Source organism: Triticum aestivum, chromosome 1B (genome assembly GCF_018294505.1).
Source record: "Triticum aestivum cultivar Chinese Spring chromosome 1B, IWGSC CS RefSeq v2.1, whole genome shotgun sequence".
Lineage (NCBI taxonomy): Eukaryota > Viridiplantae > Streptophyta > Magnoliopsida > Poales > Poaceae > Triticum > Triticum aestivum.
In genome coordinates, this window is record NC_057795.1 from 235,313,363 (window position 1) to 235,385,451 (window position 72,089).

General features: G+C 45.1%; 2 protein-coding genes across 4 annotated transcripts; one reads left to right on the top strand and one right to left on the bottom strand.

Annotated features, from left to right (window-relative positions):
- The first annotated feature begins 4,226 nt into the window (after window positions 1–4,226).
- On the top strand, window positions 4,227–42,595 carry LOC123117400 (pentatricopeptide repeat-containing protein MRL1, chloroplastic). Of its 2 annotated transcripts, XM_044538175.1 has the most exons (20): window positions 4,227–4,675; window positions 7,567–8,248; window positions 8,339–8,561; window positions 8,694–8,757; window positions 8,831–8,975; window positions 9,058–9,173; window positions 23,115–23,243; window positions 23,568–23,759; window positions 23,856–24,020; window positions 24,117–24,257; window positions 24,459–24,558; window positions 25,041–25,149; window positions 25,224–25,315; window positions 25,486–25,576; window positions 28,047–28,278; window positions 28,358–28,450; window positions 33,321–33,402; window positions 41,290–41,338; window positions 41,915–42,008; window positions 42,228–42,595. In XM_044538175.1, the coding sequence occupies exons 1-19, from the start codon at window positions 4,358–4,360 to the stop codon at window positions 41,967–41,969; spliced, it is 3,078 nt and encodes a 1,025-aa protein (XP_044394110.1). In that variant the 5' UTR covers window positions 4,227–4,357; the 3' UTR covers window positions 41,970–42,008; window positions 42,228–42,595. The 2 variants fall into 2 exon arrangements, with proteins under 2 accessions (XP_044394110.1, XP_044394105.1); XM_044538170.1 differs by lacking the exon at window positions 33,321–33,402 and having other exon boundaries at window positions 4,229–4,675.
- Window positions 42,596–67,596: 25,001 nt separating this feature from the next.
- LOC123117436 (probable lactoylglutathione lyase, chloroplastic) lies at window positions 67,597–71,729 on the bottom strand. 2 transcript variants are annotated; one of them, XM_044538193.1, is made up of 9 exons: window positions 71,603–71,729; window positions 71,274–71,490; window positions 71,058–71,182; window positions 70,896–70,960; window positions 69,692–69,904; window positions 69,551–69,598; window positions 68,503–68,610; window positions 68,261–68,401; window positions 67,597–67,942 (listed from the first exon to the last, which is right to left on the bottom strand). In XM_044538193.1, the coding sequence occupies exons 1-9, from the start codon at window positions 71,691–71,693 to the stop codon at window positions 67,898–67,900; spliced, it is 1,053 nt and encodes a 350-aa protein (XP_044394128.1). In that variant the 5' UTR covers window positions 71,694–71,729; the 3' UTR covers window positions 67,597–67,897. The 2 variants fall into 2 exon arrangements, with proteins under 2 accessions (XP_044394128.1, XP_044394133.1); XM_044538198.1 differs by lacking the exon at window positions 69,551–69,598 and having other exon boundaries at window positions 71,603–71,719.
- Between the last annotated feature and the right edge of the window lie 360 nt (window positions 71,730–72,089).

Genomic DNA, 72,089 nt, shown 5'->3' on the forward strand with positions numbered 1-72,089 from the left:
AATACCCGTTAATTTTCCTAGTTGATGTGAGACTTTCTCCTTCTTTTTGTCTTCTCCACAACCACCATATTCTATTCCACCTATAGTGCTATATCCATGGCTCACACTCATGTATTACGTGAAAGTTGAAAAAGTTTGAGAACACCAAAAGTATGAAACAATTGTTTGGCTTGTCATTTGGGTTGTGCATGATGAGATACTTTGTGTGATGAAGATGGAGCATAGCCTGACTATATGATTTTGTAGGGATAACTTTCTTTGGCCATATTATTTTGAGAAGACATGATTGCTTTATTAGTATGCTTGAAGTATTATTGTTTTTATGTCAATACTAAACTTTTGTTTTGAATCTTATGGATCTGAATATTCATGCCACAATAAAGATGATTACATGGATAAATATGTTAGGTAGAATTTCACATCAAAAATTCTATTTTTATCATTTACCTACTCGAGGGCGAGCAGGAATTAAGCTTGGGATGCTTGATACGTCTCCAACATATCTATAATTTTTTATTGTTCCATGCTATTATATTATCTGTTTTGGATGTTTTATATGCATTAATGTGCTATTTTATATATTTTTGGGACTAACTTATTAACCTAGAGCCCAGTGCCAGTTTTTGTTTTTTTTCCCTTATTTCTGAGTTTTACAGAAAAAGAATATCAAACAGAGTCCAAACGGAATAAAAATATCGTGATGATTTTTCTTGGACCAGAAGACATCTAGAAGACTTGGAGAGGGGGCCAGAGGAGTCCCGAGGAGGCCACAAGCCTGTTAGGCGCGCCCCAGGGGGGCGCCCTGAGGGCTTGTGGGCTACTCGGAGGTCCCCTAACCCTAATTCTTGCACTATAAATTCCCAAATATTCTCAAACCATCAGAGACATCCACTAAAATACTTTTCTGCCACCGCAAGCCTCTGTTCCCGTGAGATCCCATCTTAGGGCCTTTTCCGGCACCCTACCTGAGGGGGATTCGATCATGGAGGGCATCTACATCAACCTTGCTGCCCTTCCAATGAAGAATGAGTAGTTTACCACGGACCTAAGGGTCCATAGCTAGTAGTTAGATGGCTTCTTCTCTCTCTGTGATCTTCAATACCATGTTCTCCTTGTTGTTCTTGGAGTTCTATCCGATGTAATATTCTTTTGCGGTGTGTTTGTCGAGATCTGATGAATTGTGGATTTATGATCAGATTATCTATGAGTATTATTTGAGTCTTTTTTGAACTCTTTTATGCATGATCAAATATCTTTGTATTTCTCTTCGAATTATTGGTTTGGTTTGGCCAACTAGATTGCTCTTTTTTTGCAATGGGAGAGGTGCTTAGTTTTGGGTTCAATCTTGCGGTGTCCTCACCTGGTGACATAGTAGGGATAGCGAGGCATGTATTGTATTGTTGCCATCAAGGGTAAAAAGCTAGGGTTTTCATCATATTGCTTGAGTTTATCCATCTACATCATGCCATCTCACTTAAGGTGTTACTCCGTTCTTATGAACTTAATACTCTAGATGCATGCTGGATAGCGGTCGATGTGTGGAGTAATAGCAGTAGATGCAGGCAGGAGTCGATCTACTTGACACGGACATGATGCCTATATTCATGATCAGTGCCTTGGATATTGTCATAACTTTGCGCTTTTCTATCATTGCTCGACAGTAATTTGTTTACCCACCGTATGTTTTCTTTCAAGAGAGAAGCCTCTAGTGAAACCTATGGCCCTCGGGTCTATTTTCCATCATATATTTTCAGATCTATAAACCAAAAAACCCAAAAATACCTTGCTGCAATTTATTTATATTTACTTTAGTTTGCCTTTTTATTTATATTTTATACCTATCTCTATTAGATACCACTCTTGTTCGGGACCGCGAAGGGATTGACAACCCCTTTTTCGCGTTGTGTGCAAGTGTTTATTAGTTTGTGCAGGTGCATAGATTGAAGACTTGCTTGTGCCCTCTTACTAGATTGATACCTTGGTCCTTAACTAAGGGAAATACTTATCTCTACTTTGCTGCATCACCCTTTCCTCTTCAAGGGAAAAATTAACGCAAGCTCAAGAAGTAGCAAATTGCTGCGTGGAGCGAGAAGTTAGGTTGAGAAGCTGAATTTTTGGAGTTGGGAGAGTTGGGAGGACTTCAGAACGGGCCCTTCTTGTCATGTCGAATGGTTTCGTGTATTGTGACGGTTAGTGTTTGGCTTCTCCCACCTAAGGTACCTGACCAGTTGACCTGGTGGCACAATCGCAAAGGTGCTTCCATGTGACCCTTAGTCGAACTAGCGGGGACGTAAAGGGAAAATGTAGGAGCGATGCAACCCAGCTTGACCAAAGCCACAAGTGAAAATCAATACATATAGTGGCAAAAACAACCGAGGAAGGAATCACATAGATTGAAGAACGGCGCAATTTTCGAAGGAAGGGCTGTGACAGCCTGTCCTCGGGCTATTTTCAAGGAACCGGTATCACACTGTTAGGTTCGCGTGTACAAATGTTGTATCATACACAAATGCATCATTTTCATTACATCGCATGATCTAGAAAGCATATTGTCTTACAGACTCTAGCCATATACTAGTCAAATACATAATCTGACATAAGCGAACAAAGTTCTTTTAAAGCGGAAAAGAAAGAAAATCTAAGTAGACGTCTTGGTGGTGTACTCTAATAGATGGGCGTACTGCTTCACACAATCATCCGTAAGCAATACATATGTGAGCCCACTATATCACACAACAACCCTAGGCCAGCTCCGTATGTTAACCGATGGCATCACACCAGGCACCTAGTGGTTAGTCAATAGTCCCTTGTTCAACCCTTCAAATTTTAATTAAGACTAAGTGATGACATCAAGATGACAGTTCTTGATAAAGTTGCTCCAATAATAAAGCGCTGAAACCGACAAATGATTAAAGTGTTCTCATGGAGTTCGGAATTCACATTGGTATGTGTCTAACGTAGCAATATGATTGAAGCTAAATCCGCAGATCTCGGGTAGGGGATCCCGCTCGGGTAGCCTTGACGCAATGGTAACAGGAGACACGGTGTTTACCCAGGTTCTGATTCTCTCGAAGAGATAATACCCTACTCCTGCTTTGATTGTATTGATATTGATGGGGTACAAAGTATAGGTGATCTACCGCGAGATCGTGTGTGTATGAGTTCGGTCGTCTATGACCTTCACCCCCGGTTTATGTAGATACCGAGGGTGCCTAGGGTTACACATAGGTCGATTGCATTTAAGGGCAAACGTGCCGAAGACTACCTCTAAATCTTGGAGTATGCGCCAAGTCTTCGAGAGATTCCCTCTTCGCGCTCTTGGGCTTAGACGAACGAGGCCCATCAGTTGATAATCTTAGGGTGTGCTCGACCTAGCCCATACGGCCGGTAACCGACATGGTGAGTACCCCTAATTTAGGACTCCTGCACATATGCTACTTCATGGCTCTAAGTTGGATATTTGAGTCACTCTTTATATTTATGATTGAACAGATCCGGGTACATAATACATTCTACTCGAGGTAGACTTCTAATGACCTGCAAATGCACATGATTTAGTTGAGTCTTTTCAAAGTAAGAATATCAGTCCCACGGAAACACATAAATTGTGCCTGCAAGTTAATTGTAAACTCACACTAGAATAAGGGCGGAAGTAAATAATGGTTTTGAATACAATGCGGACTAAAAGTAATAAGTAAAGTAAAGAAATTTAAATGAGCGCAGCGGAGTGAGCAAAACATCGAAACTAGCAAAGATTAAGACGTTACAGGAAGACCGAAATCTTCAATGGTATGTGCCCATCAAAACATATGTTGTAAGCTTGTAGTATAGTCCTAGAGCCACTCTTGATATTTGTAAGTATAACTAAGAGGACCCAGGTAAATAATACTTTCTATTTTAAATAAGCTTCGTACCACACACGTCATTGTTGTACTTACACGCCAGTGCTCATTACGGTGGACGTGGAGTTCTTTATTATTCTCCTATTAATTACAAAGCTAGTGTTCACTACTGGCATCGCCAAGAGTTTTTTATTATTCTCCTATTAATTACAAAAGAGGCGGAATTGAGGCTTTTACCATCGCCTCTAATTACCTTGATATTTTAGCCTTTATAACAGTAATACATTTTGTGGACGGCGGAATACTGAGTGGGGCCTTCACACTCATGAAGGCTATTAAACCAACAAATTCAACAAAGAATGCCGATGGAAAATGGGTCGCCTTGGACTAATTTGAAGGACTTCCTCCGCACCACACACGCGGAGCGCCTCGCAAACTCCGGATAAAACTCATCATCTCATCGTCATCCTCGATCCTAAACCCCGCCATTCTCCTCTGCTCCTTCCCCATTCCCCATGGAGGTCTCCGCCTCCGCCTCTACGCCTCAAGCTCTCACCCTACTCACTTGCCCGCCTTGCTTCCTCTCTCTTTACCCTTCCGCCCGCCGGCACGGCCGCGCCGGCGGGGGAGGGCTCCTGCTGCGGCCTCCGCCTCGACGGAGGCTGGAGCTGGGGTACCGTGCCCGCCGCCCGGTGGCATGCTCTCTCAGCGGCTCCTCCTCCACTGCGCTGGACGTGTTAGGCGGCTCGGTGGTCGCCGTGGCCGCTCTCCTCGCCGCCTTACAGCTGGTTTGGCTCAGGTGGCGCGGCGCAATGCATAGGGAATCTCCGGAGGTGTGCTTCTTCTTGATACTGGTTTTATCCCTCTTAACTTAGTTCTGCTCTTTGAAGAATGATTTGAATTGAACTCAGGCTCCTCTTTAGTATATATGCATATGCACCGTAACTTAGATTATCGCGCATGCACATTAAATAAAACGAATTTGCTAATTCTCCAAAACATTCAGAGTACTAGAGCATCAAAGTGCATGTAAATTTTTGTACAAAGACACGATCATACAAGAAAGGGAAAAGATTGTACCCATTTTTCCTAATATAAGTGTGTTTTCTGTACAGTACACATGTGGTCGTATTTTTTAACAGAATAAATAGAATTTTCTTGACTTTAAAACCAATTACATCCAAATTAGAAAGCTGCCAGTTCCGGGCCATCTAAGTACAATTCGAGAAATTTTAGTTTTCTGATGTTTACTCCTCGAAGACAGGAAAGTTTATTGGGGACAAGTGTTGGTGATGTCAATGCTATCGGCAATGTCTTAAGTCCAAAGGCTGGATCCAAATTAGCCACTGCTGATTCCTTTTTCTATAGATATTGGTAATTCTGAGGTTAAGGCATTAGACCAGTTGCTATCCCTTGATTGAAGACTTAGGGATATTTTTGGAGATAATGGAAGCTTTATTACCCTGATCTCTCGCCAGAAATGGTAAAACCAAGACAACGAAACATCCCAAGTACAGTTGGTAGAAACATGTAAATCAAGACAACTTTAAAGACTAAGGAGCCTATCAGTCGCATGCCATCCGAACCGGGACATAAACTCCCTGGTAATCTATGTGAGCTGCTTGACGTGAAGCCACATCAGCTCCTTATGTTGCACCTTCTATAACAACGCCCATGACTGTAGCCAACTGGTACACCAGAGTAGCACCTACATACAACATTGAACCTTCTTTTTGTCAAAAAAAAATCAATTCTTCATAGCCAAATAGATCAAAACACCATTGCAACCCCGGCCACAGTTAGTGTTCCTAGAGATTTGTCACCCCCCTGTAACCAAGAGTCAAATATATTAGAAATACTACAATGTGGTGTGATGTTAAAGGCTCACTACACAGCATGCCGTGCAATTTGTGCCAAACTGCGATCAAGTAAAAAATGTTGTATACTTTTCTGCTTGTAATAAAAACTACAATGAGTGCCCCCTTGTCATTTGCGCTTAACCAATTTGTCCTTCATAAGGACTACTTGTCTGCAAAGAAACCAGATGAATACTTTGATTTCCGTTTTCATCGGAACCTGACCCACATATCCATTAGTGCCGCATACATGAAGTGTACAGAAAACACCCTTGGCTGTCTGAAGAAGATCCCACCTAAAGGGTCCTGCTCCAGAGTTAGTTGCATCCCTACAACTCTCAGTACGATCTCATTTCAGTTTATTAAATTTTGGCGAATGAGAGCCTGACGGTAATCAATCAGTGGATTAGGCACTCCGATGACAGAGGCAACTGCGCGGAATAGCCGTGGGTACATATCTGAAAACTGCATGTCCCCGATACGTTTATCCTCCCCAAATCTCAATTATTCACTATTCTCCACACTAAACGAGCCCAGTTGTATAGAAGTGTCTTTTACTCCCATTAAGCCCTTCCATAACGAGATTCTATTAGTTAAGCTTAGGGGTATTAGAGTCATTGGTAAGATTTACAATTGGCAAGACTATCCTCATCACGCTTCTCAAATCGGCATAGGCTTATAAATTACTGAAAGCCTAATCACTTGTATTATCCATCATTCAGCGTTGTCGGATAGCGAGTAATCAGCATAAGGAGTTTTGGGCCGTGGTATGGTCATCGTGTTGCTTGCAAAATGACGATGTAGCCAGTCCTGGATGTAGCCATCTTGGCGTTTCTCTTCTATGTTACTGATACGTCTACCATAGACGTATCCTTGAAAATTAAGCATTGCTTGCTATTTCTCACAAATAAAATGAAATTTTGTTCATTGATTGGATGAGGTCAGCTTTGAGCCCTTATCTTTTTTGCTTTGGTGATGGATGGCTCACAAGGGATATACAAGGAGATATCCCATGGTGTATGCTCTTTGCGGATGATGTGGTGCTAGTCGAGGATAGTCGGACGGGGTTAATAGAAAGTTAGAGCTATGGAGACAAACCTTGGAATGGAAAGGTTTTAGGCTTAGTAGAACTAAAACTGAGTACATGAGGTGCGGTTTCAGTACTACTAGGCACGAGGAGGAGGTTAACCTTGATGGGCAGGTGGTACCTCAGAAGGATACCTTTCGATATTTGGGGTCAATGCTGTAGAAGGATGGTGATATCGATAAAGATGTGAGCCATCAAATGAAACCCGGATGGATGAAGTGGTGCCAAGCTTCTGGGCGATTCAACCCGCCATGTTGTATGGCACTGAGTGTTGGCCGACTAAAAGGCGACATGTTCAACAATTAGGTGTAGCGGAGATGCGCATGTTGAGATGGATGTGTGGCCACACAAGAAAGGATTGGTTCCGGAATGATGATATACAGGATAGAGTTGGGGTAGCACCGATTGAAGAGAAGCTTCCAACATCGTCTGAGATGGTTTGGGCATATTCAGCATAGGCCTCCAGAAGCTCCAGTGCATAGCGGACGGCTAAAGCGCGATGATAATGTCAAGAGAGGTCAGGGTAGACCAAAATTGACATGGGAGGAGTCCATAAAGAGTGATCTAAAGGACTGGAATATCACCAAAGAACTAGCCATGGACAGTGGTGCGTAAAAGTTAGCTATCCATGTGCCAGAACCATAACTAGGTTTCGAGATCTTGTTGTTGTGTGTTGTTGTTGTTGTTGTTGTTGTTGTTAGTCTTAATTTGACGAATGAAATGTAATTCACTATGTCTGGTAGTTGTTTTCTAACTTGCAGTCATCTTCAATATTTGTCAGGTTTTATATACACAGGTCAAAAGCAATGTAAACAAGGCCCTCGGAAGAACAACACAATCCATACATGATAGTAATGATGCATGTTGTGCAACTCATGAAAATAGCTTTTCAGAGCTATCTATTTCTGAAGGAATGACTATTAATGAATTGGAGTGCCGGGCTAGTATTTCGTGCATATACCCTGTAAATAAGACAACGCAGGCGGTTTCTGTAACTAATCCAGGGGCAATGTTACACACATTAGTTGATGTATCTCGGCAAGAAGAAGTTGGTTGCTCAACTTCAGCAGAAAAAAGAAATTCTACAGAAAATGTTATGGATGTTCTTGCAACGCCTTATTCTGGTCCACCAGGACAACATAAAAGCAAGTATGTCTCTAACAGAATTGGCTGGCAAGGTGGGCTCTCGTACCAATTTTTATCCCTTTCAGAAGTACAGAAAGATGCTCAAAATGGCAATGGTCTTGGTGACAGCCAAACAAACAGCAACAATACTCATTTACTTCGATGCCATCAGTGTAATGATGATGAAAATATTGATTTGACATCTCTTTCATCCTTCAAAAGAACAGTGGAATGCCCTCTCAATTTTGTTCCGCAAGCCAGTATTGGAAATTTGTTCAGACCAAGAAAAGCAATTGAGTTTGCTGATTCATATGTAGGGGGCTCTCATCTGACACCAGGTTTAACTTTGGAATTTAAGCACTCTTCTTGGCACTTCTGCTGATATCCGTGATTTCTTCCCTTTCCTTATGAGCATTCTCTATATTCAGGGAAATTAGCTCTATTTGCATGCTTAAGGGAGGGTCCTGCCAGCAAACAACAGAAAGCAGTGAAAGACCATGATGATGCAAAAACTATTGGCTGGAGTATTTCTGATATACTGAATAAAGAGAATCTAGATAAATTCATTCCAGCGACAACAGCTGGATTAAACGGCACAGTGGATACATCAGATTACATGAGGCGATACAAGAGTTCTTTAACAGATGGAAGGTATAATGTTTGGTAGATGATTTTGACATATTGTCCCAGAGCAGGCCTTAAGTTACTGTATGTTATATCCATTCAAATGTAATCTTTCCACATATCAGTTTTTCAGTTGACACATCAATTTGGTATTGTCAGGTTGAAGGACTGTGTGGATTTGTTGGAAAGCATGGAGCAGAAGGGATTGCTTGATACGAAGAAGGTGATTAATTACCTGTTACAGTTTAGCTTTTGTAATGTACTCTTCAAATTTCTCATTTACATCTGTTTCTTAGATCCACCATGCCAGCTTTTTGAGTGCATGTAAAAAACAAAGGGCTGTTATGGAAGCTGTTCGCTTCTGCCGATTGATTGAAAATCCGAAAATGAGCACCTTCAATATGCTTTTATCGGTTTGTGCTAATTCAAAAGATTTTGAAGGTAACTCAATCAGCTTTTCTTGTCAGATGTGCTCGAGTAGAAGATGAGAATTGAGTATGACCAAATGGTTTTACCTTTACAGGGGCCCTCCAAGTTATGGTGCTCCTAAAGGAGGCTGGGCTAAAACCCGATTGTAAACTTTACACCACATTGATATCAACTTGTGCAAAGTGTGGAAAAGTTGATGCGATGTTTGAGGTAAGCACATAAGACAATCAAATTCCCACCCTTATTAACAGTGCCAGCTCCTGTTTGTGACCATGAGGGGAAGGCGGCCATCATTTGCTCTACTTTTTCCAACCTCATGGGGATTACTATTATTTTGATCTTAGCACCACTGTTCAGCAGATTGATGATCTTGAGGCTCTCTCTGTCTCTTTCTCGTTTGAGGAAACTTATTGTGCAGTTTGCTAGCAATCCAGTTGATGGTTGTAACGGTCTCTTCACCAAAACATGTTGGGATATTATAAAAAATGACTTTAATAAACTAGTCCAAGACTTCTTTGATGGGTCGGTCAACCTGCAAAGTATTGATGATTCCTTCATCACCCTTGTTCCAAAAAATTCCAACTCTTAGGGCCGTGGTGTTTATCTCCCTATCTCCCTCCTGAATTCTTGTATTAAGGTTATCACCAAAATTCGTTCCAATTGCCTTTAGAAAGTTATTCTCTCTCTGGTTTCATTAAATGTTGCATGATCAAAGACTGCCACGCGTGGAGCTTCGAATTTCTTCACAAGTGTCATCAGTCTAAGACATACATTTGTTAAGCTTCATGCACTAGCCAACGCAACCAAAAGTCCGAACTGATAGAAAGGGCTAGGCAATCCACATATACACGTCAGCACTCCCTCTCACGTGTGACGCGGGAAGTCAACACGTGGATAGATTCAAGAGGTATGGCTCAAGAGGCCTATACATGGACACAAAGGGGGGCAACAACAATTTTTAGATAAATTGCGAAAGCCAGGATTTGAACTCAAGACCTTAGCTCTGATACCATGTTAAGCTTCATGCACTAGCCAACACAACAGTCCGAACTGATGGAAAAGGCTAGGCAATCTACATATACACGTCAACAACATTATCATTTTTTAGCTCGACTTTGAAAAATCTTTTGACACGGTGGAACACTACACAATCATCTCCATGCTTAACAACTATGGCTTTGAGGATTGGATGGATCAACTCTCTCCTCAGCTCTTGCACTTTTTGTGTGCTTCTTAATGGTGTTGCCAGCAAGAAATTCTGCCTGCATGGCCTTAGGTAAGGGGGGACCTCTTTCTCCCCTCATCTTCGTGTGCTGCTGATCTTCTGCAAGCAATTACCAGCAAGGCTTTGTACCTCAATCTTCTGCATTTCCCGATCCCTATGGCTGATGAGGACTTCTGATGTAGGGTGGAACCCTAGGTGGACGATCTTTCACGTTTGGAGGGGATCCTACGGGGATTCACGAAGAACGCGCGGAAGAACACGAGGAAATCACGGGGAGGAACAAGGGAAAACACTCAACCAACAAGGAATCGGTCACACAAGTGCTAGATCAAAGAACACAAAGAGATACACGAGATCCAAAGTCAACAAAGGTAAGGATACAAAGGTAACCGATCTTCTCCGTGAGGAGGTCTTGAATCCACAAGGGGATCTTCCCACGAGGGGGTCTTGAATCCGATAGGATCTTCTCCGAAGAGGCCGCGGTCTCTCACGAGGAGGAGATCCGATGGATGAGCGAAGCTCTATCTCTAATTTGAGCTAAATCAACGCTAAACCTAACTAGGACGAGGTGGAGGAGTATATATAGTCATGGGCCACGAAGGGGTAAGTGAAGGGGTACATGGGCTGCGGCCCAACACACTGTGCGCAGACAGGCGTCGGACGTCCGGAGGGTTCCGGTCGTCCGGAGGCTCGGGAAGGTCCGGACGTCCGATGCTCTTCGGACTTCTGTAGATTCGGCTCGGGTGCGCTTCGGTCGGACGTCCGGAGGGGGTCGGTCGTCCGGAGGCTCGCGGGGTCCCGGACGTCCGGAGTTCTTCGGATGTCCGCAGATTCGGTTCGGTGGTCGCTGGCACGGTCGTCCGGAGCCTGGGAGTCGTCGGACGTCCGGTCCTGGTCGGACGTCCGGCCGCTGTAGCTTCGGGCAGCTTCTTCTCTTGGTCCTTGTACTTGGTGTCCTCGCCGTCTTGTCCATGGTCTTCCTCCTTGTTCCTGGTCATGCATAGCACATATATATGAGGTAGTAACCATGTCTCACATGTGGGAAGTGACGGTTCGGAAAGGAGCGAGTTCACCTTGTGTCCAATGGCGTATCGTTGAGGCCTCGTCATAAGTCCTTTTGGGGTTTGGAGAGTAGTCGGAGTGTACATGGGGATGAACGTGGGATGCTCCGCATCATCTCCCCCCCCCCTTGGGAAAGATCCGACCTCGGATCGTGATCCTCATCACCATGGAAACGATTGTCGTAGACGGACTTGTAGTTGGACGAAGTTGAAGACATGGCGTAATCCAAGTAGTCCAAGGTGTCGCCGGAGTGATAGACATGCAAAAAGAGCAAACACAAGCAACACTCGGAAATATAATGGTTAGCGCACACAAAGTGTCCATCATGTAAGAATGAGTCCGTGCGGCAAGATTGGTCGTGACAAAGCACATGAAGCTTATCAAGATGATCTAGAATGAGATGCAAAGCATTCATGGGAGGAAGTGCAATCATTGTGCACACAAATGTATTGTAAATATGATCAATGCAACCACGGTGCAAAATGATGTCATAGTGAGACGGTTTATCAATAGCATGAATATGGCAATGGATGCTCAATATGATTATGTTCATATTGAGCATCCAAAGTGGTCGGACCCTTCCCCAGACCCTGCGCAAGCGGGAGCTACATGCACTGGGGCTGCCCCTTTATGCTCAATATGATTATGTTATCATGCAATTGATGGTAGGCAATATGATTACGATGTATGAATATGCCATCAAGAAAGATCACAACAAATTTGCTAAGAAAATGCGCAAGCTCGTATATCATGGATGAATTGGGAATAGGTGCAACAAGACAATCATAATGTGTGTTAATCCATGCATAGGGTGCAAATTTGTCATGGGTGTTGTTGTACCATAGCTCAATGTCGTGGCACTCCTCAACTTGAAGGTCCATAGGGTCCATCTCCAATGCTGGTCCTCCATCCAATATATGTATCATGTAGACAAGAAGAAGGAAACAACAATGAAAGAATGACCCATCCAATATGCATATGTGAGGATGGCTCAAAGAGAAGGAGTTCACCTCAAGAAAGTTCCCAAAGATGTTGGAGTTGTACATCATGTATGCCTTCACATAACCAATATGTCGCATAACGGCACCGCCTTGTGAATCCTCCAAAATGAAAGAACATGATAAACACTCGGAAAAACAAATGAGGTTAGTGCAAATGCAACACCTATCATTCGTGTGGTAAGATACCCAACAAGTGTATGCATCTTGCTCATCATAAGAAAGGATAAGGGAGTATTGCATAGTATGGAGGCATATGATGCGAGAACAACCAAATGCAATAGGCTCAATCAAACAAGCATGCATCACAAGTAAAGTGTCCAAGTCTCCAAGATCAATAAGCATAGCAAGTTGGCACTCAATACAAGGTGACATGAGAGATGCAACTAATGGAGACAAGAGGCAATGATCATGACAAATCAAGTGAGAGGCATCAACATCTATGTCATCAACCCAAGAAAGTAAGTAATAGTGGAACATGGGTGATGCAACATAGCAAACAATCATAGCAATCAAGTCAAGCAAGCTAGTAGTGTGAAGATGCAACGTACTAGAAGGAATCATGGCAAGCATGTCATGTGTGCAAATAGTGGGCATGAGTAATGGACTTGACATAGCACAAGCATGAAAGCAAGATATGAGTAAAGTGTCATCAATGTATTGGCGAGAGACCATATGTAAATAGCAATGGGGCATCATGACTCTCCCAACACAACAAGCATCAATAACATGGGGCACATGATAAACATGGCAATAGCAACAAGGATCTCCACCAAGCATGCAAATACACATAGAAGTATCATAATGGTGAATCATGGGTAGATGCAAGCAAGGGTCACAATTGCATGGCAAATGCATAGAATCAAGTATAACATGCAAAGTGAACACGGGAAAATGAGCATAAGGTGACAAGTGGTAAATAGCCCATAGCCGTGTGAGAGACAAGTAAAAGAGATGCGTGTAGTCCTTGCGCGAAGAGAACGGTGGTAAGGATAGTCCACGGTATCCCAAAGTGTCGTTGCTCTCAAGAGCTCGTTTCGTCAACTCTTGAGATTGAGAGGTTGACGAGTATATGAGAGTACCTACACAAAACAAAGACAAAGGAAAAATTGTGTGTGCATGGTATATGTACACACCATCCATCATGATGCGCACATGCATGTGTCGGTTAGCACAAAATAGCCAACGCTCAAATAAATGAGATGCGCGATATAGAAACATGTCATCCATCATGATAGGTTTGTTGTTATGAATGGCATAATGGAGACTCAAAGGATGTAATGCATCATGAGAAATATTTAGAGCATTGTTATTCATGGAATGCATATGGTGCACGCAATTATGGAAATCATGCAAAGTATGAAATGCATCAAGGTCTCCTAATATGTATGAGAAAACTATGGGGGTCTCATGAGCATGAGTAGCAACATCACATGGAGAATATTGACAACATCCAAAACAATGCATATTTGGAACAATGTGATCATGGCATGACATAGTAGATGAATTGCGCAAATCATGTAGAGGAAGCATGGCAATATCATCACATGAAAAACAAAAGCCAATGACCATCATCTCGTCATCTATGCCATAAGTGCAAATGGGATTGATTTTAATGGGGCATGCATAGTTACTATGTTGAGATTGAAATGAGGCAATATGGGAGATCTCACTCATAGCATATGACAAGTTCAAAGGATTGTCAAACATGATGTGACCAAAAGAATTTTCACATGATATCCTATGGAGCATAGCATCACAACTAGGCAACTCAACATGCTCATCATCATATTCATCATAAATAGGTAAGTCAAGGCATGAAGAAGTCTCACTAGCATGAAGCATGGGAATAGGTGGGTCAACATCATGGGAGCAATCGATGTCAAGAGAGTCCACTAGTGGGACAAGATAAGCACCATCACCTATGTTACCTTTGGAGCGTCGCTCATGTGTTGTAGGTGAGGTGTTGAAGATCGTCTCGTTGTCATCTTCATCTTGATGGAACCATGTGGGGGGTGCATCATCGTCCACCATGGCCATCGGTTTTCCCATTGGAGGGATGGATTCGTCAAGGGTAGGCATGTCGTCATGTAGGAGACCTAGCACCAAAGAAGAAAACACACTAGGAGTAGAGGTTAAGTCGTTAGAAATCATAGTGGCCTCACATGCCGTGTCAACTACCTCACTCTCTAAGTGTTGTGGCTCACTCACTCCCTCAAGGATGCTCTCACTCATATGGTTGGTGGAGTCACTAAAATGGCCCTCAACCTCACCTAGGATGTGTGGCATGCTCTCATGTGTGGGGCTAGTGGTGGTCACACTCATCCTCTCATAGGAAATGCTCTCAATGTCACGTATGGTGGAGTCACTCATGTCACTCATGTGGTGGTGGCTCTCCTCATATGACAAATGGGGCATCTCGACATATGTGGGTGTCGGAGAGATGTAGGTGCAAATGTCTCCATGTGCGGTCTCGTAGCTTGACTCGGAGTAGGAGTTCAATATGGGCGCCGTCTTGATGTTGTTGAAGAGGTTCGCGCTCGTCGCCGTGGTCGAAGGGGATGGCCCTTGCTCGACCGTCTTGTCACCGTCTTGGTGTGGGAGGCCCATATGATGTGGCACCTCGTAGCTCGTCTCCATGACCGAAGGGAGTTTCCCATGCTCGGCCATCTTCCTTGAGGGGCTTCCGAAGATGGAAGTGTCGCCCTCGCTCGTAGGTAGTGTCGCCCTCGCTCGTAGGTAGTCGCCTTGGACTTGATGAAGTCGTTGTAGGCGTACTCGTGGGAAGTAGGCAAAGATGTCGTACGTCCAAAGGCGAAGATGCCTTGAGAACACTTGGCGAAGATGCCGAAGTGGTTGATGTAGCCGTAGCGCCGTCTTGGTGGTGGTCGTCTCGCGGTCTTCTCTTGTGCTTATGAAGCTTGGACTTGGCGTGAAGTAGGGCTTGTTGGGACTTGTGCACTTGCGCTTGTGGAGCATTTTCATGATGATGATGTCGTTGTCGTGCTTGAGCTCGTTGGCATTCGTCGTCGTCGTGCACATGATGCTTGGAGGTGACTTGCCCTTCATGACGATGTTGATCACGAACGTGATGGTGGTCGCCATGTAGATGTTGACTTGGACGACTTGCGCTTGCATCTTGTTTGCGCTCCGAAGACTTGTGTCTTGAATGTCGCCGTCTTGAAGATGATGAAGGGGAAGCAGACTTGAGCAAGGTTCGAATCTCCTCCATCCTTGCATCTTGCTCCTCTTTATGTGCGGCAAGCTTCTTGTCGATGTAGTCCCTTCTCCTTGCTTCAGAGTGACGAATGTCGATGGAGATGTTCTCGATGCGCTCTCGCAATCTTGATTGTGCGCCTTGCACTTGTCGTTGTAGATCGAAGATAGACGCTTTGGTGATGTAGTTGTTCACGCCGTCGTTGTTGTCGTAGACCGGAGATGAAATGCCTTGCCTATCCATCACATGACTCGAGCAAATATGAGTGGGAGAAAGAGAAGAACTTATACCAATGTACCTTGACCGATGTTGACAATGAATCAAGTTCACTCAAATGCGGACAATGAAATAGCACTATTGGTACCAATTCTTGTCGGTTCTCACACCTACACAAGTAAAGCTTATAGTGGAGCTCGGTGAGGATAGTGGCACAAAAATTTAATGCAAAATGTTAGCAAGAGTCAATAATGTTGAAAGAGATTCACAAATTCGCAAGTGAAACAAATGGACCAATAGCAAAGAATGGCACACGGAAACACACACACGGATAGATAAATGGGGTCGTGCAACCAAGGAATGAGCACAAAATGTGGAATCCACGGAAAACGCTCGTGTTGCACAACTCAAGAGAGACGCTAGCACGATTGCTCAATAGGCGGATACGACACTTGTGCACAACCTATAAGATGCAAGATGGATAAACTTTTTATCCCAAGTATGCTATATATGTATGGTTCCCGGTGTTACTCTCAAGATGATCCAAGATGATCGGATATGACAATCTTATATGCAATGTGTTATGATGCTATGGCACTTGCTTACAAGCTTCTTTGCTCTCTTTCTTTTGCTTAAAAGCTTTATTTCTCTTTTTTTTTCTATGGCCACTTTTGCACAATGCACAAACTAAGATAGCAATTGTGTATATGCGGGAACAAACTTGAGACACAATGGATGATATGATACCAAGATGATATGGTATGTATGCAATGGATGATGTAGATCACTAATGTGCACAAGTAACGTTGCCGGCAATACTCAAATGGCTAGTCTCGATAGGCAAGTAACGCAAAATGGGCTAGGGGTTAACAATGCAATGGCAAGGGGAATATACAATGGTGTCGTCGAGGTTACCGTCCTTTGCGATGATGAGTGGCGGTGTTCTTGATGTAGATACCAAGATGATGGAGACTCGTCCCTAAGTAGCCGAAACACCTTAGGAAACGGAAAAACCGCGAACTCAAAATCTCAAATGACCAATGTCAAATGGTGGTAGCGGAAAGCGGTGGTGGTTTTGCACTAGGCAAATGCGGAAGTGGAATGATGGATATACACGTGTCCGAATTGAAGTTGCCGTCCCTAAGTAGCCGAAACACCTTAGGAGACACAAGCCACAACTCAAACAAGCTCAAACAACTATTGGGTTAAGTTGGGGGTGGCGGAAGTGTATGGTGGGCACGCCTATGCGGAAATGGTGGTGGTGGTTGATGAAGAAGCAATCGTCCCTAAGTAGCCGAAACACCTTAGGAGACTCAAAGCACTACTCAAGCAACCACTAATGCTATATGGAACAAAATGGGTTAGGTTGCGGAAGTCGGTGGTGGCTATGCGGATGATATGGTGGAGGACCTAGGCAAACTTGCCAAATTTTCGAAAATTTGATGGAGTCAAATGGTGTTGGTGGTATTTTTGTGGGAAGGGGGATGTCAAGAGCTTCAAAACGAGCTAAAGAACGTCAAAATCGGAGTTCGGATGAATTAGTTATGGGCAAAACAAAAATCAGCCGAAGTCTGAAACTACAGGTTACGGACGTCCGGAAAGGTCGGATGTCCGGGGCGTCGGACGTCCGGAAAAGTCGGAAATCCGTAAATTTGGTTCGGGTTAGGTGTTCCGGTCGTCCGGAAAAGGTCGGACGTCCGGTCGTTCCTATGGCTCCGGACGTCCGTAAAACTCCGGTCGTCCGGTGAGTCGGGGTCAACGCGAGATGCGAGTTCCGGGCGCGATTTTGGGCGGAAAATGGAGATTTCGGGGTCAAAATTGACGAGATTTCGTGGATGAAAGATGGGGAAACTTGGGGAGATGCTAGATCCACTTGAAACCAAGCAAATCCACGGATCAAAATCAACAAAACATCATCAAACCAACAAATCACAAAAATTTTGGAGGCTATTTTTGGTGGGGATTTTCAGATTTAGGACGAAATCAACAAAATCAAGCTAGAAAACAAAGGGTAGGGGCTCCAAAAACGTGATCAACGTGGCTCATGATACCAAGATGATGTAGGGTGGAACCCTAGGTGGACGATCTTTCACGTTTGGAGGGGATCCTACGGGGATTCACGAAGAACGCGCGGAAGAACACGAGGAAATCACGGGGAGGAACGAGGGAAAACACTCAACCAACAAGGAATCGGTCACACAAGTGCTAGATCAAAGAACACAAAGAGATACACGAGATCCAAAGTCAACAAAGGTAAGGATACAAAGATAACCGATCTTCTCCGTGAGGAGGTCTTGAATCCACAAGGGGATCTTCCCACGAGGGGGTCTTGAATCCGATAGGATCTTCTCCGAAGAGGCCGCGGTCTCTCACGAGGAGGAGATCCGATGGATGAGCAAAGCTCTATCTCTAACTTGAGCTAAATCAACGCTAAACCTAACTAGGACGAGGTGGAGGAGTATATATAGTCATGGGCCACGAAGGGGTAAGTGAAGGGGTACATGGGCTGCGGCCCAACACATGTGCGCAGACAGGCGTCGGACGTCCGGAGGGTTCCGGTCGTCCGGAGGCTCGGGAAGGTTCGGACGTCCGGTGCTCTTCGGACTTTTGTAGATTCGGCTCGGGTGCGCTTCGGTCGGACGTCCGGAGGGGGTCGGTCGTCCGGAGGCTCGCGGGGTCCCGGACGTCCGGAGTTCTTCGGATGTCCGCAGATTCGGTCCGGTGGTCGCTGGCACGGTCGTCCGGAGGGGGCCGGTCATCCGGAGCCTGGGAGTCGTCGGACGTCCGGTCCTGGTCGGACGTCCGGCCGCTGTAGCTTCGGGCAGCTTCTTCTCTTGGTCCTTGTACTTGGTGTCCTCGCCGTCTTGTCCATGGTCTTCCTCCTTGTTCCTGGTCATGCATAGCACATATATATGAGGTAGTAACCATGTCTCACATGTGGGAAGTGACGGTTCGGAAAGGAGCGAGTTCACCTTGTGTCCAATGGCGTATCGTTGAGGCCTCGTCATAAGTCCTTTTGGGGTTTGGAGAGTAGTCGGAGTGTACATGGGGATGAACGTGGGATGCTCCGCATCAACTTCCCTATTGTTTTGTGATGCAAGCATGTTCTGTTCAACTTCTATGTCTCAAATGCCTTCTGGAAAGCTTTGGTCGATCTGTTGGCTTCGGGTTAATTTTCACAAGTCCTTCATCCTTCACATCAATTCCGGAGGATAAATTGGCCAATTTAGCTGGCCTGATTTTCTGTAAAGGGGGCAACTAATTGTCGGTCAACCACCCACCAGAAGAGGTGTGGTCGGTTTCAGACACAAATTTTTCCCGTTTTAGCAACTTTCTACATTTGGCACCTTATGTATATTGCAACTTTCTTGTTCTGGTAACTTCCAGAAATGCATGTTTAACCTTTCAGAAAAGTTATCTCTTAAACCATTAAGCCGGTTGATGATCCTCCCATGTCAGCATGTTTTGACAACTTTTTTTCGTTAGTACTTGCCAGATTCTTGTCACTTAGGCACTTGCCAGGTTATTGCTACTTAGTTGCGAGTACTTGCCAGGTTAGTAAAACTTCAATATACACCTGTATAGATATTGTTTCATGGTACTTGTGTGGGTTGATGCCGCCCTCTTTTGCTGGTAACACCTGAAAACTAACTCTCTTGCTATGCGCAAACGTTGCGTTGGCATCCTATTGGCATTTTTCCCTTATAGAGAGCAAAGGCATGCATGCATTAATCTCCCACCTACACTTACATCATTGCATTAATTGCTAAATTTCAATTTTCAAGCTCATTTATCTCACAAACTGTTAATCTGGTTAGCATTCTTCACCAGTGAGTTCGTCTCGACGAGGCCGTCAAAACAAGATCCCATGTTGTTGTTAAGCTTCATGCACTAGCCAACGCAACCAAAAGTCTGAACTGATGGAAAGGGCTAGTGCAATCCACATATACTGTAACAGTTGTCATGTTTCGGTGAAAAAAATTAGTCGGCACTAGTTCTCAGGGTATGTCAACATAGTTGGCATGTTAGCAGTGAACAGTTGTCACAATAATTATGTACAATTACCAGGCAATAGTTGTGTGTGTTTTTATACGCAACATGGGAAGACAAGGATGCATAAGTAAAATTGAACTTGATGCCGCCCCTAGATTTTCCGTTCAGAAAAATCTGGACTCAACTTTCGGGATTTTAAACTTTCAGAAATTTCAAATTTGAACTTCTGGAAAAATGAATTTTCAGAATTTTTGAACTTCCAAAATTCAGAAATCATTAATTTTTGAATTTGGGGGGCTTACCTACTTAATAAAACTCATCCAATTTCAAATTTGGAAAGAACTTTCAATATGCACAAGGAGAAAACGTTAAGAAAAAAGCCACAATGTGTGGGCCCCACTCTAGGAAAAGAGGGGTTGAGAGAAATAGAAATTGGTGCCCTCGTGCACGTCCTGAAAGGGGAGCGGTCCACCTCAGCGCATGCGCAAGGCAGGCTTTTTGGGATGTAAGGGTAGACAGTTTTTTTTGTAGAACAATAAGGGTAGACAGCTAGGCGGGCGCCGACCATCCATGCTAGCACTCAAAATTGCCCTAGAGTGCAACATCTTCAATATAAATTAGATGTTCAACATTACATTTGGCAGACAAATAGATAGACTAGAACCAATCAATGATCACCACGGCCGAAGCCCTGGAGGATACCTACCTTGGACACATTGAAGAGGACATCCTCGAAGGCGGCTACTGGTGCGGCTGGTGCGGAAGCGGCGACGGCTTCCTCTGCAGCATAGAAGCAGGTGTCGTGTTGGTTCTTCCTAGCGATTGCCCTCTGCTGCTCCGCTCGTTCGAGAGCATCATGGGCCTTGCACTTCTCGTACTTGGCTCTGGCAAAGTGACGGGCAGCGATCACCTCCTCCTCCTTTGCACGGGCGCCGTGATTGGCGGAGTGCACTTCTGCCTGGTGTGGAGCGGCGAGCGCCTCCTCCTGCTTGGCTTGGGCTGCAGTGGCCTTCTCTCCCTTGGTAGCGGTGGCTTGCTCTTGGCGGCGGCATGACGGACACCTAATGATATAGACATCACGACGGTTGCTCCACGCCATTGCTGATTTCGATCCAAAGTGCATTAGGTGGCTAGGGGAGGTGATCAGCATCTGATCAAAGTAGAGGGGAAGGGGCTGGTGGGGAACATCTTTGGGAAGGCGAGGCGGCTGGCGGGAAATCCCATTGGGTGGCGATGTGGTTGTGCGCGGTCAAAATGGGTGGGTCCAGGCTGTCAGAGTTCCTACTCCGCCCCTCGATTTGGAGACGGCCTCGGAGCGGACGTCCAGACGCTCCGACCCAAAGTAGAGGTCCGCATTGGAGGCCTAAAAGTGTTGGAGTAGGGATCCGTCGATTTGCCCTAAAATTGCCTACTTTCCTTTCACCTACTTGGGGCTTCATTCCGGATGGGCTATCTGAGCATCTCCAAATGGCCCATGGGCTCCAATAGGCTGGTGGTGCGGTAGCAGGCCCAAGCGCAGGTCCGGCCCAACAACAGAGGCGGAAGCTGGGGGCCCACTAAGAGTCAGCATCAGCCGAGACCAGAGAGGGTGCAAGCATTGCAGACAACGGTGAACTTGCCATGTGTGGCGCCGGTGTGAAGAGGCCGAGCCCGGCGACTAGAGCTTGTGTGCGCTCCATGAAAGCAGCCACCTGACACATCCATTCTCGCATGGTGGAGGATTCCTCCCGGAGAGGCATGATAGCCACGTCCAGGTTTGTGTGCAACTCGCTGCGCCTAGTCACAACCGCCTGCTGAAAGCCAGTGTCGGTGACAACTAGACGGTTGGCCGCATCAGCTTCATGTGCCTGAACATCGGTGTTAGAGGCGGGGTCCCGGGTAGAGGGGAGTGTGACGTGAGAGGCAGCGACGGAGAGGGGCGTTGACTGTGCCCACCTAAATTGCCATCCAGTCGGCTCGAAGACCGGGTGAGGTCCCACAGCATGTCCCCGTTGCCGGAGGCGTAGTCATGACCGTTGTGAACTCTGCCGCCAGTGTGAAACCCATTCTCACGGTGGTCCCTATCGTGGTGGTGCTGCGGTATGTAGCGAGGATGTCCGTCGCTGCCGGGACCTTAACGACCTGAACCACTCGCACAGGAGGCGGCGGCGGTCGCAGCTGTCAATCCAAGAGGCGGTGGAACACCATCAACCGACCCCAAATGCCAGACAAATGTGGCCACCGACAGGATGAACGGGGCAGTGCCAACACTGGTCGTGTAGCGAGTCAAGCGATGCCTTGGATAAATCCTCCTCCTAGATCATGAGGGATCTGCAATAGCTGAGATAGCGTTTGGGAGGAGTGTGCTGTTGAATGGTTGGCTCGGCTCGGAGGTGGTGGGGACTGGCTGGAAGGAGTAGAAGTTTCGGTGGTGTATTTCTTCCTATTGGAGGAGAAACTCGGCCACGACGGCGTGGAAATGGAAGGCTAGCTCATTTAGCTGGGCAACATAGAAGTCATGAGCTTTACCGCTGCATGAAGCTTGAAGAAGAGTCCAGTCGTATTTTGGATGCGGAGAAGGAGATACATAGGGGGTAGCCTTCATGCATTGATGATCCACTAGGGATTCTTCTCCAAAGGATGCGTTGATCTCCAAAGGAGAGGGGTAGATATGAGCAAAGCTCTCTCTAGTTCTTCATCTATGCTTTGCTAGCCCTAAAACAGACGTAGAAGACGAGTATTTATAGTCTAGGTTGGTGGAAGGGGTACATGGGTCGTGGTCCTACTCACTGCGCATAGGTAGGCCGGAAGTTCCGGGCTATCCAGAGAGTTGGCACGCCTTGGGGTCATCGAGGACGGAAGTTCCATGGCAGGCCCGAAGTTCCGGGCTATCCAGAGAGTTTGCATGTTCTGGTGTTGCTTCGGGCTGGAAGTTCCGGGGGCTTCAGAGGCCTTCTTCTTGGAGTTTGCCGGCATTCCTCGTCCGCTCCTTCTCCTTCAACTATCTGTTGTTGCGGTGTTGGAGGTTGCTGGTGGTGGCTTGTCTGAGTCATGAGGGGGGTGGGTTGTTGCACCAGTGATGGACGTCGGAGCTGATGAGCTGTGTGTGTGTGGGGGGGGGGGGGGGGGGGGGGGGGGGGGGCTTGGCCGTGGCAGGGGCTGGGCAGGAGGGTGCCGGCGATGGTGCGGTGGTGAGGGCTGGGTGGGCCCTCGGGGTTAAGCTTTTCTTCTGGCCTCTCTTGTTCAATGTAGCATGTAGCACTGGGAGGTGGGAGCCTCTCTCTGTTATTTTCTTGCCGTGTATACATCCTCGTAAATATTCTCTATTTTCATGAAATTTTACTGTCGGGGCCTCCCCTACAGTTTTCGCTCATAACAAAAAACAAATTCATATGTGGGGGTTCCATTTATATCTTGATACTGTACCTCATGTTATCCCTTCTTCTGCACTTATATTTTAGGTCTTCCATGAGATGGTTAGTGCTGGAATAGAGCCAAATGTTAACACATACGGTGCACTAATTGATGGCTGTGCTAAAGCTGGGCAAGTAGCAAAAGCATTTGGTGCTTACGGGATCATGAGTTCAAAGGTGAATTGTTCTATCTCATGAATTTTTATGTTTTCTTGAAGGGAAGTGGTAAGGGAGGCCCATACAATTTTTTTCTTTTTTTTGAAATAATAAGAGCCCGAACTCCCATCTGTGAGGACTTGAACCTGGGTGGCTGGGTTCACTCTCCTAACCAAGTGAGCTAGGCTCACTTAGGAATTTTTATGCTAGATGTGCTTCATTTCACTTGTGCTGTAGATGTTTTTTTCGAGTCGTTGTGCTGTAGATGTGAAGAAATTGTTCAATTAATAAGCCTCTGCAAGCATCTTCATGCTTGATGAACTTACTCAGTCGTACTTGCAGTAGAAGGTGAAGCCAGATCGAGTTGTCTTCAATGCTTTGATCAGTGCATGTGGTGAATCTGGAGCTGTTGCTCGAGCTTTTGATGTTTTATCAGAAATGACAGCAGAATCCTCAGAATCGAAAGGATGCAAGCCAATTCTTCCTGATCATGTCACAGTTGGAGCACTCATGAAGACATGTATTCAGGCTGGCCAGGTGTTTTTTACAGACTAATTTCTTTTCAGAAATGCAAAGCAGAAAATATGCTTCTTATATTGAAAATCAAGTTCTGGGAACCATTCTGTTGTGTAGGCTGATCGAGCTCGTGAGGTTTACAAAATGCTTCGGGGGTACAGTATAAAAGGTACTCCAGAAGTTTACACAATTGCACTGAGAAGCTGTAGCTTGACTGGCGATTTAGGGTTTGCATTGAAGATCTATGAAGATATGAACAAGATCGGAGTTCAACCTGATGAGGTGTTAATGTTTAGTGGAAACATTAAGGGATATGTAACGTGCTCCCCCCCTACAGCCTATTTGACTTTTCTCTTTGCTTAATGCTATGTACTACAGATGTTTCTTAGTGCTCTAGTTGATGTAGCCGGCCACGCTAGGAGGGCTGATGCTGCTTTTGAAATAATCAAAGATGTAAGAGCAAAGGGATTTCATGTTGGAATCATGGCATACAGTTCCTGTATGGGCGCTTGCTGCAATGTAAGTTCTTTGGCAAATTGTTTGATGGAAAATTACCTAAAGGATTGAATTTTGACTTTTGTGTCTATAGTAGTCCTAGAAGTTGTACATAACATACTTAACTCTGTATTCAGCTTGCATCCATGTACTTTTTGGTCTGAAACCATTTCTATTATCAGAGTTTTTCTTTTGCTCATCCTGATCTGATCGCCATTGTATCAGGCCAAGGACTGGAAAAAGGCGCTGCAGCTATTTGAGGAGATCAAGGCTATCAAATTAATTCCAACAGTTCCGATGATGAATGCTTTAATTACTTCCCTCTGTATGTGTACTCTTAGAAGGAAATGCAAAATATTTGTTCACTTACTACCTATTATTTTCTTAAAGAGAAAGTTGCACCAGATGACCCTACACTGTAGCAGCTTGTTACCACTAAACTTGAATGTGAACTTGGTATGGTCCCAAATATGTCAACTGTCACATACACTATCTTATTTAAGTGTTATATTTCAACTGTGACAAGATCAATTCACAAGTTTAGCTGAATCAGAATTTTTTAAATGATTCAATTTGGAAATTTAGGCATGCTAGTGGCACTCCACAATGAGTTTGCAGACCTGCCAAGTTAATTTTCGAATTAAGGGACCTAATGTATTATACTTCAAATATAGGTTCTTCATGCAATTCTTTCCTTGAACACGCATGTATTTCATTCCCTCCAACTTCTTATTTTGTTACTCCTATCTTTGAACTTGGAAAGAACAATGATTTCAGGCTTTAATTAACTACATGATAAAATTGCAGGTGACGGCGATCAAGTTTTAAAAGCTGCTGAGGTCCTTAATGAGATAAAGGAACTACGTGTCCGTCCAAATGAGATAACCTATTCGGTCTTATGTGTGGCTTGTGAAAGGTAAAGTATGGCAAGCACTGGTCGTTTCAAACTATTCTCATGATATTCTTGAGATACTAACAGTTGACCTGCAGAAATGGTGAAGCACAACTAGCTCTTGATTTATTTGAGAAACTAAAAGTAGATGGTATTGGCCTCAATCCCACCATTGTCGGTTGTCTTACTGGTAAGTTTTGTTGGTTGGCACTGTATGGAAGAACTGGAATTTTCATTTTGTGCTGAACTGACCTCTTTTTACTTTTTCTTGTGTCTACTGCTGCTAGCAGTTATTTTTCATCTGTGTACTGTTTTTCCTTTTGATGGCAATCGTTCGTAATGGAATACCTTTTTCTTCAGGTTTATGCCTACAAATGTTTTCCTATGATCTTTCACTTGGCAACATCATTGTCAGATTCAACCAAGGGAAGCCACAGATTGACAATAAATGGTACACACATTGCTGGACTCTATAAATTCTTGTTAATATGTAGTTTATGTTGTAACTTTAGTCAATTCATTGTTATTAAGTAGTATTCTATAGCTCATGTTTACAGATACACATAAAATTGCAACTTAGCAATACATTCAGATCTTGTAGATGCAAGCTTTACCATAGGAGTCCACTACTAGGAAAAACTGCATTTTTTTAAATGTGAACTGAATTGCAAGGTGCTCCCTCCGTTCCAAAATAGATGACCCAACTTTGTACTAACTTTTAGTACAAAGTTGGGTCATCTATTTTGGAACGGAGGGAGTACATCTTAGATTATTTTGTTAGTCATGCTTTAGTTTGAGTATATTGATCTCCTACCTTTACCCATGAGGTAAAGCGTTAAGAAGTTATTATTGGTTAGTGGTATTAGTATTACCCGAGCCCATTAAGTGTCTGGTTTGTTGTTTAGAAGGAGTCCGAGTTGGTACAGTTCTAAACTTGTAATCTTGGTGGTTGGCATTATAAATAAGCGGTGCGGGGTCTTAAGGGCACACTGTTTACCCTATTCTTTATCAAAGCCTCGTTCATATTTGTTAGAGTTGTATATATTTGCCGTGTAATATCCAGCTGCATACGGGGTATTCTGCATATATTCCACACCTGTACATGTGTATATATTAGGCCACCTGGAAATACAAGTTGCTTATTTCCTAACATGGTATTATCGCCCTAGGTATTTTTTCTGCATCTGCAACTCGCGCTCCCGATAGAATTATTTTAGGTCCCCGATCTGAGCAAACTGCTCATTGTCTGCTCTATCCCATAGCTAACCTCCAGCTCACATCCAAGCCATATTGTCCCCTCGTACTATCACCCTAGATATTTCCCCTTATGTGGGCAACTGTTTGCGAGCATGGAGTTCTGCTCCACTGGCAAGATACTGGAGAGGAACACGGAGAAATATGGGTTGCTGCCGAGTCTCAGTCACTGGACTGCTGTTCTACTACTGGTTAGGCCTATGCGTGCTATGGTATGGAGGGGACATAGAGGACAATCTACGGCTTGAATCCATATCCAATCAGGAAAGAGGCATCATGCTATGGAGTTTTTTTCTTTTTAGAAAAGGAGGAAGACCCCCGGCCTCTGCATCTGGGGCTCTGGGCGATGCATACAGCCATTTTATTAATTATTCTCAAAAGACCTTACAAAGAAATACAGCAGTAAGTCTGAAGCCACCGTCTAGGCAACATCTGTTGCTACTCCTATTCATTTGATGAAAGGATGCTGATAGTCTGGGCCTAATACCAAACAGACCTCGCAGCCAAACCTGACATCTAAGACCTGAGTTCCCATCCAGGACACCTACCGGGTATGGGTCACCCACCGGTCCGGCGCACTCCTCAACCAGGACGCCTGCCGGGTATGAGGCCGCCGCAGCCACCTGCCACCAATCCATCTTCAGAGATGTACTGTTGCATCTACCTTGCCCGGTCTAGCTGCCGTCGACGCCACCACGACGCCAGACAACGCCACCATCCTGCGCTCGTCCATCAACACACGCCCAGCAGCGAGACCCCGCTGCTCCATGCCGCTGAGACCCGCCATTATCGACGTATCAGATGCAACGCCGCTCCTCCTTCGCGAACACCACCTTCTACCACTGGTCCTATCCCCTCCACCTGTAGATCCTCTGCACTCCCAACCGAGCCCCAGTGCCCCTGACGACACCTCCAGGAAGGTCACGACGCAAAAAGCGCCGCTGCCGCCACATCCGAAAAGGATTGAAGGTTTTCACCCGGCCGGGGATCGGGGTGGGTAGATTGGGCCCTCAGCTGCGCCTTCATGAAGGAAAGCGGCGCCCATGGGCGTCGCCGCCGCCGGGCCAGCTAGACTGGCCAAGGTTTCCCCCGGACCCAAAGTACACCACCAGGGCTCACCACCACCGGGATGACGACAGAGGCAGCAGGAGAAAGGGGAACCTCCAGATCTGACGCAACGTAGAACCGCGCCATGGCCGGACTCCACCAGCGACCCGCCACCCGCGCGGCCGAGTACGCTGGCCAGCGTCGCCTGCAGACGTCCCAGCCGCCGGCCGCCGCCGCCTCGCTGATAGGGCCGCCGCCCAAGGATCCGCAGGCCACCGATGCGATACTCCAGCCCGCAGGCCGATGATATCGATCCGGGCGCCGAGATCCCCGCCGCCACCTTCCCCGGCGTCGGTGCGGGCTTTGCCGGCGGCCGTCTCCGGCGGCGGCGAGGGACGGAAGGGGGATGAGGGGAGGCGGGCGGCGATAGATATCGCCCCCGAGTCGCCAGGGGGCGACGCGAGGGCCGCGTGAGTTTCTGGCCTCATCATGCTATGGAGTACAATTGGGTTCTAATATGGAATCAATAGATATAAACTTCAATTATTACTGGTACCATATATATAATCAGTTCTGTAGTTTTCTTTGTCAGAAGCTTATATTTGTTGATTCCTTTGTAGGACTTCCTCAGCAATTATGGTTTTCCGTCAGGCAATCACCGCTGGTCTGCTACCCTCAAGCGATGTTTTATCTCAAGTGCTGGGTTGTTTGAGGTTTCCTCATGACAGTTCATTGAAAACCACTTTCATTGATAATATGGGAATAAGTTGTGATATGCCACATCACCCCAATACAAATTCACTGTTGGAAGGATTCGGTGAATATGATATCCGTGCTTTTTCAGTACTGGAGGTAGAGATGTAATCTTTCTATGAAACCATGATTCCATTTCAGTATTCTTTAGGTATTAAAGCAGCATTTATTGTCACAGGAAGGTGGCTTGTTAGGAGCAGTTGCAAGCACTTCCACAAAATACAGTCAAATTGTCATTGATGCAAGAAAGTCAAACATCTACACAGCCGAGGTTTTTTTTCTTATTGCATGTTACTTTCATGAAAACTACTTTAGCACTCTTGTTTGAATTTATGCGATTAGGCCATTGCGGAAAGTAGACGGAGAAGCGATATTTGATAACGAGGTTCAACGATTAACTTTTACATCCCCAGGACAATACTATGAGTGCTCCTTTCCATGTGCTAAATCTACAACCATTAGACGCACTGGCGGAGCTTAGTGTTGTGTTGGGGGGGCTGTGCCCCCCCCCCCCCCCAGCCTTGCACAATTCTCTGAAGAAAAAAATAAATAGAGGGCTTAGTTGGAAGCAAAATTAGTATTTCATCCCCTCAAATGTTCACATTTTGTGTTTGCCCCCCCCAGAAATTCTGGTGTAGCTCCGCCACTGATTAGACGCATCTCGACCATCCCACCACGGCCGGTCCAGTCCCCCTACCATGGACACTCTGACCATCCCGATGATCTTGTGTCTAGCTTACTTGTTTTGTCTAGTTTACTTTGGCTACCCCAGGGTGCCTTTATATATTATTAGGCCAGTGTTACACCTGTTCAACTCGACACCTAACCTTTGAAATATTGAGCTGTAGTGTGCGTGTATAATTTTAGCACTGAGATTATGTTTACATACTTACTACTTAGTGCTTGTGGTAGAAACAACCATAAATATTAAGTGCATCGTACGTACGTAGTTGATTCGGAAGCATAGTATAATCCTTTTTTCTAGGCACTAGAGTATGTAGAATATACAGATATTTCTGGGATGGAGATTTTTGCAAACATATGGATAACATCATATGCATGGAGTATGTTTATATGACAAATATAAATATATACCTATGTGCTGCATATGTGATGTCATACATGCATATCATAGGGGGGTTAGCAATCATCGATCTATGGATGTTTCCATGTAGCTCACCAATATGGAGTATATATACTACTCCCTTTGTTCGGAATTACTTGTCACTCAAACGGATGTATCTGTTAAGCTTCATGCACTAGCCAACGCAACCAAAAGTCCGAACTGATGGAAAGGGCTAGTGCAATCCACATATACTGTAACGCCCCCTCTCACGTGTGACGGGGAAGACAAGTCAACACGTGCAACCTGAAGAGAGCGACGGCGCGCGAAACTCACGTATGACTCAAGAGGCCTCTACGTGGACACAAAAGGAGGCTACCAACATTTTTAATCAATCGCGAAAGCCAGGACTTGAACTCAAGACCTTAGCTCTGATACTATGTTAAGCTTCATGCACTAGCCAACGCAACTAAAAGTCCGAACTGATGGAAAGGGCTAGTGCAATCCACATATACTCTAACAATATCTAGCACTGAAATACGTCTAGATATATCCATTTTAGCGACAACTAACTCCGGACAGAGGTAGTACTTTTCTTATAAAAGGTACTAGTATGGTGTATAGCAGTACGCTTATGAAGTATATATACTTTGAATTGTGACATTAAGTAGGTAGTACATGTACTTCTAATTGAAGCTAGTAAGGAGTATATATAACTATATAAGCACTTTTAATTGCTGTATCAGAGAGAAGTTTATGTTAATATTCTTATAGATAGCCAGGAAAAAGATGGCCATGATGTCAGCCAATGCATCATGCATAGTTCATATTCATACATTCTACATACTCCCTCCGTCCGGGAAAGCTTGTCCCTCAAATGGATGTATCTAGCACTAACTTGGTGCTAGATACATCCATTTGAGGGACAAGCTTTTTCGGACGGAGGGAGTATTACATTACGTCTCAGCAAGTAGACGATGGAAACGAAGCAATATGTTCTTCCGGCCGCATATCGCTTGTCGAAGGCGTAATCGACAAGCGGTGGATTCTTGTGACATGTAATACAACCTCTTTTTATACTTCCTCCGTCTGAAATTAGTTGACAGTCAAACGGATGTATCTAGCACTGTTATACGTCTAGATACATCCGTTTGAGTGTCATCTAATTCCGGATATTACAAGCACGAGACGACAGACCGTCTTAGGTGTGACTACATGTGGTATATATGAGGGGCAATACATATGAGTCCTTAGAGGACAAGTAAACAAGTTGTACTCGTACGCGTTGGTACCAACGCAAAGGCCCACACCGTTGTACTACGTCTAGTCTAATACAGTAGAATTTGGATCACAATTTAACAATCTCCACCTTGAGCCAAATTCCCTCCAGTAGTCGAAGAAAGTAAATAACTCCATCCAAATCAGCATAAACACCTTGTGCGTCAAAGTCCATAGGACTAGTGGGAAATACCAACTAAGCCTGAGCAAAGCTCAAAGTTATTGGTAGGAACCGGCTTTGTCATCATGTCAGCAGGATTATCATGCGTACTTATCTTGCATACCTTCAAATCACCTTCAGCAACAACATCTCGAATATAGTGATATCTGACATCAATGTGCTTTGTTCTCTCATGATACATTGGATTCTTTGTAAGATATATAGCACTTTGATTGTCACTAAATACGGTAGGGCAAGATGAATCTCCACAAAGCTCAGTATATAAACCTTTCAACCAGATAGCTTCTTTGCATGCCTCAGAAATAGCCATATACTCGGCATCAGTAGTGGAACAAGCCACAATAGACTGCAAAGTTGCTCTTCAACTCACAGCACAACCACCAATGGTGAAAACATAACCTGTGAGCGATCTTCTCTTATCCAAATCACCAGCAAAATCAGAATCAACAAAACCAACAAGTCCATCTCCAGTTTTCCCAAATTGTAAATAAGCATTAGAAGTACCTCGCAGGTATCTGAAAATCTACTGAACTGCTTTCCAATGCTCTTTTCCAGAATTAGCCATGTATCTACTGACAACACTCAATGCATATGATAAATCAGGACGAGAACAAACCATGGCATACATAAGTGAACCAACTGCACTTGAATAGGGAACTCTAGACATGTACTCAATATCTGCATCTGACTTAGGACATAAAGTTGATGATAATTTGAAGTGCGCAGCTAACAGGGTACTCACCGGCTTGGCATTCTGCATATTAAAACAACGAAGAACTTTATCAATATATCCCTTCTGACTTGGATATACTTTTCCAGATGGTCTATCTCTGGATATTTCCATGCCAAGTATTTTCTTTGCTGCACCCAAATCCTTCTTCTCAAATTCATTACTCAATTGCTTCTTTAGTTCATTAATATCGGACATACTCTTTGCAGCAATAAGCATATCATCAACATAAAGGAGCAAATAAATAGTTGAACCTTTGACAGTCTTCAAATAAACACAACTATCATAATTAGACCTTTTGAAACCTTGAGAAAGCATAAAGGTGTCAAGTCTCTTGTACCACTGTCTAGGGGATTGCTTCAATCCATAAAGAGATTTCTTTAACTTACAGACAAGCTTTTCTTTTTCAGGAATAACAAAACCTTCAGATTGTTCCATATAAATATCCTCTTCTAATTCTCCATGTAAGAATGCAGTTTTAACATCCAATTGTTCAAGCTCAAAATCATGCATGGCAACAATACTGAGTAAAGTACGAATAGAGCTATGCTTCACAACAGGAGAAAAGACTTTGTTATAGTCAATACCTGGAATCTGACTGTAACCTTTAGCAACTAACCTTGCTTTATATCTTGTCTCATCATTAGAAGAAACACCTTCTTTCCACTTGAAAACCCACTTGCAACGAATATGTTTCTTCTCTCTAGGTAATTTTATTAAATCCCAAGTGCCATTCTTTTCAAGTGATTTCATCTCATCATGCATAGTGGTCATCCACTTATTACTATCACCAGAAATAATAGCCTCGGAATATGAAGAAGGCTCAACATTACCTTCAATTTCCTCCGCAACAGATAAAGCAAAAAAAACAATATTACACTCTTCAGTTAACCTGTCAGGTTTATTAATACCCCGCCTAACTCTGTCACGTGCAAGATTCCAACTCGGTGGAACAATAGGCTGATTTGGAGTGGGAGTGACATGTTCATCATCAACGACGGGATCATCATGTGCATCGACATTTTCATTACCGGATGTATCACCTGTATCAATAACATGCTCCACCTGAACAGTAGGCTGTTGTCCACTCTCAACAGGAACATTAGTAGATGAAACATCATGTAACATAGCAGATTCATTAAAGATAACATTTCTGCTAATAACAACCTTCTGGGTTTTAGGATTCCACAATTTAAAACCTTTAACGCCAGACTTATAACCAAGAAAGATGCATTTAACAGCCCTAGGCTCTAATTTTCCATTATCAACATGAGCATAAGCAGTACAACCAAAAACTCTCTGTGAATAATCAGCAGGTGAACCAGACCATACCTTAATTGGAGTTTTCTTATTAAGAGCAATAGACTGTGAACGGTTAATGAGATAACAAGCAGTGGAAACGGCCTCAGCCCAAAAACTCCTATGCAAACCTGCATTGAACAACATGCAACGGGCTCAGGAAATAATGGTCCTGTTCATACGCTCAGCAACACCATTTTGTTGAGGAGTATAAGGAACGGTGTAATGTCTGACAATGCCTTCAGACTTGCAATAATTCTTAAATTGCTTAGAACAGAATTCCATACCATTATCAGTCCGAAGTATCTTTACCTTCTTTTCAGTTTGTCTTTCAGTCATAATCTTCCACTCCTTAAATGCTGAGAATGCTTCATATTTATGCTTCAAGAAATAAGGCCAAACTTTTCTCGAATAATCATCAATAATAGTCAGCATGTAACTAGCACCACCTAGTGACATTTTGCGAGATGGTCCCCATAAATCAGAATGCACATAATCAAGAATACCTTCAGTTGTATGAGTCGAAGTGTTGAACCTCACCCTCTTGTGCTTGCCGAAGATACAATGCTCACAAAATTTCAATTTACCAGGTTCATATCCATCAAGAAGACCTCTCTTACTTAACTCTGACAAACCAAGTTCACTCGTATGTCGAAGACGCATATGCCAAAGGTTAGCAGCATCACAATCAGAATTGTTTGAAATAACTGGAGTAGTGTTACCTGAAACGGTAGAACCTCGAAGGTAATAAAGACCATTGGTCGAACTTAAGTCACCTTTCATCACAATAAGGGATCCTTTGGTAACTTTCAAAACACTATCTCCACCTCAATACTTGTAACCCTTTGCATCAAGGGCACTAACAGAGATAAGATTTCTCTTCATCTTCGGAATATACCGAACATCTGTCAAAGTCCTGATTGTGCCATCAAACATTTTGATTCGAACGGAACCTATGCCTTCAATCTTGCATGGTGAATTATCAAAACCCAAAACAGATCCAGCAGCAGTAGTAGAATCAGAAGTATTAAACCAATCCCTATGCAGGCACATATGAAAAGTACATGCAGTATCAAGTACCCACTCATCATTGGTCTTAGCACATCCAGCAATAACAACTCGAAACTATCATCACGAGCAACATTAGCAGAATTTTCACCTTGTTTGTTACCTTTCCTCTTTTCCTTGTTCTGCAACTTGAAACACTCAGAGATGTCATGCCCGTCTCTCTTGCAATACCTGCAATACTTCTTGTCTCTGGATTGCGACCGACCCCTGTAGCCGTTCTTACTTTTGCCTCTATTTCCATTATGTGAGTTCTTCTCCTTTGTCCTGCCACGAACAGATAATCCCTCGGCTTGGGATGAACTTGAACCATCATGAGGCACCATTAGTTTCATCTTGTCCTTAGAGTTCAAAGCTTCATAAACTTCATTAAGTGTGAGAGTATCACGACTGTATAATATGGTGTCTATAAAATTGGTATAAGAACTTGGCAATGAACAAAGTAACATTAAAGCAGTATCTTCCTCTTCATACTTAACCTCCATTGCACCTAGATCAGATATGATCTCTTTAAATTCTGAAATATGATTCAAAACATTACCTCCCTCGGGTAACCTGTGCAGGAATAATTTTTGCTTCAGATGCATCTTGCTAGTGAGGTCTTTTGTCATGCAAATCCCTTCCAGCTTTAACCATAGAGCGGCGGCAGTTTTCTCGCTCAAAACTTCTGCAAAATATTATTATGCAAATGGAGTTGAATTTGTGACAAAGCCTTACGATCTATTCTTTTCTCCGCATCAGTCCAGTCCTGAATCCGATTCTTCCCAAAACAATCCAGTGCTTCATCATAGTCGGCATGTGCCAACAACGCCTGCATCTTGACTTGCCATAGGGTAAACCTTGTGTCACGATCCAGCAGCGGAACATCGTACTTCATGGATGCCATGAGTAGATTAAATCTGTGTTCACAAAGTACTACAAGCCGGTAGAAAAATTCTTGACAAAATTTAATATGCAGATCAAACGGAATTGGAAACAGTAGCACCTGGTAGCTTCGGATGGACGTAGCAAGTAGTAATGAATTACTACTAGTCTCAGGTAGCAACAGTAGTAGCACCAGCAGGTTCGTAGGTTTGACCACGTGAAGCAGCAGAAAACACAAATCGGTCTTGTACCTCGGGACTTGATCCGGTAGCTTTGGTCGATGGATTAGTAGCAGCGGCAGCTCACGCACCAGCGACAACGTGCGCGAGGGCAGCGGATATCGATCGCCTCTAAACTCTGTCGGTCTCGCCTTCGTAGGCGGTGCAGCAGCGGAATTCAACTTGCTGTCGGATTCGACATATCGGACGCGTGCGGCGGCGCACCAGACGCAACCCTAATCTCTCTTCTCAAAAATCTCGTACGTGGAAAACTTGGCTCTGTATACCACTTGTTAGATAATAACGAGAATAAACAAGACACAAGAGGCGCAGATTTTTACATGGAAACCCTTCCGGGAGAAAACCACGGATGCACGAAGGCGCAATCACTATGATGGAGGAGTATTACAAGCATGAGACGACATACCTTCTTTAGGTGCGACTACATGGGGTATATATGAGTTCAATACATAAGAGTCCTTGGAGTACAAGTAACGCGTCGGTACCAACGCAAAGGCCCACACCGTATGTACTACGTCTAGTTCAATACGATAGAATTTGGATCACAATTTAACAATCTAATTCGGGATGGAGGTAGTATATGGTAGGAGCTCTGTGCATTCTATTAGAGAGGGAGAGAGTATATGGTGAGAAAGAGAGGGGGGAGGGGGGGGGGAGGCTCTTGGCACAGTGGTTCTCTTGACTAAGCCAACCCCTCGCCGACAGCCTGCCCATGAAGAGAATTCGCCTCCTGGCGAGAAGCCACAGAAAGAACCTGCATTTATTCTCCGACAGCCTTCAAGATGGCATCCAAACATATTGGGACCGGAGAAAACGAGCCCTGAAACTGGATGGCGAATGCGGAGCTAGCCGTGTGTGTGTCATCCTCTGTCCACCGCCACGTGACCACGTCCTTACCCTCAGGTGAAAGGGGTATTCCCGACTTCCCGAGTCAACATCCAAAGATGGATAAACTCGTGAACCTGCTGAGCCGTGCAAATGCTCCTGAGTGGATGAACCTACCTACTACCCTGAAGCACCCAGGCAACCGAGATGCTTTTGCACCACAGCATCTTGAAGAAGCTGGGAGCGATCTCAGCTGGTGTCATGTCTGTTAGAACAGGGTTGTGCTGTGTGTGTAGTTATCATATTGTATAGGGGCTTCTTTGCTTATTTCCCTTCATGTATATGTGCTGGCCTGTTGGCCCGATGGAATATAGGCTCACTTCATAACATGGTATAAGAGCTAGGGTTAGGTTCCCCAGCCGCCGCCGCCGCCGCCGCCACGGCCGCCGCCGGCCGCCGCTCCTCTCTTCATCGAGCCTCTCCCCTCTTCTTCCTGGTAGCTGCTGCCGCCTGCTGGTCCAGGCCGCCGCCGTTCCAGGCCGCTGCTGCCGCCGTCCTTCCCGGCCGGCGCCGCCGCCTCAACGTGCTGCTGCTGCTCTTCAACGAGCTGCTGCTGCTGCTGCTCTTCTTCAACGAGTTGCTGCTGCTGCTCTTCTTCAATGAGCTGCTGCTGCTGCTCTTCAAAGTGTGGCTGATGCTGCTCTTCTCCTCCTGGTCTGCTGCTGCCATCAAGCTGTGCCTCCTGCTGCTGCTGGTCTTCAACGAGCTGCTGTTGCTGCTCTGCTGCAATGGCGCCCTCCACCACCACCGGTGCTGTCCCAGTCCCACGATGTCCTGTTATCTTCAACGGACAGAAACTACAGGGACTGGGTGCAGCACATGAAGCTGCACATGAGGGGCCAGCTGGTCTGGGAGCACCTCTCTGGTGCTCTGCCTTGTCCCCTGCTGCCCACTCCTCCAGCTGAGTTGGCCTTCCCTGTTGATGCCGATGAAACCAAGCAACGTGAGATGCTAGATGCTTTTGAAGAGGCCACTGAAGAGTATCAGAATCAACTCCACTTATACAAGCAATGGACAAATGATGATGCTCGAGCCCCTTCTATCTTGGTGAACAGCATGGATGTTGATCTCACCATGGATGTGGTGGCCCTTACCACTGCATATCAGATGTGGGAGCACCTTCGCCATCGCTATGAGTCTACAGGGGATGCCATGTATCTCTCTGTTGTTCGTCAAGAGCAACAACTACAACAGGGAGATGCTATTGTGGATGATTTCTACAAGGAGATGTCGGCGGTGTGGCGCCAATTGGACTCTCTGGGAGCTGATGTTTGTCGCAGATGTCAGTGTTGTGTGCGGCAACAAGCTAAGCTGGAGGTTCGTCGCCTCTACGACTTCCTCACTCGCCTCCGGCCGGAGTTCGAGCAGAGTCGTGCTCAGCTATTGGCACGCCATCCTCGGCTCTCTACTCTGGAGGCCCTTGCTGAGGTGCGATCTGAGGAGGTGCGATCTGAGGAGGTGCGCCTACGGAGCACGGGCTTATTGCCATCCTCTTCAGCAGTCCTGGCTGCCCGCGTTCCACCACCGCTGCCTGGTGTGCCCTCTTCTACACAGGTGGCAGCAACCTCCACTAGTGCTTTCTGCAACTACTGCAAGCAGGATGGTCACATGATCACGGAGTGCATCAAGAGGAGGAAACAGGGTCGCCGTGGTGGCCGTCCTCAAAAGGACTCGAGAGGCTCCTCTAATTCTCGTGAGGGCTCCCCTGAGAAGGTTCACCAGGAGATGCTCACCTTGCTGCGCCGCCTTACTGCTTCTGCGCCATCCTCAGGTTCTGCTGGTTCTGCTGGTCAGACGTCTGGTTCACCACCGCACTCTTCGTCAGGTACATCTTTGCCCTGGATTCTTGATTCTGGGGCCTCCTTCCACATGACACCACACAGAGATCATCTTTGTGCTGTCAATTCCGTGCCTTCTCCTCTTACAGTTCAGACTGCAGATGGCACTTCTCTTTCTGTTGCCGCAAGAGGGACTCTTTCCACGTCTTCTTTTCATGTCCCTGCCGTTTCTCATGTTCCTAAACTGACTATGCAACTTCTATCTGCTGGTCAACTTACTGACTTGGGTTGTCGTGTTATTCTAGATTCTGACTCTTGTTGTGTTCAGGATCGTCGTACGGGGACTCTGGTTGGGATCGGTCCTCGGCGCCATGACTCTCAGCGCCTTTGGGAGCTCGATTGGCTGCGCCTTCCTTCCGCTGTGTCCTCTAGCCAGTCGGACATCACCACCCCTTTTGCTTCAGCTGCCACCTCCACCACATCCTTCGCTCAGTGGCATCATCGATTGGGTCACATTTGTGGCTCCCGCTTGTCTTCTTTGGTTAGGAGTGGTGTTCTAGGGTCTGTATCTGGTGATAGTTCACTAACTTGTATGGGTTGTAAGCTTGGCAAGCAGATACAACTTCCATATCCCTCTAGTAATTCTGTTTCTCAACGACCTTTTGAACTTGTTCACTCTGATGTATGGGGTCCTGCCCCCTTTGTTTCGAAAGGGGGTCACAAATATTATATAATTTTCATTGATGATTTTTCTCGCCACACTTGGATCTACTTTATGTCATCTCGTAGTCAAGTGCTTCAAATTTACAAGTCGTTTGCTACCATGGTTCGCACTCAGTATGATTCCTCTGTTCGAGTTTTTCGTGCTGATTCGGCTGGCGAGTACTTATCTCGTGCGCTTCGTGGTTTCCTTGCTGAACAGGGTACCCTTCCTCAGTATTCCTGTCCTGGTGCACACGCTCAAAATGGGGTGGCTGAACGCAAACATCGTCACGTCCTTGAGACTGCTCGGGCTCTTCTTCTATCTTCTGCTGTTCCCCCGCACTTTTGGGCTGAGGCTGTCTCTACCGCTGTTTATCTCATTAATATTCAGCCTTCTGTTGCTCTTCAGGGAGGGATACCAGTTGATCATCTAGGTGATGGTCCAGCTGATTATAGTGGTCTACGCCTGTTTGGTTGTGCCTGTTTTGTTCTTCTCCACCCTCATGAACGCACCAAATTGACTGCTCAATCTGTTGAATGTGTTTTTCTTGGCTACAGTTTGGAGCACAAAGGTTACCGTAGCTGGGACCCTATTGCTCGAAGACTGAGAATCTCCAAAGATGTCACTTTTGATGAGTCTCGCTCCTTCTACCCTCGTCATTCTTCTACTGCCACAACCGAGTCGTTAGTCGAGCCTCTCTCTTTTTTGACTCTACCTGATTCTTCACCTTTATCGTCACCTGGTAGGTCCACTCCTAGCCTTTCACCTGTGTCTGCTCATGAGCTTCAGCTTACACAGGATGAGGTTTCTATTCCTGACTCTCCTACTCGGGTTGAGCCATCCACTCTCTCTCCTTTTCCTTTTACCTACTCCCGTCGTGCTCAACACCCTTCTCCCTCTGATGCGCCACCTTCCACTTCCCCTCTCTCTCCGCTTCCTTTTGTCTACTCCCGTCGTGCTCGGCACCCTTCTCCCTCGGATGCGCCCACTTCCACTTCCACTCCTTCCCTGTTGGGTCCCATTCCTTCAGAACCACCTACCCCTCCTGCTCCTCGGTATAATCTGCGTGATCGCCACACTCTCCAGCCTCCTGCGTACTATGTTGTTGCTGCTACCACTCTTGTTGAGCCGTCTACGTATCGTGAGGCTGCTGCTCATTCTAAATGGCAGCATGCTATGGCAGAGGAAATTCATGCTCTTGAGCGCACAGGCACTTGGGACCTTGTACCCCTGCCTACAGGCGTTAGACCCATCACTTGCAAATGGGTCTACAAGGTTAAGACACATTCAGATGGTTCTCTCGTGCGCTACAAAGCTCGTCTTGTTGCGCGTGGCTTCCAGCAGGAGTATGGTCGTGACTATGATGAGACTTTTGCTCCTGTTGCTCACATGACCACTGTTCGCACTCTTTTGGCTGTTGCTGCTGTTCGGCAGTGGTCCATCTCTCAATTAGATGTCAAGAATGCCTTCTTGAATGGTGAGCTGCGGGAAGTGGTCTATATGCAGCCGCCTCCTGGCTATACTGTCTCTGATGGCACTGTCTGTCGCCTTCGGCGCGCTCTTTACGGGCTGAAACAAGCTCCTCGTACCTGGTTTGAGCGTTTCTCCGCCGTCATCACAAGGATCGGGTTCTCTGCTAGTGTTCATGATCCTGCTCTATTTATTCACACTTCTCCTCGCGGTCGCACCCTTTTACTACTCTATGTTGATGACATGATTATCACAGGGGCTGACCACCAATTCATTGATTTTGTGAAGAAACGTCTACATGAGCAATTCTTGATGACTGATTTGGGTTCTCTTCGCTACTTTCTTGGACTTGAGATCATTTCTTCCCCCGAGGGTATTTATCTCTCTCAAGAGAAGTACATCCAAGATCTTCTCACTCGTGCCTGCCTCACTGATCAGCGCACGGTTGACACTCCTATGGAGTTTGGTCTCCATCTTCGTCCTGGTGAGGGTGAACCCCTTGCAGATCCCACACGCTACCGCCATCTTGTTGGGAGCCTTGTCTATCTAGGCATCACTCGTCCTGACATTTCTTATGCTGTGCACATTCTAAGTCAGTTTGTCTCTGCTCCCACTCAACTTCGCTACATTCACCTTCTTCGTGTTCTTCGTTACCTTCGTGGTACCGTGACTCGTCGCTTATTCTTCCCTCGCTCCAGCTCTCTTCAGCTTCAGGCCTACTGTGATGCTACCTGGGCCAGCGATCCCACTGATCGCCGCTCTCTCTCTGCCTATTGTGTTTTTCTTGGCTCCTCCCTGATTGCCTGGAAAACCAAGAAGCAGAATGCTGTATCTCGCTCCAGTGCTGAGGCTGAGCTACGAGCTATGGCGTCCGTGACTGCAGAAATTACTTGGCTACGATGGCTTCTTCAGGATTTTGGTGTTTCCACTGCTACACCGACCCCTCTGCTCTCCGACAGCACTGGGGCACTCAGCATTGCCCGTGATCCTATTAAGCATGAGCTCACCAAGCACATCGGTGTTGATGCCTCCTACACTCGTTCTCAGGTGCAAGACAGAATTGTGGCCCCTCAGTATGTGCCCTCGGAGCTTCAGCTTGCTGATTTTCTGACGAAAGCTCAGACACGGTCCCAACACAGCTTTTTCCTGTCCAAACTCGGTGTCCAAGATCCCCCTTGAGTTTGAGGGGGGGTGTTAGAACAGGGTTGTGCTGTGTGTGTAGTTATCATATTGTATAGGGGCTTCTTTGCTTATTTCCCTTCATGTATATGTGCTGGCCTGTTGGCCCGATGGAATATAGGCTCACTTCATAACAATGTCATTCAGCCACCTAGACATTATTGAAGCATGCACATGCAACAATAATTTGGAAGGTTTCCAATTGTTGCCTGGAGAGGCTTGCTAACGGGTTATAGAAACCAGCAACCCAATATGAATTTGATGGATCATGGATTGATCCAACGGCTGGCGCTCCGGGTGCCCAGGCACCTAAGTGCCCCAGATATTTTACCTATATAATAGTATATAATACGTACTTATACTTCACTTTTGTCAGGTTTCTCTTCTATCGACATTGAAGTCTTTGAAGCATCGACTAGCTGCAGGTGAATCCGAAAGTATTCCTTGATGCCTAAAATAGTTTACTTTGTCTACAATAAATTTGTCGTAGAACTGTTTGAAGAATAATAAATACACTTTATATTTCTAATATTTGTTGTTAAATCGGCCAAAGCAGATATGTAGAATCTGAGACTGTTTTACACAACATTATTGGTAAACTAAGATATTTATTCTGACATAGTCCAATTTATCCCAATCTTTTTGTCTGGTTCCGAGTTGCTGTGGCTTAGATGACTTGTGCTGAATCAAATCTATCTAGGGAATTATAAGGAACTTGCAACTTATTGATAAACTTTGTACCCCCCCCCCCCCTCCGGAATTACTGGTCGCTCAAACGGATGTATCTAGCACTGAAATACGTCTAGATACATCCATTTCAGCGACAACTAATTTCGGATGGAGGTAGTATTAATCACCAGTTTCTAGTTCTAGGAGGAACCCTCCAAGTAACTACCAAATAGTAGTGTGATTTCCATGTGCAAATAGAAGAAAACTTAAAAAAAAAACAGTGCAATTCACATCTTGCTCCCTTAGTTCTAATTACACGTTATGACATGCAGGTGCAAGGTTACCAAATGTTACAATTCTATTACCCACCGAAAAGAAACAAGTTGATCTTGATGAAAGGGAGAAAACACTTAAACTTGCTGGAAGGTGAAAATCACATTTAATTTCTTGAATACTTGTCTTATATATCAGAATTTTTCGTTTAATAATTAAGTTAGCCTCAGGTCTGATGATTTCATTTGCTTGAAAAGCTACTGTGCTAACATCTACAAATATCATAATCTGCTGAGTCAAATAGAATTTCTCTTTTGTGCCTTGCACTTATCCAATAAATCTGAAGAGACTAATTTGGATTGTGACATGCAGAGTCGGCCAAGCAGTTGGCTCCCTGCTGAGAAGATTAGGAATTAAATATCAAGGCGAGGAGTCCCACGGGAGGATGAGGATCAACGGCCTCACATTAAGAAGGTGGTTTAACCCAAAATTTACAAGCGCACCCCCCACAGGAGCTCCAGTTGAGTTGCTTCCACTGCCCTCGCGGTTAGCGAAAGGGATTGCTGATCAGCAGCGTGATATCAGAAGCCTTTCTCTATAGTGCAGGTCTTACCTTTTCTGTGTCCCGATTTTTGTGTATGCCAAGAAGGCAATTACTGTACAATCAGCAGATAGCAGGGCAGGTCTTGACTTTTTTTTTTTGAGAACGTTGACATTATATTAAATTTTTTTTGCGAATACGCAAAGCTTGCGTATCGTTCATTGATAGGTAGAAAAGAGAATAACGCGGGGGGGGGGGGGGGGGGGGGGGGGCTTAGAGTGCTACGTACACAAGTATGGCGTAGTTGCATGAGCTCAGCCCCAATACAGTCATCTAGCGCCTAGCGGACACTTTATTAATTAAGCAACAAAGTTACACATAGTCTTGCAGATGCAGTCCGGAGCGTCAAGCGGTCAGCTTGGTAAGCTACCTACAAAATTTTTTTGGATACAGTCCGGAGCGGCAGAATGAAAAATACAAAGACTAATAGAGTTTATACGTACAAGACTTGGTACATGAGCCAGAAAATTAAGGTGTTGGCGAACGTGTTCGAGGTCGCTGAAGAGAAATCCCTTGCTGCAAACTCGATATCAGCAATTACAGAATCAACAGACGAGTGATCCCGGGTCACGGAGTTGAGCCGATGCACAAGAGCCAATCAGAAGCAAACACCACATTCGATTTTATCTTTTCATCATGAGCCAAATAGACTGCCCAGCGGAGTGCAAGGGCTTCAGCCAATTCAGGTTCCAATGCAGCAGCGAGGGGCTCAGAACAAGCCGCAACACATTGGCCAATATGATCAAGCGCCATGACCCCCACACCTTTTTTGAGAAAAACTTTCGGTCTACTTATCAACTGTTAAGGTAGCACAAAGAACACCAGAAATAAAAAAAAAGACATCAAGGTCCGTAGAACCACCTAGCAACGACTACAAGCACTAGAGCAAACTGAAGGCACCGTCATCACCCCTTCGTCATCGGAGCCTGACAAATATTGTTGTAGTAGACAGTCAGGATGTCGTCGTGATAAGGCTTCATAGTACCAGCGCACCAGAACAGCACCCGCCATCGCCATGACCCTCACACCTGACTTGTTGATAACGGATAAAATGGCAGCATTAAATGGAATCATGTCAGTGCCGAGACGGTGACCACACAGGGTTAGAAGCATTGTCTCATGCCTATGCTGGTGTACTCTCTCCCTTGTGCCTTCTGGTTTATAGAACTTATCTTAAAATTTTAATTTTTCATTTTGTAAGTCTCAATTTGGTAGATTTTAAGATGCATTAAATTGTTGCATGCAAGGATTAAGAGAAAGCGCATCAATGCATGTAAAAGTTCTTGGTCACTCCATGCATGCATTGTAATTAACGGATTGGTAAAGACATATTTTCTTGAGGAAAATGAGCGCATTAATCTAGTAGTTTCGCACACTATAAAAATTAATCTACCACTCACTATCTACTTCTGTTGATGAGATTTTTGAACTGAACCCTACAAACCGAAAGGGAGGGAGTACAAGTGTATCACATTGAATCAATGTACTTAACAATGAAAGAGTTGCTCCCCATAGGGCAAGCAGTCACAAGCAAATCGCCAGAGCACGATCTTCACTCTATTTGGAGCTTTGATCATCGAGAGATTCTTCCACTGCTTCTCATCGAACATCTAGTTTGACGATTGACCTTGTCGGTTATTGCTGTGAGTGGATAATAACATCTTTTTTTTTGCAAATAAAATAATAACATCTTTGACCGAGCAAGATTGTAAACAAGAACGCACCGAATTGCCAAATTTGGTCAATGGCCAACGCAAAGCCCTTATGCCCATGTCCGCTAATCTGAATCTGAATGGCCTCATTGCCCAGTTCGCCCACGAAGGACCATACGGACTCCTCATTCAAAGTACCAGTGTCCTTGTCGAGAAGGCAATGAACTGTTGCGGTAGACGGAATAGGAGACATTTGTTGAAGCAAGGCTGGAGATGTAGATGGGATCCAATGATCCGAGATGATGTGTATGCTCCTGCCTTCGCCGATACTCCATATCACACCCTTCTTCAAAAGATCATGACCATGCAAGATCTGCGCCATGTAGTGAAGGCTTATCGAGGCGCTGCATTTCAAAAGTCCCCATGCGGGAAGTACCGTCCCTTCAACACACGGGCACATAAAAATGCTGGTTCTATGATGAGCGACCAAGACTTGGTTGGGCCCCATTGCAAGATAACAAAGCGAGGCCCTTTGCTTTTTGGCAATAGCTAAGCCAGTTGAAATGCTGAGTAGAACATGTAGTTTGAATGACATCGCAATGCTAAGGGCATGTTTCGTTAGCCCTCCACGGCCGCCAACTCCTCAACTCCATCACCAGGATCCTCTCGCCAGCTTCTTTCAAGCAAGCCGATAGTGAGCGAAGCATTCTGATGCGGAGCATCCCACGTTCATCCTTATGTACACTCTGACTACTCTCCAAGCCCCAAAAGGAGATATGACGAGACCTCGAATATACGCCATTGGACACAAGGCGAACTCGCTCCTCTACGAATCGTCACTTTCCACATGTGAGACATGGCTACTACCTCAAACATGTGTGCTATGCATGTCCAGGAACTAGGAGGAAGGCCATGGAACAGCTAGGAGCATTGGACAAGACGGCGAGGACACCAAGCGCGAGGAACAAGAGGAAGAGCTGCCAGGAAGCTACAGCTCTCGGATGTCCGACGACCTCCGGACGACCGACGATCTCCGGACGTCCGACGCTTGGAGACTTCACCAGCCAGATCGACTCCAGCCGAGGCTACCTACAGCGCCCGGACGACCGCCGACGCTGGATGTCCGACACTCATCAGCGCCCGGACGACCGACCCCGACCGGATGTCCGACACCAACAATCCAGTACGGAAACATCGGAAGTCCGAAGACCTCCGGACGTCCGACGCCACCTGTCCAGAGTCAAAACGCCAGATGTCCGACAAGCACCGGACGACTGGACCCTCGCGAGCCGCCGGACGTCCGGTACCTGTCGGACACCGATGCCTGTGTGTGCGCAGCTTCGGGCCCGAGGCCTATGTACCCTTCACTTCGCCCCCATTTGCACTTAGACTATAAATAGACCTCCTCCTCCTCCTAGAGAGGGTTAGCGTTGATTTAGCTCATTTGTGAGATAGAGCTTCGCTCATCCATTCGGATATACTCCTTCGCGAGGGACCGACACCTCTTCGGAGAAGATCCTTGTTGGATTCAAGACCTCCTTTTGGAGAAGACCATCTTCAAGACCTCCTCACGGAGAAGAATCGATTACCCTGTGTATCGTCCCTTGTTGGATTTGGATCTTGAATTACCTTGTGCCTCGATGATCTAGCGCATGTGTGACTTTATTCTTGTTTGTTGAGTGTTCTCTCGTGTTTTTCCCTCGTTCCCCTCCTCGTGTTCTTCGTGTTCCTCGTAGGGATCCGCTCCAAACGTGAAAGATCGGCCTCTAGGGTTCTACCCCACATCATCTTGGTATCATGAGCCACGTTGATCACATTTTTGGAGCCCCTACCCCTCTTTTTCTAGCTTGATTTTGTTGTGTTCTTCCCCAATTTTGAAAATCCCCACCAAAAATAGCCCCAATTTTTTTGTGATTTGTTGGTTTGATGATGTTTTGTTGATTTTGATCCATGGATTTGCTTGGTTTCGAGTGGATCTAGCATCTCCCCAAGTTTTTCCATCTTTCATCCACGAAATCTCATCAATTTTGACCCCAAAATCTCCATTTCCGCCCAAAATCACTCCCCGTATCTCGGATCTCGCGTTGACCCCGACCCACCGGACGACCGGCGTTTTATGGACGTCCGGACCCCCCACGAAGCACCGGACGTCCGTCATCCACAGGACAACCGGAAACAGCCAACAGAACGAAAAGTAGCAGATTTTCGAGCCCGACCGGACATCTAACCATTTCCGGACGTCCGTAACATGTAGTTTCAGACTTCGGCTGATTTTTATTTTGCCCATAACTAATTCATCCGAACTCCATTTTTGACGTTCTTTAACTCGTTTTGAAGCTATTGACATCCCCCATCCCACAAAAATACTGCCAACACCATTTGAATCCATCAAAGTTTCGAAAATTTGGCAAGTTTGCCTAAGCCCTCCACCATATCATCTGCATAGCCACCACCGACTTCCGCAACTAACCCATTTTGTTCCCCATAGCATTAGTGGTTGCTTGAGTAGTGATTCGAGTCTCCTAAGGTGTTTCGGCTACTTAGACGGTTGCTTCTTCATCAACCACCACCACCATTTCCGCATAACCTTGCCCACCATACACTTTCACTACCCCCAACTTAACCCAATTTTGTTTGAACTTGTTTCAGTTGTGACTTGTGTCTCCTAAGGTGTTTCGGATACTTAGGGACGACAACTTCAACTCCGACTCGCATAGCCAATTTTTCCACTTCCGCATTGCCAAGTGCAAACCACCACCGTTTTCCGCTACCATCATTTGACATTTACCTTTGGAGATTTTGAGTTTGCGGTTTTTCCGTTTCCTAGGTTATGTAGACTCGACTAGATGGCGAGTCGTTCGTCGGCCCGATCTTTCACGGCACTAGCAGAAAAACAAAAACTTCCGTTCAAGCAAAGATGGAAGAACGTAAGCCCAAAAAACTTGCGTCAAGTAGACTGGATCGACTCCACGCGTAGCAGCGACAAAATCCACTAGGGATCAGCAAAAACAAGCTCGGTATTTGGTGTCCCCGACATGGGACGTTTTCTGGATTTTATTCAACTCACCAAAACAAAACTCGACCCCCTTACACGACGTGTCGTCCCGGTATATATAGTGCGTGCAGGCACAACCGACTCAGACTTTGACTTGAACAAAACAAACGAGATTTTCTTTCTACAAACTGAACACAACTACTACTAGGACTCCTCCGTATATCACGCCAAGGAAACATCTAATCATGTTTATCCTTTACCTAACACCGATTGATTTTCCTAAACTAAGGACTCCACTAATTAATCGTCCGGCCAGCTGATCATCTGCATGTAAACACAACATCACGTGACTTGGACCGGAATATCACCAAAAATTATGTAGCTTGGCGTATGAAAATTAGGCTTAATTTCTTCTGGCTCTGGATCTTGTGATGGTATATTTTAAGTGCAGCTGTACCCACCATCAAAATATTAGAGTTGATTGGTTGATCAGATTTTGCTAATGCATTGACGGACGCATCATCCCTTCCTCCTTGAAACAAAACGGTCCTCGGTTTTGCGGTAATTTTAGTGATCTTCTTCTTCAATGAAACATTTGTATCCACCTTGATTTCTTCCGCAAACATGGACCGCAACACACGTCGTCTTCCATCATCTCTAAAAGAATAGGTGTTTGATCTACCATCATGTGTGGCACGACGATCATATTGCCATGGTCTCCTCAACAGCAAGTGACATGCATCCATTGGCAGGACATCACATATTATTGCATCTTTATAGTCACCTACTGAAAAATTGACACGCACCTTGTGAGTAACTTTCAGTTTACCAGACTGGTATAACCATTAACATAGTGTGGTTGTGGATGCTTCCAAGTAGGCAATGCTAAAGCTTCTACCACGTCCTTGCTGACCGCGTTGGTGTAGCTTCCTCCATCTATGATCAACTTACAATTGGTGTTATTGATTTTGCATTGAGTTTGAAAAATATTCCAACGCTGTCCCTTATCCTCAATGCGATCCTCTTGCACTCGCTGCACCATCAATGACGGGTACGATTCCGCAGCTTCAAAACTCGCGGTTTTTCAAGTTCTTCAGCTTTTTCATTAGAAGTGTCAGAAACTGCCTCTTCATCGCTAGCGGATGCATAGTCATCTCTTGTGAGCAACACTCTTTTCTCGTTAGGACATTCACGCCTCATATGTCCCCTACCTCCACACTTGAAGCACTCTATTTCACTAGTGCGTGTGGTGGACTGCGCACTCGTATCAATCCTCGACAGTCCTGATGTTGAAGCATCCTTTTGCACGGAACCATGAGGGCAATTTGATGATGTCGCCTTGGAGCTAGGACCGACATCCTCACTCTTATGTTGCGAGCGTCGCCATGTGTTCAGAGTGGTACTGGGAACTATGTTGGCTTGGCGTCGCTTAATTTGTTGTTCCGCACGCATAGCTTGGTGCACAAGATCTTGTATGTTGTAGTAGACCACCATCTCAACACGATCTTGCACCTCGATATTTAGCCCGTTAAAGAAACGTGCCATGGTCGCCTCCGGATCCTCCGTTGTCCCTGTACGTATCATAAGCAATTCCATCTCCTTGTAATATTCATCAACACTCATATTACCTTGAGAGAGCCGCTGCAACTTGTTTTACATATCTCTTTTATAGTGCTCAGGAACAAAACGTCGCCTCGTGAATTCTTTCATCCCTCGCCAAGTCGTTGGGCGATGTCTTAAACGACAAATTTAATTCCACCAAATTAGCGCGTAACCGATGAACTCAATTCCAGCAAGTTGAACTTTCTTCTCCTCACTATAATGATGGGCATCAAAAATTTGATCAGCACGCATCTCCCACTCCAAATAACCTTCTGGTTCGCACTTGCCGGAGAACGAATGGATTGAAATTTTTATGCGCCCAATTCCATCATCCAAAGGAACACGCACAGCTTGACCCACACGGTCATGCGCTCCACCACGAGCGGAAGTTTCAGGACGAGGCTCATAGTGTCGTGGTCGTGGAGCGTACCCCACTGCCTGGTCAACACCGTCATCAAGACCATCATCTCCAACATGAGGTGCCGCCAAACAGCGATCATGCACGCCGGCATGTCCGTCGCGAGCCGGTGGTGCATAACGCAGTGGAGCAACCGAAGCAGTCTGTGGTGGTGCAGAATTCATTGCCGGCATATTGATGATGTCTGCCAAACCATCGAACCGAGTGATCAGGACATCTATCCTTTTGCCGAGCGCATCATGACATTGCTTGATGTAGTTGCATGTGTGGTCAAAATCATCCCGAATATTTTGAGGAATATCATCCGCATACATTGAACGTACAATTTCCTGAGAATCAGCAACAACCTCGTCTTCCTTGTTGACCGAGGTCGACATCTTGATCAACACAATACCGTGAACAACCTTAGCTCTGATACCACTTGATGTAGACTCGACTAGATGACGAGTCATTCGTCGGTCCGATCTTTCACGGCACTAGCAGAAAAACAAAAACTTCCGTTCAAGCAAAGATGGAAGAACGTAAGCCCGAAAAACTTGCGTCGAGTAGACTGGATCGACTCCATGCGCAGCAGCGACAAAATCCACTAGGGATCAGCAAAAACAAGCTCGGTATTTGGTGTCCCCGACATGGGACGTTTTCTAGATTTTATTCAACTCACCAAAACAAAACTCGGCCCCCTTACACGATGTGCCGTCCCGGTATATATAGTGCGTGCAGGCACAACCGACTCAGACTTTGACTTGAACAAAACAAACGAGATTTTCTTGCTACAAACCGAACACAACTACTACTAGGACTCCTCCATATATCACGCCAAGGAAACATCTAATCATGTTTATCCTTTACCTAACACCGATTGATTTTCCTAAACTAAGGACTCCACTAATTAATCGTCCGGCCAGCTGATCATCTGCATGTAAACACAACATCACGTGACTTGGACCGGAATATCACCAAAAATTATGTAGCTTGGCGTACGAAAATTAGGCTTAATTTCTTCCGGCTCTAGATCTTGTGATGGTATTTTAAGTGCAACTGTACCCACCATCAAAATATTAGAGTTGATTGCTTGATCAGATTTTGCTAATGCATTGACGGACGCATCACTAGGGTATTTCGGCTAACTAGGAACGGGTTGACATCGGCAACACCGCCTCTCATCATCGCCACGGATGGTAACCTCGACAACATCATTGTATATCCCCCTTACAAATTGCCTTGATAACCCCTAGCCCATTTTGCATTACTTGCCTATCGAGAGATCGGACTAGCCATTTGAGTATTTCCCGCAACGTGACTTGTGCACATTAGTGATCATAATTCCTATAGCATACATACCATATCATCGTGGTGCATATCTTGTATCATATCTTGTGTCACAAGTTTGTTCCCGCATATACACAATTGCTATCTTGGTTTGTGCATTGTGCAAAAGTGACCATACAAAAAAGAGAGAGAAAGAAATAAAGCTTTTAAGCAAAAGAGAGAGCAAAGAAGCTTGTAAGTAAGTGCCATAGCATCATACCACATTGCATATAAGATTGTCATATCCGATCATCTTGGATCATCTTGAGAGAAACACTGGGAACCATACATACATAGCATACTTGGGATAAAAGTATATCCATTTTGCATCTTATAGGTTGTGCACAAGTGTCGTATCCGCCTATTGAGCAATCGTGCTACCGTCTCTCTTGAGTTGTGCAACATGAGCGTTTTCTGTGGATTCCACATTTTGTGCTCATTTCTTGGTTGCATGACCCCATTTATCTATCTGTGTGTGTGTTTCCGTGTGCCATTCTTTGCTATTGGTCTACTTGTCTCGCTTGCGAATTTGTGAATCTCTTTCAACATTATTGACTCTTGCTAACATTTTGCATCAAATTTTTTGTGCCACTATCCTCACCGAGCTACCATAAGCCTTCCTTGTGTAGGTGTGAGAACCGACAAGAATTGGTACCAATTGTGATATTTCCTTGTTACACATTTGAGTGATCATTGATCCATCTTCAACATCGGTCAAGGTACATTTGGTCTAGTTCTTCTCTTTCTCCCACTCATATTTGCTCGAGTCTTGTGATGGATAGGAAAGGCATTTCATCTCTGGTCCTTGACAACAACGACGGCGTGAACAACTACATCACCAAAGTGTCCATCTTCGATCTATAATGACAAATGCAAGGCGCACAATCTAGATTGCGAGAGCGCATCAAGAACATCTCCATCGACATTCGTCACTCCGAAGCAAGGAAAAGGGACTACATCGATAAGAAGCTTTTCGCACATAAAGAGGAGCAAGATGCAAGGATGGAGGAGATTCGGTCCTTGATCAAGTCTTCTTCCCCTTCGTCATCTTCAAGGCGGCGACGTTCAAGCCACAAGTCTTCGGAGCGCAAAAACGATGCAAGCGTAATTCGTCCACGTCCACATCTACACGGCGACCATCATCACGTTCGTGATTCACATCATCATGAAGGGCAAGTCACCTCCAAGCATCATGTGCACGACGACGACGAACGACATCTACTACGAGCTCAAGCACGACAACGACATCATCATCATGAAGATGCTCCACAAGAGCAAATGTAGAAGTCCCAACAAGCCCTGCTTCACGCCAAGTCCAAGCTTCATGAGCAAAAGAGAAGACTGCGAGACGAGCACCACTAAGACGGAGCTACGGCTACATCAACCACTTCGGCATCTTCGCCAAGTGTTCTCAAGGCATCTTCGCCTTTGGACGTACGACATCTTCGCCTATTTCCCATGAGTGCGCCTACAACAACTTCATCAAGTCCAAGGCGACCACCTACGAGCGAGGGCGACATTTCCATCTTTGGAAGCCCCTCAAGAAAGATGGCCGAGCATGGGAAATTCCCTTCGGTCATGGAGATGAGCTACGAGGTGCCACATCATATGGGCCTCCAACACCAAGACGGTGACAAGAAGGTCGAGCAAGGGCCATCCCCTTCGACCACGGCGATAGGAGTTGAGCATGGAGACATTTGCACCTACATCTCTCCCACACCCATATATGTCGAGATGCACCATTTGTCATGTGAGGAGAGCCACCACCCTATGAGCGAGATGAGTGACTCCACCATATATGACACTGAGAGCATTTCACATGAGAGGATGAGTGTGACCACCACTAGCCCCACACATGAGAGGATGCCACACATCCTAGGTGAGGTTGAGCGCCATTTGAGTGACTCCACCAACCATATGAGTGAGAGCATCCTTGAGGGAGTGAGTGAGCCACAACACTTCACGAGTGAGGTAGTTGACACGACATGTGAGGCCACTATGATTTCTAACGACTTAACCTCTACTCCTAGTGTGTTTTCTTCTTTGGTACTAGGTCTCCTACATGACGTGCCTACCCTTGATGAGTCCATCCTTCCAATGGGAAAACCGATGGGCATGGTGGAAGATGATGCACCCCCCACATGGATCCATCAAGATGAAGATGACAACGAGTGGATCTTCGACACCTCACCTACAACACATAAGTGACGCTCCAAAGGTAACATAAGTGATGGTGCTTCTCTTGTCCCACTAGTGGACTATCTTGACATCGATTGCTTGCATGATGTTGATCCACCTATTCCCATGCTTCATGCTAGTGTGACTTCTTCATATCATGACTTACCAATTTATGATGAATATGATGATGAGCTGTTGAGTTGCCTAGTTGTGATGCTATGCTCCATAGGATATCATGTGAAAATTATTTTGGTCACATCATGTTTGACAATCCATTAAACTTGGCATATGCTATGAGTGAGATCTCCCATATTGCATCATTACAATCTTAACATAGTAACTATGCATGCCCCATTAAAATAAATCCCATTTGCAATTATGGCATAGATGACAAGATGATGGTCATTGGCTTTTGCTTCTCTTGTGATGATATTGCCATGCTTCCTTTACACGACTTATGCAATTCATCTACTATGCCATGCCATAATCACATTGTTCCAAATATGCTTTGTTTTGGATGTTGTCAATATTCTCCATGTGATGTTCCTACTAATGCTCATGAGGAGACCCCCATAGTTTCCTCATACATATTAGGAGATTTTGATAAATCCCATACCTTGCATGATTCCCATAATGCATTATATGAATAACAATGCTCTAGATATTTCTCATGATGCATTACTTGAGTCTCCATTATGCCATATAACAACAAACCACTCATGATGGATGACATGTTTCTATATCGCACATCTCATTTATTTGAGCATTGGATATTTTGTGCTAACCGACTCATGCATGTGCGCATCATGATGGATGATGTGTACATATACCACGCACACACAATTTTTTCTTTGCCTTTGTTTTGTGTAGGTACTCACATATACTCGTCAACCTCTCAATCCCAAGAGTTGATGAAACGAGCTCTTGAGAGCAACGATGACTTGGGATCCCGTGGACTATCCTCCCCACCGTTCCCTTCGTGCAACGACTACGCGCATCTCTTCTACTTGGCTCTCACACGGCTATGGGCTATTTACCACTTGTCACCTTATACTCATTTTACCGTGTCACTTTGCATGATATGCTTGCTCCTATGCCTTTGCCATGCAATTGTGACCCTTGCTTGCATCTACCATTATGCTACCCCTATGTGTATTTGCATGCTTGGTGGAGATACTAGTAGCTATTGCCATGATTTATTTGTGCCACATGCTATTGTTGATTCTTGTGTTGGGAGTGTCATGTTATCCCATTGCTATTTACATATGGCCTCTCGCCAATACATTGTTAATATTTTTCTCATATCTTGCTTTCGTGCTTGTGATATGACATGTGCATTATTCATACCCACTATTTGCACACATGACATGCTTGCATGATTCCTCTAGTATGTTGCATCTTCGCACTACTAGCTTGCTTGACTTGACCGCTATGATGGCTTGCTATGTTGCATCACCCATGTTCCACTATTACTTGCTCTCTTGGGTTGATGACATATATGCTCATGCCTCTCACATGATATATCTTAATCATTGTCTCTTGTGTCCATTAGTTGTGATAGAGGCAAAGGTGTCCCGTCTTTCGATGAGATGATGGATATCGCTTTGGTGGAAATCGACTTTGACGATCCAACTACGAACATGCGAGGATGTCGCGCCTTAGCAATCGCTAAACCAACTCCGAGAGGTTATTGACCACGCCGGAGCACGATCAACCTGACCACGAGGGTCTGTTTCCTGTGAGCAAACGAAGAACAAGCAAGAAACTGAAATTGCAATCTGGATATTGCGAATATAAGATGAAAGCTTTATTGATCAAGGTGGGGTTCTGTGACGCCTTTGTCTGGTCGTTGAACACAAACGAAGTACGCGAAGTTGCAGCTATGGCGAACTTTAATCTAAACAAAACCCAAAGTCTAAACGGTGCCCTAAGGGCTGTATATATGGAGGAAGAGAGGGGGAATTTCATGGCCCTTGGTGGAGGGGTCCGAAATCAACCCTATCTCTTGTTTCCCCACACATACGGACTCTAAAAATATCCTATACTAATGTATTTCGAAATTACATGGGCCTGACCCAATAAAAAGGTGACGCAGCATCTATAATAGCCTCTGGACGAAATTTATGAAGTGGCATCTTGTATATTTCGTCCAAGGCTTCATGCACTCGTTATGGTGGCTTCAAAGACCTGAAATCATCACTCGTAACTCCGTTCTTGTTCCCCTTGCGCATGCCATCATCTCCATGCTTTCTCTTGCTCCAATGTTCATCCTTCTCCAAGCTAGGCCCTTCATTTGTAAGCAAAACAAATGTATCCAATTTAGGCAACATCATATTCTCATGAACATTAGAATCATTACCAAGAAACGAAAGTACCTGGTAATTTAGTTGACATGCGCGAGCTCTAGTAATTGGTCCAGTATGTATAGCAGCAGGGGCTATGGGTGTAACAATGGTATTGATGTCCTCATCATCCTCCCCTTCTTGAAATGAAGTCGTCCTCGACGGAAGTTCATCTTCCTCACCCAAATAAGGCTTCAAATCTGCAATGTTAAAAGTGGGACTAACCCCAAAATCTGCAGGCAGCTCAAGTTTGTATGCATTATCATTTATTTTCTCTAACACCTTAAAGGGACCATCAGCACGTGGCATTAGCTTTGATTTGCACAAATCAGGAAATCTATCTTTATGCAAATGTAATCAAACAAGATCTCCAGGTGCAAACACAACATGTTTTCTACCCTTATCTCTAGCAAGTTTATATTTAGCATTCATACGCTCAATGTTTTCCTTAGTTAACTCATGCATTTTTAAACCAATTCAGCACGTTGTTTAGCATCAAAATTAACCTTCTCCGAAGATGGAAGAGGCAACAAATCAATAGGTGCACGAGGTAGGAAACCATACACAACTTCAAAAGGGCACATCTTAGTAGTAGAATGCAATGAACGATTATAAGCAAATTCAATATGAGGCAAGCATTCCTCCCACATTTTCTTATTATTCTTCAAAACAGCCCTAAGCATAGTAGACAATGTTCTATTGACTACTTCAGTTTGTCCATCAGTTTGGGGGTGACAAGTAGTACTAAAAAGCAGTTTAGTCCCCAACTTAGCCCATAAACATCTCCAAAAGTGGCTAAGAAATTTAGTATCACGATCTGAAACAATAGTATTTGGCACACCATGCAAGCGAATAATTTCACGAAAGAACAAATCAGCAATATTAACAGCATCATCGCTTTTATGACATGGTATAAAGTGTGCCATTTTTGAGAATCTATCCACGACAACAAATATGCTATCCCTACCCTTCTTTGTTCGAGGTAAACCTAAAACAAAGTCCATAGATATATCCTCCCAAGGAACACTAGGTGCAGGCAAAGGCATATATAAACCATGAGGATTGAGTCGTGACTTAGCTTTTTGACATGTAGTGCAGCGAGCAATAAAACGCTCAACATCCCGTCTCATCTTTGGCCAAAAGAAATGTGTAGCAAGTATGTCCTCCGTATTCTTCACGCCAAAGTGTTCCATTAATCCTCCTCCATGCGCCTCCTGCAACAACAAAAGACGAACAGAGCTAGCTGGAATGCATAGCTTGTTAGCACGAAACGCAAATCCATCGTTAACGACGAACTTGTTCCACATTCTTCCTTCTTTACAATTCTGCATTACATCTTTAAAATCAGCATCATGCACATATTGATCTTTGATGGTCTCCAAACCAAATATTTTGAAGTCAAGTTGTGAAAGCATAGTATAACGACGAGACAATGCATCAGCAATAACATTTTCTTTACCCTTCTTGTGTTTAATGACATAAGGGAAAGTCTCAATGAATTCAACCCATTTAGCATGTCTACGATTCAGCTTAGCTTGACTTTTAATATGTTTCAAAGATTCATGATCAGAATGTATAACAAATTCTTTGGGCCATAAATAATGTTGCCATGTTTCTAAAGTCCGAACAAGAGCATATAATTCTTTATCATAAGTAGAATAATTCAGACTAGGCCCACTCAATTTTTCAGAAAAATATGCAACAGAATTGCCATCTTGTAATAACACACCTCCTAATCCAATTCCACTAGCATCACATTCAAGCTCAAAAGTCTTATTAAAATCAGGAAGTTGGAGTAAAGGAGCATGTGTCAACTTATCTTTCAATAACGTGAAGGCTTCTTCCTGTGCGGTACCCCAAAGAAAAGGCACATCTTTCTTTGTAAGCTCATTGAGAGGTGCAGCAATGGTGCTAAAATCTCTCACAAAACGCCTATAGAATCCAGCGAGGCCAAGAAAACTCCTCACTTGTGTGACCGTTTTGGGCTGCGGCCAACTCTCAATAGCGTCAATCTTGGCTTTATCAACTTCAATTCCCTGTGGAGTAACAACATAGCCAAGAAAAGATACTCGATCGGTGCAAAAGGTGCACTTCCCAAGGTTACCAAACAAACGTGCATCACGTAGAGCAATAAAAACATCACGTAAATGTTCCAAATGTTCTTCCAAAGATCTGCTATAAATCAATATGTCATCAAAGTAAACTACCACAAATCGTCCAATGAAAGCACGTAAAACTTCGTTCATTAATCTCATGAAAGTACTAGGTGCATTAGTTAAACCAAAAGGCATGACTAACCACTCATATAATCCAAACTTAGTTTTAAATGCTGTTTTCCATTCATCTCCCAATTTCATACGAATTTGATGGTATCCACTACGCAAATCAACTTTGGAGAATATTGTAGAGCCACTCAATTCATCAAGCATATCATCTAGCCTAGGAATAGGATGACGATAACGAATAGTAATATTATTAATGCCTCTACAATCAACACACATACGTGATGTACCATCCTTTTTCGGCACTAGAATAATAGGAACAACACAAGGACTAAGGGATTCGCGTATATAACCTTTGTCGAGAAGCTCTTGTACTTGACGCATAATCTCCTTCGTCTCCTCTGGATTGGTACGGTATGGCGCACGGTTTGGCAGTGAAGCACCGGGAATTAAGTCAATCTGATGCTCAATCCCTCGAATAGGCGGTAATCCCGGTGACACGTCTTGTGGAAAGACGTCAGCGAACTCCTGCAAAATGTTAGTGACAGCATGAGGCAAAGAGGTAGGCACGTCCTCGAATGAAAATAATGCCTCTCTGCACACAAAAGCATAGCAAACAGATTTGCTGAAATCTAGCTCATCAATATCAGATTTGGTGGCAAATAAACATGCACTTTTCAATTTAATTTCAGAAGCAACACTAGATGGTTTATTATTAGGCTTCATTTGTTGCTCAAATTCTTTTGCCGCAATCTGATTTTCACTCTTATTCTTCTCCTGTTTTGCTTTATTAGCTCTATTAATATCATCTTTCAAAATAGAATCAGGAGTCATAGGAAGCAAAGTAATATTTTTATCCTTATGAACAAGAGTATACTGATTGTTTCTACCATAGTGTACAGAATTTTTATCAAATTGCCATGGTCTACCAAGTAATAAGGAACATGCTTGCATAGGTACCACAACGCAATCAACATAATCAGCATATGTAGAGATACTAAAATGCACACGAACGGTACGTGTTACCTTAACCTTGCCGTTGTTGTTGAACCATTGGATGTAGTAAGGATGTGGATGTGGTCTTGTGGTGAGAGAAAGCTTCTCCACCATCTCCATGCTAGCCAAGTTGTTGCAGCTACCTCCGTCTATGATGACGCGCACAGAACGTTCCTTCACAACTCCCTTGGTATGGAACAAATTGTGCCTCTGATTTTGCTCAGCTTGTGTGACCTGCACACTCAAAACACGTTGAGCAACTAAACATTCATACCTGTCAGCGTCTTCAGGAGCCATGTATTGCGTCTCATGATCAGAATCATCTCCACCATGTTCTTCACGTGTAATAAGAGCCAAAGTCTCCTCATCATAGTCACTAGAGGACTCATATCCACCATCCTCGGTAGCAATCATTACACGCTGAGATTTGCATTCTCTCGCATAATGACCTCCTCCCTTACAACGACGACAAATAATATCACTTGTGTGCCTTGTTGATGCCATGGAAGAAGAAGAACTCTGTGCAGGCCCGACAGGTGCGCTCTTGGCAGATAATGGTGGTTGTGCCTGTTTTCTTGTATCACGGCTGGAGGAGGCACCTGATTGAGGTGCTGGTGCAGTTGAAGTAGAAGATGCACGCGGTGTCCATGATGAAGGTCGGCCTGCAGAAAAGTTAGTTCGCGCCAATGCTTGTCGATCCTGCACTTCACGTTCAGCTTTACAAGCAAGATGGAATAAACGAGTGATATTAGTATACTCCTTATAGTCTAGAATGGTCTGAATCTCTCTATTTAATCCACCCAGAAAACGTGCAAGCATAGCTTCATTCTCCTCAACAATACCACATCTAATCATGCCAGTTTGTAATTCCTGATAATATTCTTCTACAGAATTTTTCACTTGTCTTAAACGCTGCAATTTTTGAAGCAATTCACGTTGATAATATGGTGGAACCCAATGCGTACGCATAACAGTTTTTAAAGCAGCCCAAGTAGTTGGAATAAGATATAATCTAGAATGTTCAGACCACCATACACATGCAAAACTAGTGAAAGCACAAACAGCAGCAGCAACCCGTCTCTCCTCAGGATATTGTAAACATGTAAATCGTTGTTCAGTTTCTAACTCCCAAGTAAGATATATATCAGGAACATATCTACCCTCAAATGGTGGAATATTCAATTTCAGTTTAGGAATATGGACATCATCTCGTACCTGAGGTGGTGGTGCAGGCCTACCATTGCGAATATTTGCATGTGGACGACCTGGTGGGTGTGGTGTAAGTGGTTGCACGTAGTTCTGATTTTGATCAACCTCATCCTCGTAATCTCCCACATAATCATCATCCTCCGCATCAACAGCAGGAGCCACAGAAGTATCAACAGCAGCACCAACAGTTTGGCCAAACGCAAGAGGGACACGGCCGCTCGGCGGAGGTCTGTTTCGCGACGTGGAGGTAGTCGTTGTTGTTGTTGTTGGAGAGGTGCGTTAGGTGCAGCGGGTGGTGGTGGTGGAAGACGCGCGAGCAATTCATTAAACTTGTTATCGAGCTTTGTCTCGAACATCTTCTCCATGCCATCTATCTTCTCCATGGCCTCTTCAAATCTGTTTAGCACATCTTGCACCTGTCCACTCATCATTTGCTGAAATTTATCATGCAAATCCTTATTCGTCATGTTCTCCCAGTCAGTCTCGTCGGCTTGTGATCCTGGCATGGTTAGCAGCAATAGAAACACACAAGAATATGATCCTACAGACTACTAACAAGAGGTGGTGGTGGGTGTCACAAATCCGTCAAGCAAATCTCAAATTCTTACCAGTTCTTACCTAGCAGCAGGCAGTGATCGGCAACCGTTGTAGTCAAAACTCTCAAAGCTTGGATAGAGCGATTACCAGGGAGAGTCAAACGCACGACGTAGATGTATGTGGAGCTGGGAAGGCTTATAATATGGTAGCAAAAAGGGTCAGCAATAATCAATTCAGAGATGCAAAGTTGAATAAACGCTCAACGACGGTACAGTGCTGGTCCTAGGCTATACTGTGCTAGAGACGCGAGCCTAGAACACCAACAAAATCACGGCGCGACACGTAAACAAGGAAGGAGCACACTCTAAATTTTTTTTATTTTTTTTCCTTTTTTTGCACTTATTTTTCCTCCTTTTTTTTTGCTCCGCAACAAAAAAATTTCAAAAAAGGCTACAAATGGTCTAAATACTGCCTAGCCAGAATTTTCCAGACTTAGTTTTTTTTAAACTGGAACTATTTTTCTTCTGCAGATGGTTCGGAAGTTGGGGAGTCCTACTCTGTCATGACTCGGAGTATCGCGTGATCTGGAAATCGAGAACAAAGCAACAATTACTGGACTCGGACTAGGACTGGTGGCGGAGATGAATCTGGTGGAAACTCGGACTGGTGGCGGATATTTGCAGGGCGATGGAACCCGGACTGGTGGCGAATCTTTGATGGAGGTGGACTTGGATTAGCGTGATGGCGGGGATATGTGGTATATGGTAACGGCGATGATGATGATGGTATATGGCAGCGGTGATGACGACGGTGGTATATGGCAGCGGTGATGACGATGGTGGTATATGGCAGCGGTGATGACGATGGTGCAGCGGCGGCGTGACAACTTGTGAACAGAACTCGAAACTCTAAAGTACTAGACGCTAGGACCAGCAACTTGACACGATGATGCAACCGCAAATTCAACAAAGCAAATACAGAAAAGATTATGCAAAAGCTCAGATTGGTTCGGATAAGATGAACTAACCCTAAAAAAAATTTGGCTTTTTCGTGGACTATAGGTATGAAGAAAAGACTCGGTCTAAACTACGAAAACTGTAAAATCTCATCGAGCAACCTGGAAATCTGATACCACTTGATAGAGGCAAAGGTGTCCCGTCTTTCGATGAGATGATGGATATCGCTTTGGTGGAAGTCGACTTTGACGATCCGACTACGAACGTGCGAGGACGTCATGCCTTAGCAATCGCTAAACCAACTCTGAGAGGTTATTGACCACGCTGGAGCACGATCAACCTGGCCACGAGGGTCTGTTTCCTACGACCAAACGAAGAACAAGCAAGAAACTGAAATTGCAATCTGGATATTGCGAATATAAGATGCAAGCTTTATTGATCAAGGTGGGGTTCTGTGACGCCTTTGTCTGGTCGTTGAACACAAACGAAGTACGCGAAGTTGCAACTATGGCGAACTTTAATCTAAACAAAACCCAAAGTCTAAACGGTGCCCTAAGGGCTGTATATATGGAGGAAGAGAGGGGGGATTTCGTGGCCCTTGGTGGAGGGGTCCGAAATCAACCATATCTCTTGTTTCCCCACACATACAGACTCTAAAAATAGCCTATACTAATGTATTTCGAAATTACATGGGCCTGGCCCAATAAAAAGGTGACGCAGCACCTATAATAGCCTCTGGACGAAATTTATGAAGTGGCATCTTGTATATTTCATCCAAGGCTTCATGCACTCGTTATGGTGGCTTCAAAGACCTGAAATCATCACTCGTAACTCCGTTCTTGTTCCCCTTGCGCATGCCATCATCTCCATGCTTTCTCTTGCTCCAATGTTCATCCTTCTCCAAGCTAGGCCCTTCATTTGTAAGCAAAACAAATGTATCCAATTTGGACAGCATCATATTCTCATGAACATTAGAATCATTATCAAGAAACGAAAGTACCTGGTAATTTAGTTGGCGTGCGCAAGCTCTAGTAATTGGTCCAGTATGTATAGAAGCAGGGGCTGTGGGTGTAACAATGGTATTGATGTCCTCATCAAGTTGCCTCTCTCATATCCACTTGTATTGAGTGCAACCATACTATGCTTATTGATCTTGGAGACTTTGACACTACTTGTGATGCATGCTTGTTTGATTGAGCCTCTTGTATTTGGTTGTTCTTACAACATATGCCTCCATACTATGAAATGCTCCCTTGTACTTTCTTATGATGAGCATGATGCATACACTTGTTGGGTATATTACCACACGAATGATAGGTTTTGCACTTCCACTAACCTCATTTGTTTTTCCGAGTGTTTGCCATGTTCTTTCGTTTTGAAGGATCCACAAGGCAGTACCATGACGAGAGAACTTGGTCATGTGAAGGCGTACATGATGTGCAACTCCAACATCTTCGGGAACTTTCCTAAGGTGAACTCCTTCCTTTTGAGCCATCCTCAAATATGCATATTGGATGGGTCACTCTTTCATTGTTGTTTCCTTCTTGTTGTCTACATGATGCATCTCGCGAATGGAGAAGCGACATTGGAGATTGGCTCTATGGACCTTCACATTGAGGAGCGCTCGCACTTATTGGATGCACCTTCGGAACTTCACTCATGCCACGACATCGAGCTTTGGTACCTCAACACCTCCATATTTGTTGATTGTGCTCCCACATGTCATGCTCGATGGACATATCATACACACCACAAGTTTGCACCCCATGAATGGATTGACTCACATAATGCTTCTCTTGTTGCATCTATTTTCATGTCATCCATGATATATGAGCTTGTGCATTTCCTTAGCAAATTTGTTGCGATCTTTCTTGATGGCATATTCATACATAATGATCACATTGCCTACCATCAATTGCATGATTACATACACATGTTGAGCATCCATTGCCATATTCATGCTATTGATAAACCGTCTCACTATGACATCATTTTGCATCGTGGTTGCATTGATCATATTCACAACATATTTGTGTGCACAATGATTGCATTTCCTCCCATGAATGCTTTGCATATCATTCTAGATCATCTTGATAAGCTTCATACGCTTTGTCACACACAATCTTGCCCAACAGACTCATACTTACTTGATGGACACTTTGTGTCACTAACCATTGTATTTCTGAGTGTCGCTTGTGTTTGCTCTTTTTGCATGAATACCACTCTGGAGACACCTTGGAGTACTTGGATTGCGCCATGTCTTCAATTTCGTCCAACTACAAGTCCGTCCACGACAACCGTTTCCATGGTGATGAGGATCATGATCCGAGGTCGGATCTTTCCCAAGGGGGGGGGGAGATGATGCGGAGCATCCCATGTTCATCCCCATGTACACTCTGACTGCTCTCCAAGCCCCAAAGGGACATGACGAGACCTCGAACATACGCCATTAGACATAAGGTGAACTCGCTCCTCTACGAATTGTCACTTTCCACATGTGAGATATGGCTACTACCTCAAACATGTGTGTTATGCATGTCTAGGAACCAGGAGGAAGGCCATGGAACAACTAGGAGCATTGGACAAGACGGCGAGGACACCAAGCGCAAGGAACAAGAGGAAGAGCTGCCAGGAAGCTACAGCTCTCGGACGTCCGACGACCTCCGGACGACCGACGATCTCCGGACGTCCGACGCCTGGAGACTTCACCAGCCAGATCGACTCCAGCCGAGGCTACCTACAGCGCCCGGACGACCGCCCGACGCCGGACGTCCGACACTCATCAGCGTCCGGACGACCGACCCCGACCGGACGTCCGACACCAACAGCCAGTACGGAAACATCGGAAGTCCGAAGACCTCCGGACGTCCGACGCCACCTGTCCAGAGCCAAAACGCCGGACGTCCGACAAGCACCGGACGACCGGACCCTCGCGAGGCACCGGACGTCCGGTACCTGTCGGACGACCGACGCCTGTGTGTGCGCAGCTTCGGGCCTGAGGCCCATGTACCCTTTCACTTCGCCCCCATTTGCACTTAGACTATAAATAGACCTCCTCCTCCTCCTAGAGAGGGTTAGCGTTGATTTAGCTCATTCATGAGATAGAGCCTCGCTCATCCATCCGCTACTCCTTCGCGAGGGACCGACACCTCTTCGGAGAAGATCCTTGTTGGATTCAAGACCTCCTTTTGGAGAAGACCATCTTCAAGACCTCCTCATGGAGAAGAATCAGTTACCCTATGTATCGTTCCTTGTTGGATTGGGATCTTGTATTACCTTGTGCCTCGATGATCTAGCGCATGTGTGACTTTATTCTTGTTGGTTGAGTGTTCTCTCGTGTTTTTCCCTTGTTCCCCTCCTCGTGTTCTTCGTGTTCCTCGTACGGATCTGCTTCAAACGTGAAAGATCGGCCTCTAGGGTTCTACCCTACATCACGTTCGGCGACACAACCTTCGTTCTTAGGGGGGATTCAACGACACAACTTCTTGCTCGTACACAGAGCATGGGCGTGGCTGTTGGGGGATCCTAGAGTGGCGGCGGATAGGAACCTCGACCAGCATTGGATCTATGGTGGAGAGCGAGTCACGGGAGGCCCCGACGGTGCCGGCTGATCACTCGAGTCATCTAGGGCGCGGGGCCAGCCGATCAGCTTGGTCGGTGGCTCATGAAGCGCGTGGGGCGATGGCCTCAACTGTGCGTGGGGCAGCAGGGCCGACGACGCATGAGGCGACGGGCTCTGGGAATGGACATAGTTTGTTTCGGTCGTGGTTTAAAAAAAGATTTTGGGATCATGGGATTGAGGGCATGTTTGAAACGTTGTGCTCGCTTACTTTGGGGTGGCAACAAGGGGTTTAGGCCAACTCTCGTAGCATGTTTGGTTCGTGCGAATTAGAGGTGGGGAATGGGAGTTGAGGGGTGAGGAGATAAAAAGTCCTTTGATTGATTAGAGGGAATGAGAATTTAAGTGAGAGGGGGAATGAGAATTGAGATGGCTAATTCTCACTGTTTTCTTCCCATGGGGTACCTTATTAATTCGAGGATCTCTATTCCAATTTAATTCTCAACTTATACCAAAAAAGGAATGGAAGTAAAAAATCTACCTCTCATGTCTAAGAGCAACTCTAGCAGACCCCGCAAAAAGCCCCCACCCGCAAAATAACCGCCAAAATGCGGGTCGGCATGGAAAATCCCGCCCGAACAGACACCGCAAACGCGGCCGGCCCATAAAATTTTTGAGGGGCGCGGCAAAATCTCGGCCCCAACCCGTGAATGCACAGGTTTCCGCCTCGCCCCTACGGTGCCCCCTATCGCAGGGAAGCGGTTGGCGGGAGGGACATTTCAGCCCGCGCCCTTTCCCCACCTCCTTCCGCCGCCGCTCGCCATTGGTTCTGCCAGTCCGCCGCCGGCGATTCCGGCCAAATCTGCGGGCGGAATCGTGTCGCGGGGGCGTCCCCCACCCTCCACCATCGATACGCTGCACCGCCCCCCGGATCCTGCGAGAAGAGCCGCCCCTGGTCGCCGTAGCCGTCGGGGATCGACCGCCCTCGAGCCGCCCCTCGTCGCCTCCCCTAGTCCCCGCTCGGGATCACTCGCCCCATGAGCCGCCGATTAGTCTTTGCTTGTGCTTTGTGCCTAGCACTATGCATATTTGTTGACGCGGCGTGCAATTTTTGTTCATGTAGATGGAATTGAGCCCGTGCGAGAAGGTTTTGCTCGACGATTCGTCCGATTCGGACGACTCGGGTGTTGAGACGCTGCTTGCAAACTATCGGCAGCACACGTTGGTGATGGCTCTTGCCATTAAGGAGCACGAAGACAGAACCGAAAGAGGCGGCGAGGATCGACCATTGGGCGTCTTTGCATTCCTCGGAATCGCCATCTCGGGAACGAGATGTTGATGCAAGACTACTTCGCGGAGAATCCAACATATCCACCGCAGCTCTTCCGGAGAAGGTACCTAATGCGCCGGTCCCTCTTTGTGAAAATTGTTCACACTTGCGAGGCAAATTTACTCAAAGAAGAAATGTTGCGGGCTTGAAGGGATTTAGTGCATATCAAAAAATCTCGGCAGCTATGCGGGTGTTGCATATGGCATCCCGGCTGACTATGTCGATGAGTACCTTCGCACTGGTCAAGATACCACAATTGAGTCAGTGTGTAGGTTTGCCAAAGTGATCATCCGTGTCTTTGGTCCTGAATATCTTCGGGCACCCAACGAGAATGACGCAAAAAAATTGATGGCGTCTAATGAGAGGAGAGGTTGGCCTGACATGCTAGATAGCATTGATTGTATGCATTGGACTTGGAAAAATTGCCCGAAGGCATGGCAGGAAATGTATTGTGGCTAGTCTCGTGATGCGAGGCCATAGCATCCGAGGATTTATGGATATGGCATTGCTTTTTTGGTATGTCGGGCACTCAATGATATCAATGTGTTGCAACAGTCTCATTTGTTTGCTAGGCTTGCTAGTGGTGATGCTCCTGCTTGCAATTACACTATCAATGGGCATGAATACACAAAAGGGTACTATCTTGCAGATGACATATACCCTCCTTGGTGCACATTTATCAAGAGCATCAAAGAACCCAAAACTAGAAAACAATGTGAATTCGCAAGGGTGCAAGAGGCAGCCCGAAAAGACATTGAAAGAGCATTCGGGGTTTTGCAATCTAGGTTTGCCCTTGTTCGTGGTCCTGCTCGTTTTTTGGGACAAGCAAACCTTGAAAAACATCATGACATGTTGTGTTATCCTTCACAATATGATTATGATTCTGGAATATGAGAGGGGCATGAACTTGGAGTTCTTCTACGACAATGTGGGTAGCCGTGTCAAACCAGCTAGAGACCCTAACCGCATTAGAGCTTTTATTCAGACATACAAAGAGATTGAAAATGCAAACACCCACTTTCAGCTTCAGGAGGATCTCATTGAGCACCATTGGCAAAGAGTTGTATTGTGTTGGTATTGATAATTTTTCTAAATAATTATTTTATAGTGTGGATGATTGTTGTATTTTTGTTGTGTGGTATTGATATTTGCGAACCGGCGGCAGCGATGCAAGAGCAGACCCCGCAAAGCCGGCCCGTAAAAGAGTATATTCCGCGAATATCCTTTTATACAGATCCATTTTGCGGGGTCTGTCTCTGCGGCCGTCCGCACCGGCCGCAATGCCGTTTTTCCGTGAAGTGCAAACGCGTTTTGCGGGTCGATGGGATGCAGGGTCTGCTAGAGATGCTCTAATCACTATCCAATCTCCCACGTGCAAACTCCTATTCCTCTGGCCCAATGGTTACCAAGAAACTGGAAGCTGCGAATTGCTAGCCAACTTCTTGTTCTAAACTCAAGGATTTACCCTGTTCGGACCAGCTCCAAACCGGGAGTTGAAGGAGTTGGGAGTTGGGAGTTGGAGAACTACAAACAGACACTAAGTAAAATTTGCTCCTTTGGCTGGACCTCGACCATTCTATAGGCCCTCTTCAAAGTTTCTTCTCTAGGGTGCGGCCGACGGCATTTCAGGTCTACATGACAACTCCTTGATCGCTGCTTCTATAAGCTCCTAGATTTAAACAAGTTTGCTTTGGCAAGATGAAGGCCCAGAGATCGCAACGAGTTCTGTTCACGACGTCCCTCCAATTGATGCAAGAGGAAGAAGACTTCGGCATCCCAAGAATTTGAACGAGCAAAGAATGAGCTCATGTGCAAAAATTAGTTCATCTGAAATTCTGAATGCAGGAACAAATGCATATCGGGAAATACTTTCTGGCTTGTCAGAAGAATAAAATGCACATATAATTTTACTTCGCTAACAAAAAGGATTGCACATCTACATCATAAGAAGTAGCAAACCTAATTCTCTATGAACAACCAGTGATGACACGGTAGATTGGACAACCTATCTACGAACCTCGCTTAGAGGCTTTTACAAGATTTCATGTGGTGAGAGGGGGGGGGGGGGGGGGGGGGGCTAGCAACTCGAGGGAAAAGCCCAGTGAAACCTGTACGAAGATGATATCTTCCTGAAAACTCATTCTTCCAACTCCTTGAGAAAATCTAGATTGTCAACAAATACCTACAATTGAAATAAGTGTAACAGTGAGCATAAACTGCAGGTTTACTTGTGAAATAAAGAGCAATAGCACAACGAAAAACACATTTCTAGTATACACGTTTTTTGAGAGATCTGTCCTACTTTGGTTTGGGCATCAATGCAAAAAAAGAACCTTTGTTTAATGTAGTTCTTAAACTGTTGGCTAATGGTCAGCAATAGTAGCTGTGGCATACAGAAAAAGACCAGGAACAGACAATCTTTCAAAATAAATACAACTCCCACACACATGAAGGGGAGAAAATGAGAGAATGGTGAAACCAAATCAAGATAAACGCATACTGATTTCCAGCCATCTGGATCTGTGCAGGCAGTTATCTTGGTACTAATGCCAGGTAATGGGCCAGGTTCACGAGTTATTTGTCCCCCGTTTTGTCTAACAACTTCTGCGGTCTTGTAGACATCATCAGTACCAATAGCAATCTGGAAGGACACAAATATCAACCATCAGAAGTGTAACACAAGAGGCATGAGCAAACAATGGAAGATCACTTGTAATATGATGACCATTGTATAGAATATACCTGTGCATAAGCATTTCCTTTATCATATTCCTTGACACCATAATTGTATGTCAACTCCAGTACAGCATGTTTGTCTTCAGGGCCATATCCCATCATAGCAATGGTATACTAAAGAATGGGTACAATTAGAATTTTAAAGATTCTATTAAGTTCACATGGAAGGGATGATGAATATGCACATTTCGATGCAAAATTATTAAGAGGAGAAATATCAAAAGAAGGTGCTTGCACAAATAGATGTGGTAACTGGAACCAATGAGAAGTGGCAGTGTTACAACCCTAAGGGTTCAAATATATGATTTGTAAATTTTACATTGCTTTCTGACATTTGCATGAATTTTCATGTGTATGGGAAAAGGCCATGGGGTCACTGACCACACAGCTTGAACGTGGCACTACACTGAATGAAAATGTCACGGTCAAAACAAGCAGCACACATTATCGTAAGTCCGTAATCATTGTCTATACAATTGTAGGTATTCTGAAGTTTGAACCTTGGTCATAGAAGGACAAGTTTCATGTGAAAACAACCTAGCAGTTATAGCATAATGTCGAAGTTTACATGCTGAATCATTGTGGTTGCTGCCTGTTATAGCATAATGTCGAAGTTTACATGCTGAATCATTGTGGTTGCAGCCTGTTGGACTTGGCATAGTAAATCATTTTGAAGTTATCAAGAAAAATATTTAACCAAGAAGGAAGGAAATCTGAGATTCTCCCTAATGACTGGTATCAGGGAACACAGAAGGAAGTCAACACGGAGTTATGCCTTCCGTAGCTTCTAATGCGTGCCTAGGCGAGCATGGAGTTATGCCTTTCATAACCTTTACTACAGCCATAAAAGGCTTGTCTACACCAGAAGAAAAAGGCCTACAATAAACTTGCCTATAACCTACAACAAACTTGCCACAGGTGAAACCTTTTACCATCTCAAAGTTAAATCAATAACGCTGAACCAAGAAGAATTGCTCGAATAAACTTTTGAAGTATTCTAAATTATATGACCAAAGTAAAAGGCACTGTATGTCCGCAAGCATCATATGAAAACCTTGTATTGAGGATTGTCTTTCCTGCGAAGAAGTTCCATACCAAATGCCTAAATAATGTCACAAATTAGTAACTCACCGCAACAAACAGAACAGAAATGAGAAACTTCTATAGAAATCCCAGTCCAAGCCAAAAAGGTTACCTTCTCATAAAAACTTATAGCACGATCAAGATCTCCCACTCGAAGCATTACTTGGCACAAAGGCTCAGGTGTGGGACCTCTTTCTATAAGCTCGAACTTGTAACCATCAGGATCTTCAATGAAGGCAATGACTGACTTTCCACCTTTTACCGGACCTGGTTCCCTTGTTACTGTTCCTCCCTTGGCTTTAATAAGTTCCACTGTTTTTTCGACCTGCAATATTCTAGCAATGAAATTTAATATTCCGGCCAGCTCTTATGGATGTATGCATATGGAAAATTAAATCATCCAACATATTGCTAATGGATAAGATGTTGAAATTTGAACACATAATAATCCAGAGAAAGTACATATAGTTTCCCAGTAACAGTTAAAACAATGACTAGCCTGATACAGGAAACATTTGAGTATCATGGCTGAAGATAATGATAAGAAGTAATACTCCCTCCGTCCAAAAGAAAGTGTCACTGATTTAGTATAACTTTAGTGCAAAGTTGTACTGAGTCAGCGACACTTATTTCGGGATGGAGGGAGTAAATCCCTAATACAAACAAATCAAAAGTTGATGGTAAAAGAAGAAAAAAATCATTTCTGCTTAGCTATCATTTATTAGTTCTTACTGAAGACTCTTAACGTAATTTCCACGGAAGAAACCAAAGGTATTCACAATCATCCTAGCTTGAGTCAAGATAAATCCTGCCTAAACATGCATCCCAGATGTTCGGAGGTTATACTGCACAACTTCAAGCCCCATTCACCTCCCCAAACTAAAGGTTCCTTGGGGCTCATGAGCACTCCAGTCCAATCTATGTTAGTAATGGACATGAAAATATGGGGAAACGAAACACATCTCATGAAATAACAGCCCCAATTTTTGTTTAGAAAATGTCTGGATGGTTAAGTCTGTAGTTAAGCGTTAACACCTCAGAAAAGAATGGTGCATGGCTAGATATTCCTTAGGCTCATGTGACATAACTGTCGATGAAAAGGAAACACAAATACAACTAGGATTTGGTGCTGGAACTTGTGGGTGTTTTGAACCTGAGCTCATTCATGTAGAAGAAAGCTATAGACGAGCTACTTATACTTGACACACGATTAGTGCTGCTTAACTACAGAAAGCAGAAGTAAAAAAATTAGACCGACTGACATAGTACTGAACCTCAACAACTGAAAAAAAAAAGCTATGGAGATCGAATCTTACATCCTCAACAGCAATTCCAAAATGACCAAAACCAGACCCAATATCGTAACTTTCGACACCATAGTCTGCCAGTAAATGAATTCGCGAGTTAATTCAATAGAAAAAAGTAGAGTCTCTGGAAGACAAAGAGATGACATGGGTGTTTTAACATTTGAAGCTTACTGTAAGTGAGCTCCGCAACAAAATGCGAGTCCTCTGGTCCGTACCCAAGAAAGGCGTTGGTGTACCTCTCCTCCGGGATGTCCCTTCTCCGCAGCAGCTTCATCCCTAAGCACTCCGTATAAAACCTAGAGGACAGCAACCCCATCCGAAATTGACAGAAACCGCAGAGGTCAAGGCAAATTCATCGCGAACGATGGACGGGGTCGGCTTACTTACTTGATAGTCTTGTCAAGATCGCCGACGCGGTAGACGACGTGGAGCAGGCGCCTCCTGTCCTTCTTGACCCACTCCACGGCCTCCTCAGGGCTAATCACCGCGGCCGCTCGAGCTGCGGGCACGCCCGCCTCCGCGCCGGCGCTCACTCCCCTCGTTGACAGTCTCGCGGGCACCCTCAACCCTACTCTTCCGCCGAAGAGCGCCTGACGCCGCGCGACTGGGACGGTAAAAAAAATGAAACCACGAGACACCACGTTATGACAAGGCCATCTTCACATGACCGATGACCAGAGAAGAAAACGAGATGGGCGGGGAGAAGAGCCGTGTACCGGAGACGGCGGGGATGCGGAAGCGGGAGGGGGAGACGGCGGCGACGGCGGCGACGGCGGTGATTGGGAGGGGGGAGAGGAGGCGAGCCATCGACCCAGACGGACGGGGGAGGAGGGATTGGGGGGGTGGGGGGGGGGCGAAAGCACGGGAGAGTCGCTCTATCCCTCCGTTTGCCGTCAGCGTCGCGGTTTGGTGGCTGTCAGCGTGTGAGCTCGAGAGGTGGGACATACCGGTCACGTGGGCGCGCCGACTTGGTGAATTTCTTTTTCCCGAAATGATAACGAATATTTCCTCGCCCGGCGCGACGGAACACGGCCGTTGGATGCTATGCACAAATCTCCGCGTGCCGTTTCGGGCGAATCGGTCGTGGTGCGACCATTCGCTCTGAAGAGTAACTCGGCATGGGAATGGGCACGGTCGGCCCGCCGGGTGGCTGACCCGGCCTGAAAATCAAGGCCAATGGGTCGTGTGGATCGGCCCCGAACC

Coding starts and splice junctions, on each gene's coding strand:
- LOC123117436 (XM_044538193.1), bottom strand. CDS start 71,693: ATGGCTCGCCTCCTCTCCCCCCTCCCAATCACCGCCGTCGCCGCCGTC. Junction 71,491..71,602: donor CCGCATCCCCGCCGTCTCCG/GTACACGGCTCT, acceptor TTACCGTCCCAG/TCGCGCGGCGTCAGGCGCTC. Junction 71,183..71,273: donor GATCTTGACAAGACTATCAA/GTAAGTAAGCCG, acceptor GCTGTCCTCTAG/GTTTTATACGGAGTGCTTAG.
- LOC123117400 (XM_044538170.1), top strand. CDS start 4,358: ATGGAGGTCTCCGCCTCCGCCTCTACGCCTCAAGCTCTCACCCTACTC. Junction 4,676..7,566: donor TGCATAGGGAATCTCCGGAG/GTGTGCTTCTTC, acceptor AATATTTGTCAG/GTTTTATATACACAGGTCAA. Junction 25,150..25,223: donor TTATGTGTGGCTTGTGAAAG/GTAAAGTATGGC, acceptor GTTGACCTGCAG/AAATGGTGAAGCACAACTAG.